This window comes from Sapajus apella, unplaced genomic scaffold, assembly GCF_009761245.1.
Source record: "Sapajus apella isolate SASKATOON/1434 unplaced genomic scaffold, GSC_monkey_1.0 scaffold1, whole genome shotgun sequence".
NCBI lineage: Eukaryota > Metazoa > Chordata > Mammalia > Primates > Cebidae > Sapajus > Sapajus apella.
The window spans coordinates 81,601,373-81,671,979 of record NW_022436941.1 but is presented as its reverse complement, the minus strand read 5'-3'; the positions used below and the strand labels follow the sequence as shown (position 1 = coordinate 81,671,979).

General features: G+C 41.0%; 1 long non-coding RNA gene across 2 annotated transcripts; it reads right to left on the bottom strand.

Annotated features, from left to right (window-relative positions):
* Positions 1-20,048: 20,048 nt before the first annotated feature.
* LOC116553205 lies at positions 20,049-58,609 on the bottom strand. Of its 2 annotated transcripts, none has more exons than XR_004269668.1 (4): positions 57,843-58,609; positions 45,984-46,163; positions 43,157-43,281; positions 20,049-20,934 (listed from the first exon to the last, which is right to left on the bottom strand). It is a non-coding gene; the product is annotated as an uncharacterized LOC116553205 (long non-coding RNA). The 2 variants fall into 2 exon arrangements; XR_004269669.1 differs by lacking the exon at positions 20,049-20,934 and adding an exon at positions 41,009-41,043.
* Positions 58,610-70,607: the final 11,998 nt, after the last annotated feature.

The window sequence follows — 70,607 nt, the reverse complement described above, 5'->3', positions numbered from 1 at the left end:
CACACACACACACACACACACACACACACACACACACACACACACTATTCCTATAGAGTAGCTAAAACCAGACAAGGCTTGAGACCCAAGCCTGAGACTGTGTTCCTAATTGGCTGCATTGACAGCAGACGCCCAGCTCCTCTGTCACTTATTCTTGGATTCTGCCCAGATGCAGCCAAACTCTCCCGCATCAAACCAGCTTTAGACTCTCCTGGGCCTGGCGATCCATGCGTTCTTCCTCATCCCTCTCCTGAAGATTCCTGTGACTATGTGTCTGGAAGCCCTTCCTGCCATGGCACCACTTTCCTCCTCTGGTCTCATTTGGTTTGTCTGACCCATTGGCTGTTTCTAATCCTTGGTGAGTTCCTTCACATGCTGCTCTAAGCTTGCCCTTTGACTGCATTACCTCCAGTCTTTCTACAAGGCACCAGCTCTATTTCCTGGCCACAAGTAGAAATTCCCTTTCCCGATGCTCAGAAGCCCCACCCACAGAATTTGGCTTCGTTGCTTCTTTGCCTCTCCAGCTCCATTGTTTGAAGAGCATAGATGACAAGGTGTAGGTCCTGTGTATGCATCCATGTTCCCATTGATAGCTCAGCCAGCATCTCTAAAGTTTTTTTTAATGATTAAGGGCCTTTGGGTTCCCCTTTGGCACTTCCTTGGAGGTGAGGACTGGCTGAAGTCCTTCATTTGGCTGTTGATCCCAGGGGAACCCAGGGAATATGAAACAGGGAAGGGAGGAAAGCTAATGAGGAGTGTGCTTAGAAGCTTTGGGCAAGAAGGGCTTCCTCCAGCAGGAAACCCTTAGGAGACTGTGAACATTCCTCAAAATGAGGGAAAGGATGCTGGGTTATTTATCTATCCAGGCCTTTCCCTCTTTGGCCAAGGGTTACTCCTTGGGCAATAATTCCTTGTACTTGCAACCTAACCTGTGTGCTTCCAAGCTCATTCTTATGGCTGAAGAATGCCTGCAGACAGAGAGAAGCAGGAGGTTGTATGTCTGCACAGCAGGTGACTACAGCCAAACTCTGGGATGGCCAAGGGGACATGGGTTGGACACCCCAACAGCATCTGCTACAAAGGTGGTTGTTGCCATCCCTCAGAATCCCCCTCTCTGTGTGATCTTCCAGAGTCAATGTAATATGAACTGAATGCTGCCAAATATCATGTACCAGACTAGACTCAGGTAATTACGAAGATGTGTAAGACAGAGTTCTTCTCCACATAGAACTTTCAGTTTGATGTAAGAGACAAACAGAAATAAAAGTCACTATAGAATTAAGAAGAATATGAGAAGGGCTATCTTAGAGGCATGAATCACTGGCTGTGAGAGCTGCGGGAAGATGAGATTAATTTTGACTAGAAGGAGAAGGCTATCAGGGCAGCTTTCCAAAGCTAAAATATTTTAAACATATGCTAAATCGACAGACATCCAATTCCCACCAAAAGCAAAAGAATAAACATTCTTTCACAGGGCCCTAAAGCCAGAAAACAGTGAGAGAATTAGAACCATTTTATCTCAATTCATAAAAGGAAATAAATGACATCTTTCAATAACACCCCATCTTCTAGAGGCAACGTTTAAAGTCAAGTCACAAGAGCACAATGTTCTTCCTGCTCCACGTTCAAATGGAGCATTTGAAATCTGCTCTCATTTGTCAACATGAGCAACTAATTAACAGTCTTGGTGGGGTTCTCAGACCCAACATGTGTGCCCCTCTCCTGCTGCCTCTGCCACAGGCAGCCACTTTGCATGTCCCTGCTTTTGAAGGACAACTTAGGAATGAGGCTGAATGAGACCTCAGCAGTTTTCCAAATCCAGGTGAAGAAAGTGAATGACTTCAGCATGAAAGACAGGGCTTGGGGGATGGGGGCGAGAGAAGAACACAGATGGATGAGTCAGCCCACGTTCGTGGAAAGCTGGGGTTTGTTGGAAGAATCTCAAGCTTTCATTTTGTGGTGTTTGGAAGCTTAATTCCCAGCTTCTAATTAAACATCTAAACTGTAATCACAAAGGTATTTCACAAGTAGTTCCTTAGATGTGGCAGGGGTTCTAAGAACCAATTTGAGATGCGGGAGGGGCAGGAAAGGTGTGGAGAGGAAGCAGGGCTGAGAGTGAGCATCCTGGGCTTCAGGAAGCTGCCTGCTGAGGAGGTGCTGGGGACCCCACACCTGAGCTCCCCGCTGGAGGGATGCAGACAGAGAGGATAGGGATGAGGCCCTGTGGTGGGGCCTTCTTATTCTTCTTGCCCAGGTCCTTCCTCCTGACTCTTCTGACTGCCCTGCTTCAAGCCAGAGACTTGGATATGCAGTTGGAGGTTTGGGAACTAGTGAGAAACAGCAGCTGTACTCCCATCATCATTCAAGTTCACATGCGGCCCTGCCCTTGCACCCTCTTAGAAAGGAGAGGCTTATGGGCAATGACAGGGAGGACATTAGGGCACAATGGGAGACTTCAAGTGCCAAGTCAAGCTATGACTGCGCTCAGCTGAGAATTCCACGGGGGCGGGAGTAGGGGATAGAAACCCTTAGACTTCTCTCATTTTGTCCCCTGCAGAGTGACTTCGCAGTGATGTAGTGTCTACATCAGCCACAACCCAACCGCTCTCCTGCCAGAAGGGAGATTTTGCCAAATACCAATCACATGCTGGCCAGGAGCACCAAGGCCCCAAGAAGAAGTGTGTGTTTTCTGGTGGGGAGGAGAATGTGGTATTCAGAAGTCCAACTCAAAGAGAAATACGGATCTTGAGCCCTTCACCCAAGGTTGCTCTGTGACTCTATTGCCTAGCATGGTTTAACAACCACACAGATGAATCCTAATAGAGAAAAGTTCTAGACTAATAGAACTTGACGCCCCAAGCAGAAAAGTTCCACATCACTGGAGTTTGAGATCCCAGTCTGGCCTGTCTCCTTTTCACTGCTCTCAAGTCATTTTATGGATAAGGGCAGGAATGGAACAATAATACGTGTGATTTATCGAGGACCCCAAATGTGCCTGCTGATGCAAAGTCATTATCTCCTCTCACAACAGCACTGAAAGGTAAGTCTTGTCATCCTTCAGTTTATGGCTGGGCTCAGCGGTCAATATTGATTTGGGGTAATTCACCCCTAATCATGCAGCTGATAGTTCTGAAGCCATCTCTGAATTGAGCTGTGGCTGACTGCAAAGCCTTTCTTCTTTCCAGGCCAACACACCGTCTCTTCCTGGCTTGGGACACAACCCATTAAATATTCAGATATTTGTGGGTGGGAAGCAGGGGCGAGGTTGGCTGTCAGCCAGACCTGAATTTGGTTCCATACTCTGCCATGGGAATTTAAGCAAGTTAGCCCTTTTGACATTCAGTTTCCTCATGTGTAAAATGGGAAACAGACTATTACTACCTACCTCTTAAGGTTGTTAGAAGGAATAAATGAGGCGAAACTCTTAGCACAATGTCTGGCACACTGTCATGCTTGGTAAATGTTGATGATCATCGCTTTTAGTGTCTAGACTCAGAGATCCCCAAGGAGGCTTTTTAAAAAAACCTGCGTATACAGAATTAGATTAATTATAATCTTTGATTTATTATGTATTCTTATTATTGATCCATGAGTGATCCTTCTTATTAGTGTATTCATTTTATGCTAAATAGCCACAAAACTACCATTCAACATGAGGACTATACCATTGACAATAATTTACAGCTTTTATATACCAAAGGGGTTTCACAGTTCTAAAATATATGTTCTTATGTATACCCATATCTACATTCTAGATGTCAGCATATTGAATATACTCAACGTTCATTGAATAATGCATGCCATAATTCATCAATAATCACTGGTATTTAGAGACCAGACAATAGACACCACACTCCGAAGTGAAATGTGAGACTACAAGGTAGGGTTTGCAAAGGCAGTATCTACAAACCAGGTTTTAGTCATGATTAGCCATTGACCACATTCAGAGTACACCCTATTACATTAAAAGGTGAATGCGCACTTAAAATAATAAGATTTTTGGAGAAAACTATGGGTGTGTTGTGAGTCCCACTCCCATTCATGGCATAGGAGTTGTGGGTGCTTTTCCTTTATCTAAAATCAAGGAAAGGTGTCATAAGCGGTCCATTCTAAGAGACTGATGGATGTGGACTAAAAATGGGGTCACAGTGGTCAGGTGTCTGTCTCATGCACAAACCATGTAAACAGTAAGTTGTAAGGGCCAGCAGGCTACCTCTCCAGTGGAATAAAAGAGGGATGGCTGCACTGTGATCTGACAGTGCGCCCAGAGGTAGTCAGGGTAGAGGAAGCTTGAAGGTTTCCCATGGATCAGATATCAGCCACAGAGAAGAGAGGGCAGGCTAAGATTACCTTGGATCCTAAACAAGAGGACTGTCTGGAGAGGCAGAGGGATGCCACAGGAAAGCAAACCACCAGCCCCCCAAGGTGAGAAAGTTTATGCCACCATCAAGAGGACCACGTGTGCTATCCCCATCTGGGCAGACTATACCTGAAGAACTTGCCAGATTCTCTGGTAGAGCCAGCCTTAACCACCTTGTAGACTCTGAGATGACTCACAACACGATTTGTCAAGTCATAATGGTCCTGCCTCTGCACTCATCCCCTTTCCTTTGCTTCAGCCCAGGAGGGGCCCAAGGCAACCTAGAGATTGAATGAGAAGGCAGAAAAAAATGCAAGGCAGTAAGATGGCAAGAAGCCAATCTTCTCTCCTCCATTGCAGGTCTGGGCTTGGGGTGGGGCAGCAGTGGTAGAAACTTTAACTTTGAAAGAAGTATACATTTTTATGAATATATTGGACTGGACATAATAATTTCTAAACTGAGACTGTTTTTCTGACTAGGAGTGACCAGATCACTATTGCTTGAGAGGGGCCAGCCACCAGAATGAATTTGAAGAGGCAGCGGGGAAAAGGAAAGTAGCTGTGCTCTGTTAAGCTCTGAGTCCCACTTGCTGAGAGTGACAGTTATAGGGTTTCAACTAAGATCCTGTAAAAATTAAGGTACAGTGCTACAAAAGTAATGAAAACTATAAAACCCAGTGAAAGAAATCGAAAAGGATACCAAATGTATTAGTTCATTTTCATGCTGCTGATAAAGACGCCTGTAACTGGGAACAAAAAGAGGTTTAATTGGGCTTACAGTAACACATGGCTGGGGAGGCCTCAGAAGCATGGTGGGAGGCAAAATGCACTTCTTACATGGGGGCAGCAAGAGAAAAATGAGGAGAAAGCAAAAGCAGAAACCCCTGATAAACCCATCAGATCTTGTGAGACTTATTCACTATCACAAGAATAATATGGGAAAGACTGGCCCCCATGATTCAATTACTTCCCCCTGGGTCCCTCCCACAACACATGGGAATTCTGGGAGATGCAATTCAAGCTGAGATTTGAGTGGTGACACAGCAAAACCATATCACCAAAAAATAAAAAGATATTCCATGTTCACAGATTAGAAGAATCAATATTGTTAGACTGTCCATACTAACCAAAGCAATCTACATATTCAATGCAACTTCTATCAAAATGCCGATGACATTCTTCACAGAAATAGAAGAAACTGCCCTAAAATTTTTATGGAACCCCAAAAGACCCAGAATAGTCAAAGCTGTCCTAAGCAAAAAGAACAAAACTGGAGGAATCACATTATCTGACTTCAAATTATACTACAGAGCAGCAACCAAAACAGCATGGTACTGGCATAAAAACAGACATATAGACCAACGGAACATAACAGAGGACCAAGAAACAAATCCACACATCTAAAGTAAACTCATTTCTTACAAAGGCTCCAAGAACAAACATTGGGAAAAAGATTGTCTCTTCAATAAATAATGCCGAGAAAAATGGATATCAAGATGCAGAAGAATGAAACTAGACCTCTATCTCTCACCATATACAAAAAAATCAAATCAAAATGATGAAAGACTTAAATCCAAGACCTCAAACTATTAAACTACTACAAGAAAACATTGGGGAAAATCTCCAAGACATTGACCTGGGCAAAAATTTCTTGAGCAATACCCCATAAGCACAGGCAACCCACACAAAAATGGACAAATGGGATCACATCAAGTTAAAAACATCTACACAGCAAAGGAAACAAGGAACAAAGTGAAAAGACAAACCCACAGAATGAGAGAAAATATTCACAAACTACCCATCTGACAGGGAATTAAAAACTAGAGCCGGGCGCAGTGGCTCACGCCTGTAATCCTAGCACTTTGGGAGGCCGAGGCGGGTGGATCATGAGGTCAAGATATCGAGACCATCCTGGTCAACAAGGTGAAACCCCGTCTCTACTAAAAATACAAAAAATTAGCTGGGCATGGTGGCTGTAATCCCAGCTACTCAGGAGGCTGAGGCAGGAGAATTGCCTGAACCCAGGAGGCAGAGGTTGTGGTGAGCCGAGATCGCGCCATTGCACTCCAGCCTGGGTAACAAGAGCGAAACTCGCCCCCCCCCCCAAAAAAAAAAAAAAAAAAAAACTAGAATAGATAAGGAGCTCAAACAACTCTAGGAAAAAAATGTAATAATCCTATCAAAAATGAGTAAAAGTTTTTAATAGACATTTCTCCAAAGGCAAACACATAGAAAACAGGTATATTAAAAGGTGCTCAACATCACTGATCATCAGAGAAATGCAAATCAAAACTACAATGAGATATCATCTCACCCCAGTTAAAATGGCTTTGATCTGAATTTACGCAATAACAAATGCTGGTGAGGAGGTGGAGGAAAGGGAACCCTCGTACACTGTTGGTAGGGATGTAACTTAGTATAACCAATATGGAGAGCAGTTTAGAGGTTCCTCAAAAAAAACTAAAAATAGAGCTACTGTAAGATTCAGCAATCTCACTGCTAAGTAAATACCCAAAAGAAAGAAAATCAGTATACTAAAGAGGTAATCTACCTTCCAAATTTGCTGCAGCACTGTACACAATAGCTAAGATTTGGGAGCAACCTAAGTGTCCGTCAACAGATGAATGGATAAAGAAAATGTAGTGCATACACACAGTGGAGTACTATTCAACCATAAAAAAGAATGAGATCCAGTCATTTGCAACAATGTGGATGGAACTGGAGGTCATTATGTTAAGTGAAATAAGCCAGGCACAGAAAGACAAATAGCACATGTTCTTACTTATTTTGGAATATAATAATCAAAACAACTGAACTCATGGGAGGCTGAGGCAGGCAGATCGCCTGAGGTCAGGAGTTCAAGACCAGCCTGGTCAACATGGCGAAACCCCATCTCTACTGAAAATACAAAAAAATTAGCTAGGCATGGTGGAATGCACCTGTAATCCCAGCTGAGGCAGGAGAATCTCTTGAACTCAGGAGGCTGAGGTTGCCATGAGCTGAGATCACACCACTGCACTCCAGCCTGGGCAACAAAAGCAAAACTCCTCCATCTCAGAAAATAAATAAATAAATAAGACCTACTATTTGATAGCACAACAGGATGACTATAGTCAATAAAAGTTTAATTGCACATTTAAAAATAACTAAAAGAGTATAATTGGACTGTTGGTAACATAAAGGATAAATGCCTCAGGGGATGGATATTCCATTCTCCATGATGTGATTATTATGCATTGCTTGCCTGTATCAAAACATCTCATATAACCACATAAATATACACACCTACTGTGTACCTAACAGAAATTAAAAACTAAAAAAAGAAAAAAAAAACTGACTCAAAATGGAATTAGGAAATCCTACTTTGGATCCCTTCCTCTCCATCAAGGGTCTCTATCTAGGTCAACTCAGGGCTTGACTTGTAACCAGAAAATGCTACAAGAGACTCTAGATTTTCTTTACAGTAGTCAGCCCTGAGATGCTCATTAACCACTGAACACAAGTGGTTGGTCCATGCCAAGGCTGGGAGCACTTTATTCCCAAGCAGTCTTTTCACTTTTCTGATCTTCCAGTAAAGAATAGAGCAATGGTCCCTCTTTTGGGGATGCACTCCAAGCCCTGTCCCATTCAGAGTTTGAGGGAATTGCTGCCTACTTCCATGCCTCCAAGCACTGTCTATTCCTCCTCTTCCAGAACTATGCCACAGTATCTCCCCTCTGTGAGCCCTTAGGGACACACCTGGACTCTTCCTCCAGGGTTTGCCCCCGGAGGGATAGGCTGTGTAGCAAATTCTGCCATGCTCCACCCAGTTCTGTGTGTTAGTCCCTCGGCTCTGCATCCTTCTGCTAAGGGATGGGAGTTCCCCTGAAATTACACCATTCCTTGGTTTCCCTTCTTACTTGCTTGCTTTCCCACTTCCTTCCTGGTTTCTTCTTAGAACACTTTATTACTAAATCACTTGTATGTTGGGTGATTCTAGCAACCTGACCTAAAATAAGTTGTTAGACCCACTCAGTTTTACCACACTGGCTCACTTTCTAACTTTGTGCTATGAAACTAACTGGTCTCTAAGTAGCACTCAAAGAGGACAAGAATGCAAGTCCTACGCACGAGTAGCTTGGAGAGCTGGAATATAATCTCCCCATAAGGCACCCCCAATCTCAGAATACCACATCTCTCAAGCAGTGACTTCTTAAGCACTCTTTACAGAGCCTAAATATAAGGACATTTCACAAACAAACATTTATTCAAATTTGTTTTTACTCTCCCTCTTTGTTTTTCAATCTATTTTGACTGCCAATCTCCTTTAGTATCTGAAGAGATTGAATAAACATTCCACTTAAAAGCAAGCATCATACTGAATTACCTATTGAAAGTTGAGAGACCATAAAGGTAAGAGTCAAGATATGCCTAAAATGAAACTCAACAAAATTCAGTATCTGTTTCTTTATACGGAATGGTGCAAAGCTAAGTTGATTGAACCATATAATAAGGCAACAGTCAACAGAAAAATCAATAGAGGTACATTAAGCACCCATTTAAAGGACTTTAGCCTATAAAAAAGACCTGTGCCACAGAGCTTTTAGTTATGAAACAGACGGGGAGATGGCAGCTGCTTAGAAATCTACAAATGGGGGCTCTAATTCCTGGATGGGTGGCACCAATTTGGATGCAGCTGCATCTTCCCCATTTGGAGCACACTGATGAGCCACGAATAACCCGGCAGGTCCCCTCTTGATCGCCTAGGACAGTCCGCCATGAGTGTCTCTCACTTTGCACAAAGGGCAGTGTGACAACTGGCAACTTTACAGGGAGAAACATGGTGACAGTCTCTCACAGTTCTCCATTTAGCCAGCCTCCTTCTCCCAAGCTGCTAACCAATACTAACCCACATCAGGAAACACCCAAATTTACTTTTATTGGCCCCTTCTCTGCACCATCTGGATTAGAAGTAGTGGTCAGGCAAGTGTGGATAAAGACCAGTCCAAGAGTTGAAACCATGGGGAAAGGTTTCTACATATATTTTCATCTTTTGGGAGAAGCATCGGCTGAAGAAGACTGAGAGCCAAAACAGCTCAGAAGAGATTAGATACTAGAGACAGACTGCCAGTTCAAATCCTACACCTGCTCCTATCAGCAAGACATCCTGGGCAAAGTGCTTCGACTCTACATGCCTCCTTTTCCTCTTTGTCAAATTAGGACCTCAGAGGGTTGTTGGGAAGATTAAAAGAGTTAATATTTTAAAAAGTACTCAGATGAGTACCTAACACATAGTAAACACTCACCAAATGTAACCCCTGGCTGGTGTTGCAATCACTGTTATTTGTATTTTCTTCCTCACCATCATCTTCATCACCAGCTAACCTTTCCCTAAGAAGATTTACAAACTTGAAGCAATGTTTATTTAGTTCAAAATAAAGGCCTCATAAGCTTCATACAGGCGCACCCTTCGTGTCTTCAGGGACTGTCGTCACTCCCGTGTTCTCCTTATATAACTGCACCTCCCACTGGCCAGAAGACCTAGCTCTGGTATACATAACTAAATGAGTCAATGGAATGTGACTGTAGCTGCCATTTTGCTTTTACAAGCCTATTTGTATTTGTCCCATTTCCCAAGCTTGAGACTTCAAGATGTCAGGAAAAAAGACTAAACTTGGAGCCTTGTTTCCTGATCTTGGCTCTCACTAGTTGTATGACAAAGAGCAAGTCATTTAACCTCTTTGCACTTCAACTTCCTCACCTGCAAAGGACAGAAATGGGGTAATAAACACCTGCCTTGCATTACCTATCAGGACTGTAGTAAATCTCAAATAAGAGGTGGTATGTGAAAGTGAACCCCCCATGCAGGTTCAGCGCCCCGTTCACGCATTCGTTCTCATCTCTCTAAACATAAAACAATAAATGCTGGATGAATGAATAAAACCCCAAAACCACTATAACCTGAAGAAGCAAATTTTGTGTGGACAAAGACCATTTACTTCCATTTTTAATTTCTGTGTCAAAAGATCACAACGAACATTCCAAAGGACATAAGAGCATTTCATTCTTAACACAAATGGTTGCCTCCTCTTTTCTTTCCTTAGGTTTCAAAGCTGTACTGTGAGCACACAACCACTTTAAAATTCTTTCCCATTTTCTACTCTCTCTAATTACATGATATCATGGACCAAAAGATAGACCAGGAGATCTTCGTGTTGCTACAACTTACAAATGACGCAAATTATCATTAGCAAACTGCATCTGAAACTGAGAGCACTGCACCCAAAAGGATCCCAAGAAAAAACAGCCTACTCTAATAACAGAGTAAAAGCAGAGGCTGAGTACACAGCTTAAGGAACACATTGGGACCAACCTGTAGATATTTCAAAAGCACTAATTACTGCTACAGCTGCATAGGAAGACTAAACCAACTGCACTTATCTGTAATGATTTTTTTTTTAAATGCTACCAACGCATTTCACACGTGCTAAAAACTCCAGGCTAAATTGGTTGCAAGACATAAGGCCATCGGGGCATTCAAAGAAATAGTCTCTGCAATTATCACTAATTAACCAGCCCTAACAGTTGGAAGCCAGTCGGAGAGGTTTACGCTTGAATGTAAATGAGGAAGGAAGGACCTGCTGGAATGAGATGGTGTGGCATATTTGTTTTGTTTTGACTTCTTTCCAGACATATTTCAGTTTACATAAATATTTGAAGGTTGGATCAGACAGGATTTACAGCACAATGGTATCAGGAATGTCTTTATAAAAACGTTGATATGGTCTAAATTAGGTTTCAAGAAGGAAGGGCAGCCGTGGGAGAAGGAGCCTTTTTCAGTATTTAACTTTATGTCCTCACCAGTGAGTGCCTCACACCATTTCATAAATGACAGGTACCTTGGACCTAGAACACGCAAGCCCTGTTTCCATGGCCTCGATTTCAGCTATAGATTTCAGCAAGGACAGACACTGCCTGGAAAGGGAGCTTGCCAACCTTTTGGTTTAAGCACTGCATGTGTGACCTTTGGGTGACCTTAGTTTCTGGGATTTGATGGTTAAAGTTGTCTTTTGGCATTGGAGCCTGATTTCTTTTCTCCAAAAGTGTTTAGAGAAATCAGAGAGTGCCCCACCCTCTGCAGCAGGGCAAGCTGTTTCCTGTAGAAGCAAGAGTTAGTGACTATCCCAGTTATTCCTTGTGAAAAATACTTCTTCAGGAGAGAAACTCTTTCTCAAGGGGTCTGTTTCTGTTTCTCTTTCAGTGCCTGACTTTCCAAGGAGTTTACTTAGAATTAGCAAGTTCTTCACATAAAGGCAGATAAAGCAAAGGCCATGAATGGAATGCCAAAATCTGTTTGTTTTCAAGGTGAGAATTAGACCAAAACAAGAGTTTGACAGGTTGAGCCAAATGAAAAGCCCTCACTTCTCTGAACATGAATTTTCTTTGCACAAATTGTTTTTTCTGAAGGCAGATCTTTGAGGAGCAGGTGGATTATAGGAACCCAAATTACATAATCATCTCTAATAAATACCCATTTTTACTGCACCAACGGTTGATTAGGGATACACCACGAAACATACTAGCCTATTTCTGAGTGAAGCAAGAAAGCTTTCATAGAGAGGTTATATTGTTTACATTCAATGAAAGGAAAAGTCTGACTTGAAGTAGTCAGATTTAATCTCTCTCTGAATTAAAATGGTTCTATTGTACTAAGATGCTGGTGCTGTTAGCAAAGGTGAATCCAGGATTTTTGCCCAGCCATAGAATCCCTTTATACAAGGAAGCTATACATGTGGCCACAAACAGACAAACTTGCCTGGTTATTGGCAGCCATTCTTAGTGTAAGAAGAGTTTATTTTCCTTTAGGAGCCCACAATTGAACAATGTTCTGGTGCTCTAGCTGTTTCATAACTTTCCATGTAATTAAGCAGTTGGCATGACCCTCTGTAGCAAGATAATAATAGGAGTTAGCAAAGGCGGGTCTTATACACAAGGACACTTTGGACTACTCAAGCTCACAAATAAAAGCTTTCAAATAAATGCAAAACTGTCTTTCAAATTCAAAGAGCTTTCCCAGTGCAGTGACACTTCCCCAACACACACGCACGCACACACACACACACACACACACACACACACACACTGCAAGCAAACATGATAAAATTTCCTGTAACTTGAGAACTGCAAGGGACAATTCAAAAAGGTGAGGGGAAGCAGACCTGGTGACCTGGTCATCATTTTTCAAAAGCCACCTCCGCTATCTAGATGAGCTTAAGGATGAATATCAAAGCTAGTCATTAAAAAAAAAAGTTACTACAGATTTCTAGGAGTAAGCTGATTTTTAAAAAGAAATTATGATTAAAAAATAATAAAACCATGGCCAGAGCACAAATTACATGGCCACCGAACACCAAGTGGTTTCAAACCAAGATCTAGAAGAACAGATGTGCACCTTTCCTGGGACAGAAATCTGAGTGCTTCTGTCCAGAACAGCTCAATAAGCAGGCAGCAGATAGGTGGGTATGGTAGTTAGCCTCCAAAGATGGCTGCCATCAATGCCTGCACTTCCTGGACACAGGGCTGCTTCTCCCATCTAATTCCATCTGGAAATCCGAGCTAGCCTTCATGCCTAGCTGGAAAATAAATATGGCAAACATGGGGCTGCATAACTTTTGAGGCTAGTTACTAGGGCTGTGCAGTCTTCCCTGGATCTGTTGGAATACTCACTGGTAGGATGGACCCAGCATCTCACTGTGAGAAGCCCAAACTTCATGAGAAGCCACACACAGGCCCTCTGGTCAACAGCCTCATCTGAGCTCTCAACCATCAGCCATCAGCAGCTGCTGACCATGTCAGTCAGCCATATTGGGTGTGCAGCCCCAGCCAATATCTACCTGCAACTTCATGAAAGATGCCAAGCAAGAATTGTCCAGCTGAGCCCCATTAATTCACAGGACCATGAGAAATAATACATTTGTGCATATATATGAATTTGGTATGAAATTCCTTTGCTCAGTTTTCCCTTACTGACTTATAAGAGCTTTTTGTAAATGAGGGATAGTAAGTCTTTGCCTAACGTGTGTGCGTGTGTGTGTGTGTGTGTGTGTGTGTGTGTGTGTGTGTATACACTTGCACTTTAGGTTCTGGGGGTTCATGTGCAGAATATGCAGGATTGTTGCATAGGTACATACATAGCAATGTGGTTTACTGCCTCCATTCCCCCCATCACCTACATCTGGGATTTCTCCCCATGTTATCCCTCCCCAACCTCCCTACCCGCTACTGTCACTCCCCTATTCCCCCTCAACAGACCCAGTATGTGATGCTGCTCCCCTCCCTGTGTCCATGTGTTCTCATTGTTCAACACCTGCCTATGAGTGAGAACATGCAGTGTTTGATTTTCTGTTCATGTGTCAGTTTGCTGAGAATGATTGTTTCCAGATTCATCCATGTCCCTACAAAGACATGAACTCATCGTTTTTTATGGCTGCATAGTATTCCATGGTGTATATGTGCCACATTTTCCCTGTCCAGTCTATCATCGATGGGCATTTGGGTTGGTTCCAGGTCTTTGCTATTGTAAACAGTGCTGCAATGAACATACGTGTGCATGTGTCTTTATAATAGAATGATTTATAATCCTTTCGATATACACTCAGTAATGGGATTGCTGGGTCAAATGGAATTTCTTTTTCTAGGTCCTTGAGGAATCGCCACACTGTCTTCCACAATGGTTGAACTAATTTACACTCCCACCAGCAGTGTAAAAGTGTTCCTATTTCTCCACATTCTCTCCAGCTCTTGTCTCCAGATTTTTTAATGATTGCCATTCTAACTGGCATGAGATGGTATCTCAATGTGGTTTTGATTTGCATTTCTCTAATGACCAGTGATGATGAGCATTTTGTCATATGTTTGTTGGCCTCATAAATGTCTTCTTTTGAAAAGTGTCCTTTGCCCGCTTTTGAATGGGTTTGTTTATTTTTTTTCCTATAAATCTGTTTTAGTTCTTTGTAAATTCTGGATATTAACCCTTTGTCAGATGGGTAGATTGAAAAAATTTTTTCCCATTTTGTTGGTTCCCAGTTCACTCTAATGATTGTTTCTTTTGCTGTACAGAAGCTCTGGAGTTTAATTAGATCCCGTTTGTCTATTTTGGCTTCTGTTGCCAAGGTGTTTTAATCATGAAGTTCTTGCATACGCCTATGTCCTGAATGGTTTTGCCTAGGTTTTCCTCTAGGGTTTTTATGGTGTTAGGCTTTAGGTTTACGTTTTTAATCTATCTGGAGTTAATTTTAGTGTAAAGTGTCAGGAAGGGGTCCAGTTTCTGCTTTCTGCACATGGCTAGCCAATTTTCCCAACACCATTTATTAAACAGGGAATCCTTTCCCCATTGCTTGTTTTTGTCAGGTTTGTCAAAGATCAGATGGTTGTAGATATGTGGTGGTGCCTCCAAGGCCTCTGTTCTGTACCATTGGTCTATATCTCTGATTTGGTACCAGTGCCTTGCTGTTTTGATTACTGTGGCCTTGTAGTATAGTTTGACCTCAGGTAGCATGATGCCTCCAGCTTTGTTCTTTTTGTTTAGAATTGACTTGGCTATGCGGGCTCTCTTTTGGTTCCATATGAAGTTTAAGGTGGTTTTTCCAGTTCTGTGAAGAGGGTCATAGGTAGCTTGATGGGGATAGCATTAAATCTATAAATTACTTTGGGCAGTATGGCCACTTTCACAATATTGATTCTTTCTAACCATGAGCATGGAATGTTTCTCCATCTGTTTGTGTCCTCTCCTATTTACTTGAGCAGTGGTTTGTAGTTTTCCTTGAAGAGGTCCTTTACATCCTTTGTTAGTTGTATTCCTATATATTTTATTCACTTGGTAGCAATTGTGAATGGCAGTTCGTTCTTGATTTGGCTCTCTTGAAGTCTGTCATTGGTGTATAGGAATGCTTGTGATTTCTGCACATTGATTTTGTATCCTGAGACTTTGCTGAAGTTGCTTATCAGTTTCAGGAGATTTTGGGCTGAGACAATGGGGTCTTCTAGATATACAATCATGTTGTCTGCAAATAGAAACAATTTGACGTCCTCCTTTCCTAATTGAATACGCTTTATTTCTTTTTCTTGCCTGATTGCTCTGGCTAGAACTTCCAATACTATATTGAATAGGAGTGGTGAGAGAGGGCATCCTTGTCTAGTGCCAGATTTCAAAGGGAATGCTTCCAGTTTTTGCCCATTCAGTATGATATTGGCTGTGGGTTTGTCATAAATAGCTTTTATTATTTTGAGATACGTTCCATTGATACCTAGTTTATTGAGAGTTTTCAGCATATAGGGCTGTTGAATTTTGTCAAAGGCCTTCTTTGCATCTATTGAGATAATCATGTGGTTTTTGTCTTTGGTTCTGTTTATGTGGTGGATTACATTTATAGACTTGCATATATTGAACCAGACTGCATCCCGGGATGAAGCCTACGTGATCGTGACGGATAAGCTTTTTAATGTGCTGTTGCAATCGGTTTGCCAGTATTTTTTTGAAGACTTTTTCTTTGCCTAACATTTTAATCCTGTTACCGAGTGAAAGGTCTTGACTCTAAGTTGTCCAGGTTTTCGGCTTGTTGAACAAGGAGTTGAACAAAAGACAAAAACAAAGCAACAAAAGAACAAAGCAACAAAAGCACAGATTTATTGAAGCAAACATACACTCCATAGAGTGGGAGCAGGCTCCAGCAAGCAGCTCAAGAGCTGCACCCACCCCATTGCAATGTTCTTTAGGGTTTTTATTAAGCTAAAAAAAACTTGGTAACACTCCTAGGTGCCCTTTAGAGGGCCTCCAACTGGTTACACTCTGTGAAGGATTGCCCTATGACCAGTCTGAGGCTGAAGTGGAGACTTCTGTCTTGTTGTCACAGGAGTGAAGATGTGGTCTGTTTGCTGCCTAATCTTGCCTAGAACTGGCTGTACCTGCTGTTCTCTTGCTTATGCCTTAACCCTTGGTTCCCCTAATTCGCGGTTCTTCTGCCTCAATACCATACATTTTCTCGATTTTGCCATTTGCCTTTTCTCTGGGTATAGAATTACTGTGCTTTTTGTTTGATGTAGTCAAGTATTCAATTGTATGCTGCTATGGCTTCTGCTTTCATATACTATTTCATAGACCTGCCCCATATCAAATCTACATCCATTTCTTTGATTATTTATATATGAATTTAATATATGTTTACTGAACACCTACTCTGTGCCAGGCACTGTTCACTTTGCTAGTGAGTAAGATAAAATAGGGGGCTGGGTGCAATGGCTCATACCAGTAATCTCAGCGACTCAGGAGGCACAGGTAGGAGGATTGCTTGAGGCCCAGCAGTTTGAGACCATCACAGGCTAAACAGTGAGACTCTGTCTCTGCAAAAATGAAAAAAAAAAAATTAGCTGAGCATGGTGGTATGTACCTGTAGGCCTAGCTACTTGAGAGTCTGAAGCAGGAAGATGGCTGGACCCCAGGAGTTGGAGGCTACAGTAAGCTGTGATCACACCACTGCACTCCAGCCTAGGCTACAGGGTGAGACCCTGTCTCAAAAAACAAAAACAAGAATAATATCATATCTTCATTGAGTGCATAGTCTTCTAGAGGGGTAGGGTGGGATGGATTTGAACGCAGAACTGCTATAAAGAATGTTACCTGTAGTAATGAGGAATATATAGGCTGCTATGGAAGCCCACAGCAGGAGCATTTATGGACTTCCAGGGACATCAAAGAAAACTTACTGTAGGAAGTGACATTTAAGCTGCATTATAAATCATATATTTATCGCTTCATCCTACATTTAAATTAAAACTTAATTTAAGTTCAAGTAGCAATATACCTAGAAAATATGATCAAAATAAGAGCTATTATTGCTCTTACGTGCTGGATTCTAAGTGTGCTTGAGACTGGGCTTTTCATCCATTTTAAAAAAAAAAAAAACTGCTTCTTTTTGGCTCCTAGGTGTTCTCTTTATAATTATTGTCTTAGTTTTGTATTTGAGCCAACATATAAAATCATTTACTTTGCTTTTATTAATACTTTTTACCCTAAATTATTTTTCTTGATGTACACCTGTACTTTTGTCAACCTATTACAACAAAATCGCTTTTCACCAAATTTATTATAGTTTTCCATTTAACTTCTTAAACTGTTTATTATTTTAAAATCATATGTACTAAAAGTGCACACAGTATATTTTCACCACTTAATGAAGAATACAAATGACGCCCATGTCCCTCACACTGTGCTCTGATCCATGCAGAGGGCCATGTGCTCCTTTCTGATCTGTCCACTTCTGTGCCCTCAGTGGTATCCTACACTGAAATAGCAATAAGCCTTCCCTTGCTTTTCTTCATAGTTTTGTCACATGTGTGTTTCTCCAAAGAATATATCATTTCATTTGCCTTGTTTCAGCTTTTCTGAATGAAATCATTCTATATTTTTGTAACTTCCCTCTGCGGTTCAGCATCATGAGTCTTTACATTTACAGATAGAGTACAGCATGTTCACTTATTTTTAGTGCTATATAATGGTATAGTATATGTGTACCCTTAAGTTTTTTAATCCAATTCATTGTTGATGGATATTTGTATTACTTTAAGATTTTTCTAACAGGGATAATGCTTTTCTGAACATGCCCTGGTTCACGTGTAAAAGTTTCTCTAAGATTTATACATAGAAGATAAATTCCTGGGTCATACAGTATGCACATATTCAACTTTACCAGTCAGTGCTGGATTGTTTTACAAAGTGATTGTACCAATTTACACTCCCACAAGCAGCCTTCAAAAACTCCTGTTGCTTTCTTGCCAACAATTGGTATTAACTGACTTTTAAACTTTCATTAATCTAATATAAAAAGATGGTATTGTAGTTTTATTTACACTGTCTTGACTCATAAGAGGAATAATATTTTATATATTTATTGGCTATTTATGTTTCCTCCTCTAGAAAATGACTGTTCATGACAATTGCCCATTTTTCTATTAGTTTGTTTATCTCTTAATGATTCAAAGGAGTTCTTTTTGTATCCTGAGACTAACCCTTTGGTCATATGTGTGGCAATTATCTTCTCCCTCTTTATGACTCTTATTTTCTAGAGAGAATAAAATTTCTTCTGATAAGCTGAAGTTCTTTATTTTAATACAGTCAAATATAATAATCTTTTCCTTTATGTTTAGTTGCTTTTGGTGCCTTGCATAGGAAGTCTTTCTCTACATTGAAATCATAAAGAAAGATATTTCCCATTTTTTCTAGAAGGCTTAAATTTGGCCTTTCCATTTTTAAGTCATGAATGCATCTGAAATTGATTTTTGTGTAAGATATAAAGAGAAAGGCACTTTAAATTTTTTATCTTTTATAAAGACAACCAATTTCTCCCATTGCTTCTAATTGAGTAGTCTTTTTTTTTTTTTCCTCATTGATCTTTTACTCATTGAAGATGACACCTTTTAGGAGTTCTAAATTCATGAGAAGGTATTCAATCCACCCTTTCCCAGATTAAGCTCCAGTACTTGCTCCTGTTCCTTGAGAGTATTTGGCCTATTAAAATCTAGACAAAACCCACTAGGAATCAGTATAAGGGGATAGTGCACAAGGCAAACACAGATCAGCGTTCACTTCTACCTGTGGAATCATCCTTTCTCCTGTCTCTGGCCTGCAACAGTTTTCCCACTTTATCATCAGCTCAGTCCTGCCTTTATAAATATTTATTTCAGGTGTCAGTATAAGAAGAGATTTCTCTGTACTTTCAATTAAAATTATTGCCCAGTTTATTTCACTTATAAAGTCAGTTTTCTTTCTTTTGACATTATGGCTATTGCATTTATTCTGGTTGGTTGAGTTATGTTTCTCAAAAAATTTACCAGAAAGGGTACATGAATAATTCCATTCCTGTGAATATTTTAGTATTTCCCTTACATGAGAAAGACATCTTGGCTGAGTGACACTCTTTCTCCTCTGCATTCTTTAGATGTTATTCCATTGTCTTTCATCAGAAAATGTTCCTGAAGTACTTGAGATCAGGCTGAACTGTTGGCCTGTTTTTGTTTTTGTGGGCTGATTTTTATGGAGGTAAGGGTAGAAATACAATAAATAGTGATCTGCTTCTGTTTCTATTGTTGGATGATTACAGAAAATTCTTTTTTTTCATTTCCTTTTTTTCTTCGATGTTATTTAACATCACCAGAATGTATGTTGATGTGGGTTGTTATTTATTAAGTTTTTCCAGGTTACAATAATCCCTTTTGATCTGCAGATTCAGATTGTCCTTCATTCTAGGAAAGTTTTCTTATATTATATCATTAAATGTTTTATTTTTTCTCTTTTCTCGTCCATGAATTGCTATTTTCTGTATATTAAATCTCCATCGACTATTCTTCATAGCCATAATGTCATTTCTAATCTCTTGCAATTCAGTCCTTTTCCTCAGTCATTTTTGGATTTTTCTCAATCCTATCTTTTATCTCACTAATTTTGGTTATTTATAGTATCAATGTTGTTTTTACTACTTCTAATGTCATTTAAATTGCTTTAACAAAATGGCTAGTCAGGCTGCAGTCATTAATATTCTATAGTATTTCAGATTTAAACTGGCCTCAATCTCACAGTGTTTTAAAACTTGTATGAAGAGTGAAAAAAAAAAAAAGGTATAATTGACTTCATCAGGAAGGAAAAAAAAGTGTAAATATAATATATAACATATATATAAATATAATATACAAATTTAGCATCTGCTATGTTTTTACATGCTCTTGTTTTGTCTCTTTTCTCCAAATGTACATTCCATTTTGAGAAGAAACTTAGGAAAGGAGCCAGACATGAGTAAGTTTGGCCGCACCCAAAGAGTGAGCTAATGAATTCCCTTCCAAATCTACAGTTCTATAATATGTAAACTGTAATTGTTTCTCAGACTGTTTAAAAGTTCCATCAACTTCTCTGATACATTAAGTAGGCTTGTACATTATTTTTTCTTTTTTAATGAAACAACAACTGTTCTCTATCAAAATCAAGGGTCCCTAATTTAAATCCTGTCCAAAGTAAGGAAAGAAAGGTACAACAATTGTAGTGTTTTCCATTCTTAAGATCTGAATGAAATATTAAACTCCCAGAACATAAATGTCCTCTGTGTTGAAAAACCCAGAAAAAATAACTTCTCCAATCATGTTGGAATATAGTAGTCACTTCAGATATGAAATGATTTCACAGATCCTAATTTTAATGATTGTGTCCTTTCTATGAATGGGAATCTAAGGTGTAGGGAGGGGAGATATTTTAAAATATCTAAGGAAAACCAAGAGTTGAACAGACCAGAATCCCTTAGCAGCCAATGTTTAAGTGCATATGAGAATGTCTGTGCAAGAATTCTTCTGCTTGTTAGGAGTAGGTAGAGCTACTATTGCAAAGTTGTCATTTTCAAGTGAATATTGTGTTGGTAGCTTTCTTATGTCTGGACAAATTAGAGCTGTGCGAGAAGTTGCTAATTAGCATGTGTGGATGGCTCAGTTCAGTAGCCCTGCCTCAGGACTCAGATCAGGATAGCATAAGTATTCTTAAACTTCTTCAAGCATAGAACCTGTAGGAAAAGATGAACAAAATTAGAATTATTTGACTTGGAAGAAAGAATACCAAATACTAAACTTGCTATTTTCAAATAGCTCAGAAGAATTACAAAGTTATGTGAGTCACAAAAAGGAAAATTATATAACTGCAACAGGAATTGGTTAACATCAAAGAAAGAACTTCCTAATTATGATGATCATGGGGAAAATACCAGGGAAATAAAATAATAGTGACAACAATAATAGTAAGTATGATTTATTGAATATATTATGTGCCATTTCTATTTTAAGCACTTTATAGACATTTAATTTATCTCATTTAATCTTCACAATGAAAGATTTATCTCATTTCAACTTCATAATAATGTTTTATGGTCAGTATTGTTGCTTCAATTTTACATTTATTTGTTCATTTAACAATTATTTTTGAAGGCCTACCATGTACCAGGCACTGTCCTAGACAATAGAATTAGAGATTCCTATGACTGGACAAAGTCTCTGTACCCATGAAGCTTTTATTCAGGCGGTGGGGGAGGGAGGAGGTTTACAATGAACAAATAAATAAGAAAAATAACTTAGAGTGAAAGTGTTATGCAGAGAATTGAAAATAGAGGGCTATGATAATCATCAATGAACTAGGCAATCAGAGAAGTATCTCTGAGGAGGTGAATTCCGATTGACAGGAAGAAGACAACATGTGCGGGGAAATGGAAGACTATTGCTGGCAGAGAGCAGGTGGAGGCTAGGCACTAAGGCAGAAACAAATTTAGCCACTTCCAAAGGCCAAAAGAAGCCTGCTGTGCTACGGCACATTAGAGAAGAAGAAATGGCACAGGGTGAAGACCAAAGAGTGGTCAAGGAACAGGTAAGGGGCTTTACGAGGGTTAGGGCAAAGCCTTTGGATGGTGTTTAAGTGTTATGGGACTTCCTGGGAGAATTTTAAACTTTAAACAGTCAGGCCAGGCATGGTGGCTCATATCTGTAATCCCAGCACTTTGAGAGACTGAGGCAGGTGGATTACTTGAGGCCAGGAGCTTGAGACCAGCCTTGCCAACATGGTGAAACCCTGTCACTACTAAAAATACAAAAATTAGCCAGACGCAGTTGCAGACACCTGTAATCTCAACTACTCGGAGGCTGAGCCAGGAGACTCACTTGAAACGGGGAGGCGGAGGTTGCAGTGAGTGGAGACTGTGCCACTGCACTCCATCCTGGGCAACAGTGAGACCATGTCTCAAAAAAAAAAACTAGTCAAATGTATAATTCTTATGTATTTTTTTATAATTTTTGCTGTGTATTTCTTTCTCTCTCTCTCTCTCTTTTTTTTTTTTTTTTTTTTTGAGACAGGGTCTTACTCTATCACTCAGGCTGGAGTGCAGTGACTCAATCTTGGCTCACTGCAACCTCCGCCTCTCGAGTTCAAACAATTCTCCCACCTCAGCCTCCCAAGTAGCTGGAACTACAGGTGTGGCCCACCATGCCTGGCTACTTTTTGTATTTTTGGTAGAGATGGTGTTTTCACCATGTTGGCCAGGCTGGTCTCGAACCCCTGATCTCAAGTGATCCTCCCACCTCAGCCTTCCAAAGTACTGGGATTACAAGCATGAGCCACAGTGCCCAGCTTATTTCTTTTTAAAATACCTCTACTGTAATGACTAGAATAATTCTGAATAAAAATTTGCAACAAAATCAATCGATTCATTATATTTCTTAAATATCATTCGGGCTTCTGTGTAGAGAATAGATTGTAGGATGGCAAGCACAGAGGTCATCTTCAGGAAGATCATCAAGCCTTTCTTCTGGAGCAGGGAGAGGCCTCCCCTGGGAAGGTGGACTCAGGAGGCTGAGCCACTGACCTGCTCTGTAATTCAGTCATAGCTAGAGCATATTATCTTCTCCCATTCTACAGTGGTTGACCATTGCCAATTAGAGCTCCGATTTGCTATCAATTGCCGGAGTGGTTAAGTACTGTCTTTTTGTTTATTTTTTTAAACTCTAAGTTGTGGCAGCAGTTGACTTATCTGCGAACGTACAATTCCTACACACACACACACACACACACACACACGCAAACACACACACACGCAAGCACGCACACACATACAGAGAGAGAGAGAAAGAGAGAGAGAGAGAGAAACACAGGTAATGGAAAAAAATCATTTACATTGTCTTTAGATACATGGAAATGCCTTGGATGAAATATGTCTGACTTGGGTCAACTGTTATCTATAATATAAGGCTGACTGTACCCATTCTTTCCTGTCTTTCTAATAGCATGTTCCAGAAGAGTCAATATCCAGACATTATCGAGGAACTTCTCATGACAGTGGAGAAACCAGTCTTCCAACATTACTAAAAGGGAAAAAAAGGTTTTGAGGTAGATATCCTCCAGATTTTGTTGCATAAAGGATGAATTAATAATGTGGCATATGAGATCAGTCCCATAATGAGGGGGAAAAGATCAGAGGTATCATGAACCTTGATGTGTCCATCACGAAATCATCTACATGCATCTCTCATTCTCCTTCTAGACTATTCTCAAGTCAAATAAATGATGTTCAATGTCTATGTTCAATATATGAAACAGATATTGGAAAAACAAAACCTTAAACTTCAATGATTAAACAAAAGTAATGTGGGAACTCTTGATCCGTTTCTTGAAACAAATAGGCTGCTCAAATCACATCCACTATGGTCTACAGACACAATGATGCAGTACTAATAAAAAATTAACTGTATCAACAATAATAATGTTTATTAAAGATTTCCTCTAGGTCAGATGTATTGAGTGCTGTGTGAGATCTTTTCCTAAGGATGGAAAATATTTATAGATTTACTGGTGACATGTGTCTCCAAAATTGACATAAATTTCTGCAACATTTTTTGGGACTCACTAGGAACATTTCCCATTTGGAAAACTTCTTAAACAAAAATGGTGACTGACTGTTCTGCTCCTTTATCCAAGAAAGAGTTGAAGGGATTTCGTCTGGAAGCATTTCCTAATACAGAAAATACTGAAAACAAACAAACCACATACGTTATTTAAGTCACACAGATTTGGCCTCTAACCAAGAGGGAGGGAGAAATATGAACCTAGAAAGCATTGCATTCCTTCCATATATACATAAATAGTGTACTTGGACCATAACAGCAAGAATCCAGAATCGATGAATCATGGCTAATAGTATGTAAGATATTCATGAAATACTTGAAGCAAAAATAGTATGGGTTCTTTCAATACTTATACGAAAATTAAGGGCTTTCACATAAAGATAATCACTAATGAAAAAATGCCACTTGTTCTAGTTTTTAGTAATTGCTAAACATCACATTCACATTGTTACCTATTCACTTTTTCTGATTTTAAAAGTAGTATTTCCTCATTGAAGAAAACTTGGAAAATTAGGAAGATTATACAGAATTTGTCCCATATTTAAAAGGAAATCTCTTATAATCCCACAACCCAGAATTAATGGCTAATATTTTGGGTATGCTTCATTCAGCCTTTTTCTTGTAAGAACATTATATTTTTACACAGTCAAGAAACAATCATACATACACTTTTAAAAGCTTTTATTTTAGCTTTGGGGGCACATGTGAAGGTTTGTTACATAAATAAACATGTCACAGCGATCTGTCGTGCATAATATTTTATTACGCAGGTACTAAGTCCAGTACCCAATAGTTATTTTTTCTGCTCCTATCCCTCTTGCCACCCTCCCCTGCAAAGTAGATCTCAGTGTCTCTTGTTTTCTTCTTTGTGTTCATAAGTTCTTATCATTTAGATCCCACTTATAAGTTAGAACACGTGGTATTTGGTTTTCTGTTCCTGTATTAGTTTGCTAAGGATAATAGCCTCCAGCTCCATTCATGTTCCTACAAGAGACATGATCTCATTCTTTTTTATAGCTGCATAGTATTCTGTGGTATATGTGTACCACATATTCTTTATCCAATCTGTCATTGATGGCATTTAGGTTGATTTTAAATCTTTGATATTGTGGATAATGTTGCAATGAACATTCACATGCATGCGTCTTTATGGTAGAATGACTTATATTCCTCTGGCTATAGATCCAGTAATGGGATTGCTGGATCAAATGGTAGTTCTGCTTTTAGCTCTTTAAGGAATCACCATACTGCTTTCCACAATGATTGAACTAATTTACATTCCTACCAATGTTGTATTTTTCTCTGCAACCTCACCGGCATCTGTTATTTTTTGACTTTTTAATAATAGCCATTCTGACTGTTATGAGATGGTATCTCACTGTGGTTTTGATATTTCTCTAACAATCAGTAATATTGAGCTTTTCTTTTTTTTTTTTTTTTTTTTTGAAACAGAGTTTCACTTTGCCACCAGGCACCAGGTTGGAGTGCAGTGGCTCAATCTCTGCTCATTGCAATCTCTGCCTCCTGGGATCAAGCAATTCTCCTGCCTCAGCCTTCCAAGTATCTGGGACTATAGGTGCACACCACCACGCCCAGCTAATTTTTGTATTTTTTTAGTAGAGATGGGGTTTCACCATATTGGCCAGGATGGTCTCTATCTCTTGACCTCATGATCCGCCCGCCTCAGCCTCCCAAAGTGCTGGGATTACAGGAGTAAGCCACCACGCCCAGCCTGAACTTTTTTGTTTGTTGGCTGCATGTATGTCTTCTTTTGAGAACTGCCTGTTCACATCCTTTGCCCACTTTTTAATGGAGCTGTTTTCCTCTTATAAATTTATTTAAGTTCCTTATAGATGCTGAATATTAGACCTTTGTCAGATACATAGTTTGCAAATACTTTCTCCCATCCTGTAGGTTGTCCGTTTACTCTATTAGTTTCTTTTGCTGTGCAGAATCTGTTACATTTAATTAGACCCCACTTTTCAATGTTCACTTTTGTTGAAATTGCTTTTGGTGTCTTTGTCATGAAATCTTTGCCAGGATGGTATTGTGTAGGTTGTCTTCCAGGTTTTTTATAGGTTTGGGTTTTACATTTAAATCTTTAATTCATTTTGAGTTGGTTTTTGTGTATGGCATAAGGAAGGGATCCAGTTTCAACCTTCTGCATATGGCTAGCTAGTTATCCCAGCATCATTTATTGAAGAGGGAGTCTTTTCCACATTACTTATTTTTGTCAACTTTGTAAAAATCATATGTCATAGCTGTGCCGGCTTATTTTTGGGCTCTCTATGCTGTTCCATTAGTCTATGTTCCTGTTTTTGTACCAGTTCCATGCTGCTTTGGTCACTGTAGCTTTGTAGTATAGTTTAAAGCCAGGTAGTGTGATGCCTCCAGCTTTGTTCTTTTTGCCTTGGATTGCCTTGGCTATTCAGCCTCTTTTTTGTTTCCATTTTAATTTTTAAATAGTTTTTTCTCATTCTGTGAAGAATATCATTGGTAGCTTGATAGGAATAGCATTGAATCTGTAAATTGCTTTGGGCAATATAGCCATTTTAATGATATTGATTCTTACTATCTGATATGGTTTGGCTCTGTGTACTTGAATTGTCCTCCCATAATTCCCACATGTTGTGGGAAGGACCTGGTGGGAGGCAATTGAGTCATGGGGGCAATTTCCTTCACACTGTTCTCCTGGTAGTGTATAAGTCTCACAAAATCTGATTAGTTTCTGCTAATCTTCCTCATTTCTCTCTTTGCCTGCTGCCATCCATGTAAGACAGGACTTACCCTCCTTTCCTTCCACCATGATTGTGAGGCTTCCCCAGCCATGTGGAACTGTAAATCTAATTAAACCTCTTTCTTTTGTAAATTGTCCAGTCTCAGATAGGTCTTCATCAGCAGCATGAAAGTGAACTAATACAGTAAACTGGTACTGGTAGAGTGCAGTGCTGCTGAGAAAATACCCGAAAATGTGGAAGCAGCTTTGGAACTGGGTAATAGGCAGAGGTTGGAATAGTTTGGAGGGCTCAAAAGACAGGAAAACATGGGAAAGTTTGGAACTTCCTAGAGAATTATTGAATGGCTTTGACCAAAATGCTGAGTGATATGGACAGTAAGGTCCAGGCTGAGGTGGTCTCAGATGGAGATGAAGAACTTATTGGAAACTTGAACAAAAATGACTTATTATATTTTAGCAAAGAGACTAGCAGCATTTTGCCCCTACCCTAGAAATTTGTGGAACTTTGAACTTTAAAGAGATGACGTGACTTGCTCCTCCTTGCCTTCTGTCATGATTGTGAGGCTTCCCAGCCATGCAGAACCATAAGTCTAATTAAGCCTCTTTTATTTTGTAAATTGTCTCTTCTTGGATATGTCTTAATCAACAGCATGAAAACAAACTAATACACTATCCACGAGCATGGGATATTTTTCCATTTGTTTGTGTCTTCTCTGATTTCTTTGAGCAGTGTTTTGTAATTCTCATTGTAGAGATCTTTCACCTTGCTGGTTAGCTGTATTTTTAGGTATTTTATTTTGTTTGTGGAAATAGTGAATAGGATTGCCTTTCTGATTTGGCCCTCAGTTTGGCTGTTGTTGGTGTATAGGAATGCTAGTAAATTTGTACATTGGTTTTGTATCCTGCAACTTTGCTGAAGTTGTTTTTCAGCTGGAGGAGCTTTTGGGCTGAGACTAGGGGTTTTCTAGATATAGAATTATGTTGTCTGCAAACAGAGTTAGTTTGATGTCCTCTCTTTCTATTTGGGTTCCCTTTTTTTCTTTCTCTTGTCTGATTGCTCTGGCTGGGACTTCCAATACTATGATGAATAGAAGTGATGAGAGAGGACATCCTTGTTTTGTACCAGTTTTCAAGGAGAGTGCTTCTAGCTTTTGCTTATTCAGCATAATGTTGGCTGTGGGTTTGTCATGGATGGCTCTTATTATTTTGAAGTATGTTCCTTCAATAACTAGTTTACTGAGAGTTTTTGACATGAAGGGATGTTGAATTTTATTGAAAGCATTTTTGGTATCAATTGAGATAATCTTGTGATTTTTGTCTTTAGTTCTGTTTATGTGATGAATCACATTTATTGATTTGCATATGTTGAACCAACCTTGCATCCCAGGGATGAAGCCTACTTAATCATAGTGAATTAGCTTTTTGATGTGCTGTGGGATTCGGTTTGTAAGTATTTTGGTGAGGATTTTTGCATTGATATTCTTCAAAGATATTGGCTTAAAGTTTTCTCTCTTTTATTGTGTCTGTGCCAGATTTTGGTATCAAAATGATGCTGGCCTCATTGATTGAGTTGAGGAAGAATTCCTCCTCCTCAATTTTTTAGAATAGTTTCTGTAGGAATGGTACCAGGTCTTCTTTGTACATATGGTAGAATTTGACCATTAACTCCTCAGGTCTTGGGCTTTTTTGTTGGTAGGCTATTTATTACTGATTCAATTTCAGAGCTTGTTATTGGTCTGTTCAAAGAATCGATTTCTTCCTGGCTCGGTCTTGGGAGCGTGCATGTGTCCAGGAATTCATTTACCTCTTCTAGGTTTTCTGGTTTCTGTGCATAGAGGTGTTCATAGTAGTTTCCAATGGTTGTTTTATTTCTGTGGTGTCAGTAGTAACATTCTCTTCATCATTTCTAATTGTGTCTTTGAATCTTACCTCTTTTCTTCTTAATTAGTCTAGCTAGTGGCCTATATAGTTCATTAATTTTTTCAAAAACCCAACTGCTGGATTTATTGGTCTTCTGAATGGCTTTTCATGACTTGACTACCTTTAATTCAGCTCTGATTTTTGTTATTTTTCATCTTCTGCTAGCTTTGGGGTTAATTTGTTCTTGCTTCTCCAATTCTTTCCATTGTGAAGTTAGGTTGTTAATCTGATATCTTTCTAATGAATTTCCCTTTTAAAACTGCCTTAGCTGTGTCCCAGAGATTTTGGTACATTGTAGCTTTGTTTTCATTATTTTTAAAGAACTTCTTGATTTCTGCCTTAATTTCATTATATACCCAAAAGTCATTCAGGAGCATGTTGTTTAATTTCCATGTAATTGCATGATTATGAACAATTCAATTTTTGTAGTCCTGACTTCTATTTTTATTGTGCTGTGGTCCAAGGATGTGTTTAATATGGTTTGGGTTCTTTTGCATTTCTTGAGGATTTTTTTATGTCCAATTATGTGGTTGATTTTAGAGTATGTGACATGTGGTGATGAGAAGATACAAACACTCTTTAAAACTTGCTTTTTTAATACTATGAGCACTTTCACATGTCGTTAAAAATTCTTCATAAATGTTCTTTTGATAGGTACAAAATATTATATTTCTAAGCCTCTATATCTTTAACATTTATGTTGCTTATAATGTTTTTCTATTATAAAAACTCTACAGTGGTTGTAGTGACTCGAATTTTTGCATTACATTTTGAATAACTTTATTGTAATGACTAGAATAATTCTTTATAAAAATTGCTACAAAATAAATCAACCAGTTGTTTCATTATATTTTTTAAACATCATTCTGGCTTCTGTGTAGAGAATGGATTGTAGGATGGCAAGCACAGAGGTCATCTGTAGGGAAATCGTTAAGCCTTTCTCCAGGAGCAGGGAGAGGCAGGAAAATGGTCCCAGAGGATCTATCTAGTCACCTGTTCAAAAATGTAATATTAGTGACATCCCAGCACAATTTTGAAAACAGTAAAAGGGTTTCTATTCCATGAATAGGCAAATGGAAGTGGTATTTTCTTCCCAAATTTTCCTTCCTCAATCTGAGTCATAAAGAAATTGATTGAAAAACAGACTAGAGGGTTTTTCTCTAGGTATGAAATGTTGATTGACCATAGAAGACCTCTCAGCAGAGACATGAAAGCTGCCCAGCACTTTTTTTCCCATCTTACTATCAGCTACCATTTCCCTCCACTCTGAGAATATTGGAAGTCAACTGCTCAGAGGTATTTCAAATACCCAGAAATGTCCACATACACTACAGTGTTCAATCAACTTCCCCAAAGTCTCAACAATTGTCTAGAATATGCCATCACGCAGGACTGCTGGGTCGCACAACCCCAGATGTACCATGTGTATTATATTCGATGTGAAGGTCTCTCCTGTAGTAGTATAACATTGCCCCAGACTGTTTTCCTACATTTATACAAGAGCAAAAATGAAGAGGAGAAGTCTCTGGCTATGTAAAAAATTCCCATGTTAATCTCACCTCAGTGCTAATGCTGGAGTCTCTTTTGGCTTTAGTGCCAAGGCTCTACTTGCTGATTCACTCATCAAAACAGATTTGAACATATTTGCCATGCAGAAAGGTTTTTAAAAAAACTTCAAGATACAGAGACACAAAGCATCTCTAAGACAAACTCTGAACCTGGGGGACAGAGAAACCCTCTGCTCCCACTACCAGGCTAGCAACTTGAAGCAAGAGTTACAGCTGGATGACTGTCAGGAACAGAAACTGTCTCTAAGGCACAGAACATAAAGCAGTCTTAAAGCTGAAGATGGAGTAGAAGCATTGAAAAAAATCCTCCAGTAATCTAACCTCCACCCCAAGTGCAATGTAAAATTAGAGGAATTGAAGCCAGGGACACACTGGGAACAACCATGGCAATAACAAAAGCCCAACACAATTCAGCTCCTGATTAGATTGATTCAACATCATGCCCCTCCTTCCTGATTAATGGCCCAGCAGAAGGGACATGTCCATTTCTAGGCATAAAGAATTATTCACCTCAGTCTCTACCTTCCTTCACATTAGATCGGGCAATCAATCAAAAATTAGAAGACACACAAAAATCAAAGGAAAATAACACACTGTAAAAAAGACATAGTAGGCAACAGAGCCAGACTCAGTGATAACCCCGATGTTAGAACTATCATAGAGGTAATTTTAAATAACTGCTTAATATAATATCGTAAAGGCTCTAGCAGGAAAGGTGAGTAGTACAGACAAATAGATGAGAAATTTTAGGGGAGCAATAATTCTATAGAAAAAAAATTGGAAATGCTAAAAATGACAAACATCATAACAGAGACAAAGAATGCCTTCAACTAGCTGATCAAGAGACTCAACAAGCCAAGAACAAAATCAGCGAATTTGAAAATGATAAACAGAAATTACTCAAACAGAAACACAAGAAAAAAATGAATAAATGACAATGACAAAAAAATTTAAAAAAACCCAGAATATAAGAGCTGTGGGTCTGATATATGTGTAGGGTAGGAGAAATATTTGAAGAGATGACAGCTGGAAATTTCCCAAAAAATAATGAAATATATTAATCCACAGGTCCCAGAAGTTCAGAGAAGTCCAAAGAGATTGAACAACAAGGTAAAGAAGAAGGAGGGGGAGGAGAGAGGAGAAAAATGAAACCCATACACCCCCACGCCCATCTAGATCCATCATAGTGAAGTGACTTAAAACTAAAGATAAAGGGCAAATCTTGAGGAAAGTTGAAAAAGAAAACATTGTATACAAAATAACAAAGCTAAGAGTGACAGCAGGCATCTCCTCTGAAACTATGCAAGACAGAAAACAGTAGAATGAACCCTTTAAAATACTGAAAGAAAAATACTAGTAACCAAGAAGTTATGCCCAGTGGAAAAAAAAATCCTAAAAATGAAAGAGAAATCAAGACTTTTTCAGACAAACAAAAACTGAGAGCATTTATTATCAGCAGACCTACACTACAAAAATTGCTTAAGGAAGTTCTACAGGTAGAAGGAAGATGTTACCAATCAGACCTCGGAATATGGAGCCAGATAGATCTCCAGAAATGGTCAAAATTAAGGTTTTTATAGCTCTAGGTGAATTAAATTATTTTTAACATAAAGTGTCACTGTAGCAGACACTATTGCTGCCCACCACATCCCCTTCACTGGGCTGAAGCACTCTTCTCCCACTTGCAGAAGAGGTGAAGAGCTGCTATCGGCTCACAGCTACATTCTTTTTGCCTGGCCTTTTCCCCTGCCCTATCCTTCTTCCTTCCCTTTGGCACACGTTGTATCTGAGAGCTGTCCCTTAACATTCCCTTTCTCAGTCTCTGCTTCTGGGGAACCTGGCCCAAGGCACTCCACATTTCACCACAAAGCATGATGTTTGCCATAGGTTTCTGTGCCGTGTATCATGCTATGTATCAAATTAAGAACTTCCCTTCTGTTCCCAGTTTCCTAAAGAGTGTATATCAAGAATGGGGCCGGGCGCGGTGGCTCAAGCCTGTAATCCCAGCACTTTGGGAGGCCGAGGCGGGTGGATCACGAGGTCAAGAGATCGAGACCATCCTGGTCAACACGGTGAAACCCCGTCTCTACTAAAACTACAAAAAATTAGCTGGGCATGGTGGCACGTGCCTGTAATCCCAGCTACTCAGGAGGCTGAGGCAGGAGAATTGCCTGAACCCAGGAGGCGGAGGTTGCGGTGAGCCGAGATCGCGCCATTGCACTCCAGCCTGGGTAACAAGAGCGAAACTCCACCCCAAAAAAAAAAAAAAAAAAAAAAAAAGAATGGAAGACATTTTTTGTAAAAGAAAAATTCCGCATTTACTCATATGATCATATGCTTTTCCTTCCCTTTATTTTGGTAACATGGCAATATACAAAATCAATCTAGAATTCTTGGAATAAATGCAACTTAGTCAAAAAAAAATTTTTTTTAATGTAATATTAATACTTTTTAAGTCTAAGCAAGGAGCAGCAGGAGAAATCCCAAATACATTTAAACCTTCCAAAGCTGCTAACCACAAAAACGGCGCTAACATTTCATATTCAATGAGTTTGTCCTCTATGAGGCCTACAAAAGGAACAGGACTGTCCGCAGGTACGGGTGAAATGAGAGGGTCTGCTAGTACCCACCAAGCTTTTGGCTTCTAACAACAGCTTTTGCTCAAAGGGGCAGTAAAACTTTATGCTTCAGCCCCTAGGCAGAGTCCTTCTAAGGGTCAAAACACATGGCTAATCAAACCCATAGGATTATGCAAGTAGAGAGTACAAAAGGAATTTGCAAACTGGCACAGGGCCTTTCATAGACTAGACTTTCAAAAAATATTAGCCTACATTAACAGATTTTAATCACCTGTTTATCATAGACTACTTTCCTCATCTTTACATACATATTAGAAGTTGGAAGAACATAAACTCTAAAACCATAGTCATTTTATCACCAAATCTTTATATTTATTACTAAGGAAACAAATAGCTATCAACATTCTAACTAGAAAATACATGAATTTTTATGTATGGAGTAAGTATCCTAAAACACACAAGCTCTAGAATGATGGTGAGTTAACCTTCATCCAACTAATTTATTTGGTCTCTCTTACAACCCCTATTCTGGAAATAGTTCATGAGGGCTAATGACACAGTTTGTGTGTTTGTTTATTTGTTTGTTTGTTTGTTTGAAACAGGCTTCTGCTTTGTTACTCAGGCTGAAGTGCAGTGGCACAATCATAGCTTACTGCAGCCTCAAACCCCTGGGCTCAAGCAATCCTCCCAAGTAGCTGGGATTATAGGTGTGAGCCACCACACCGGGCCAGATGACACAGTCTAGCTGCAAGGTTAAAAGTTTTCCAAGTTTGTTACCCATTGTGTGGTTTTTGCATTCTCTGCTAAATTCTAAATTCTTCCAAGGCTGTGAATGCATCTTGCCTTACTTTCGTTCTGTCTTTCTTGGCAAAGTATTAAGGACAAAAGGGATTTGGTCAATTATGACTGAATTACAGATAACAGGCCCATGGGAATCACCCCTGTCCCCTGGCTCTGCTAACACCGTTTTCTAACCAAATGGGTCACCGAAGAAAGTACTCTCAGTGGCATCGAAGATGGAAACACTCTGCCAAAATAGAAATCCTAATCAACTCTGAAATCATCAGCTTCCTCTAAATTTCTCTATTGTCTTTCCATTGATTTATGAGGTGCAATGCTTACTGGACACCTTTAACTTGAAGAGCTGGTGGTGGAGAGTACTTTTTAAACAGCTGATCATTTGTGAAGTAAACATTCTGATTGTTTGATGGCTGCTGACTTTCAACTTGGTTTTTTTTTCGTCCCAGGAAATTTCCCATGACTCGATTGAATCATTTTATCAAATGAGAAACATGCTTTTTGTAAAAAACAAACAAACAAAACCCACTGTCACTGGTAGAAACTGGCATCTCCCATACTCTCTCAGACTCAGTCTGTTCCTTTCCACTCTTTATAAACTTATTTCCCTGAACAACCTTATTGGTGACACAGTTCGTATTGATTTGCCACCCATAGGTCTACTTCTTCCCACGACCCTAGAATTGCTACAATTTGGGAGTAAACAGGCTGTGGAAAATGACTAGTATCCGCTGCATTCCTGACTCTTACCTTTTACCAGTGCCCTGACTCTAAGAATTTTGGCTTACATAACATCCCACAAATTGCACCAATTAATTTTACTTCATATATCTCAGAGATCATTGGGATTTTTGAAGCTAGAGGGAACCTCAGTGATCGCCTAGTCAATTCTTTCATTTTTACCAAAATTAAGCTTTGGAATAAAGGCATTATCCTAGATCTAGAGACAGAACCAAGATGCAACAAGTCTGGACCCTTTCTAGTGAATACATAGTACCACCCTATATGCATGAACCAAATCTGAGACAATGAGCTTGAAGGTTTATGCACAGCAACATGAAAATGCTCCCAACTCCCTCGAAACAACAAGCTAATTTAATTTCGGCCAGCAAGACCTCATTCCAGGTTCCCACTCCACCACCCCAAAAATAGGGTAGCAGGGCTGTCCTGAACACTGAAGCCTCCTGGGGAATTCCCTGACATATCCCAAGGAAAAAGCATGTCGATGCCCAGTTTCAACAGATCTTTCTCGCATCCCCGATTCAGAAATCATCTTATCTAATATGTATTAGGGTTCTACTGAAATCGGTCTCAAACGCCTTATCAAGCAATGTTTGAGAAATCTCTGTGCTGTCCTGCCCACGCCAACCTCAAGCCCTGTCCTCCAGAATGGCTCCACAAAGAGGAGAGAACACAGACGGATCACCACTAGAGCCTGAGAAGAGGGCCTCTGAAAACTGCCCTCCTTCCAATCGAAAACTATTTTTTTTCTGACCACTATGTGAACAGAGCAGTAAAAACTTGAACTTTGAGTTGTGATCCAATACCTGAAATTCCTTTCATTCCACAAGTAAAGATAAGGCTTTCAGTGGAAACACAGCAGGAATGAGCATTCCCCAGACTCATTAATGCCCAGGAAGAGATAAATGACTGACTTGGGCCATTTCTTAGAGATGGCTTTGGAAAAGGAGGAGGGAAAGGAGAGGTCAAGTGTACTAAAGGAAGAGAGAGCACAGGAAAATGAAAGGCTGGAGGCTTTGACGAGAAACTGCCCACTTCACCATCTGCCCTGAACAATGCCAGATCTAATTGCTTCTAGAACTGCCTCTCACTTTAAAAATTAAAAATCTCCTTTGACCACAAAGCCAACTGCTATAGGTTTTCAAGTGGGCAAGGATGCTTTTGGGTGGCATCTACTCAGATGAAGATGAATAGGAAATAGATCCTTATCCAGGTATACTAGAAAATGACTTCAAAACATATAATACCTTTGTGCCATCAATCATTATATTACCTAACAAGGTAATATATATGCACATAGCCTCTTCAACTGGGGAACTCAAAGTGAAAAAGGAACCATAGATTTGTCAAAAACAGCAAAATCAGCTTCCTAAGCACTCTGCAAAGTGTCATGTGTAATAGAAATCGCACACACACACACACACACACACACACACACGATAAAATCAATACACAAGTTAAAGGAATTTCCAGATTGGTATGATGGTTTCCATAAGTGAAAAAGTGGAATTAAGGATGATATTGAGAATGTGGTAGAATGCAGTCCCTTTTTATTTTCTGATTAGATGGGATGGGGAGCCATTGAGAAAGGCAGAGAAAGAGAAGGGAAAAAATGCATGAGGATTGTACTCCTGTTTACACACGGCCTGGGTTAATGTGTAATTGACAAGATTAATGGCCGTATAATAATTGCCTCTATTGTTTACTGTCTGGATGGTGGCCAGCCACTTTCCTGCTCTGCCCACCAGTGGGTTTGGGTTTGTAGGAATGCCGTCAGTGGCTGATAGGGTCTGTGTGCCAGGTGTAACCTTGCTAAAGAAGACATGCAGGGAGACCTGGCCAGGTTTAGCCCTGGCAGGACATGCTTTCTTCTCATTCTAAATAGTCCCACTTCAAATCTGCTAGCTGAGCTGTGTCAGAACAGAGCCAGGCTCAGCCTGACCAAACCGCTCCACCTGAGAAAAACAAAGAAATGAAAACTTCAGGAAGTAGAGAAAAGCTTTCATTTCTGTCCTAGCCTTACTGTGAACCAGAAAGCAGAGTGTTCCTCTGTGCTGTTCCTTGCACTGTCCTGGGCTGTGCTGGGAAGTGCCCACCTTTACCCCGCAGGGATGCACAAATACCTTCCTCCCCACTCTTCCCTGATCTGCTTTCTAAGTTCTTGCCTCCTGTGCACTGTGAAACAAGCAAACAGACCAAGACTCTGGATCATGCACCGCAGAGAGGATTTCCATGGAAAGGTACCATGCATCCAACCCCTCTCCTAATAATCTTGTCTTGTCTTGCCCCTCACATGGACTAGCATGGTTTTATGTAGAAAAACAAGAGCTACGCAATTCTCACATGGCATTATTCTCATTTGGGTCACAAGTGTTCTTCTTGATTACCTCAATCTTTGTGGGTTTCCATTTCCTAACAAATCAATTTTAGAGTCCTGACATCCGACGAGGCCCTCCTGCGGCTAGTACTAACCTACCTGTCCTGTCTTCTCTTCCAGCCCAGCTTAGACGGCTTTACTGTGTAGCTCTAGGCCTCTGTCCCTCCACCTAGGAGGTCTCCCTGCCACTCACTCTCTCTCAGTATATTCAAATCTGATCCCTTCAGTGCAAACTCCATAGCATCTCCCTATAATCCACTCTCACATCCTTTGTGCTTTTCCTTCATAACATTTATCCCTCCCGTCATTAAGAAATAATTTGTGCAGTCATCAATGGGATGGCTCTCTCCTTTGCTAGACAGTAAGTTCCTGAAGACAAGAACTGTACATAACTGTGTTCTGTGATACCTCTCTAAAAGTAAGTCTCTAGTATGTGCTTAAATCAATTGTCAAGTTAATAACTATATGAATACATATAAAGACAAGTTCAAATTTCCACTTACCTGGTGAGCTCAACCTTTAGCCTTTCCAGCTGGGTATATTCTTGTTAGTCCATCTGAAGTAACAGGGGAACTTTGTGCTTCCCTGACACTGCCATTTCTCTGTTTTATCATCAGTACTTGGGTTTAGTCTTACCTCTTGTGCTTCTCTAAGGCTCCTTGAGAACAGGGACTCTCATTCGTTCTTTGTGTGGCTCACAACTCCAAACACAAAATTTTATGTAGGTGGTAGTCAGCCCAAGTAATGGGTTATTTATTTATTCAGTCAGGCATCCATTTGATATCATAGTCCTGCATTCTGTACTCAGTCCTACATCCTGCACACACTACTTCTTCTGTATTAAAAGAAAATTTTAAAGAATTTTCACCAGTCTACAAATCTTATCATTTCAGAGTCTCAGCTATACACCCTAGGCTCCTCCCAGTGTCATTCTGCTCCAGTCTGCAGTCTTGAGTTTAGAGACATTGACATGGTTTGGCTCTGTGTCCCCACCCAAATCTCATCTCAAATTGTAATCCTCACATGTCAAAGAGGGATCTGGTAGGAGGTGACTGGATCATGGGGGCAGTTTCACCCATGCTGTTCTCTCGATAGTGAGGGAGTTCTTAACAAGATCTGATGGTTTAAAAGTGGCAGTTTTGGCCAGGCATGAAGGCTCACTCCTGTAATCCCAGCACTTTGGGAGGCCGATGCAGGCAGATCACCTGAGGTTGGGAGTTTAAGACCAGCATGACCAACATGGAGAAACCCCATCTCAACCAAAAATACAAAATTAGCCAGGCGTGGTGGCACATGTCTGTAATCCTAGCTATTTGGGAGACTGAGGCATGAGAATAGCTTGAACCTGGGAAGTGGAGGTTGCAGTGAACCGAGATCATGCCACTGCACTCTAGCCTGGGCAACAAGAGTGCAACTCCATATAAAAAGAAAAAAAATGTGGCAGTTTCCCCTGTGCTCGCTTGCTCTCTGTCTCCTGCCACCATGTAAGACGTGCCTCGCTTCCCCTTCCCCTTTTGCAATGATTGTAATTTTCCTTAGGCCTTCCCAGCCATGCAGAACTCTGAGTCAATTAAACCTCCTTCCTTTATAAATTACCCAGTCTCAGGCATTTCTTTATAGCAGTGTGAAAACAGACTAATACAGATACAAAGTCAGGGCATGAAGATGTTCTATGTTTTTGACCACAGACAGCAGAAGAGCCAAGAGGCTGGAGCAGTGGAAAAATAGAGACAGCAATAGTAAATCCCTACAACAGGTGGTTTGGGTGAATTAAATTAAGAGCTCTAAGAAATTCAAAGCAATACTGGGCTTTGAGCTTAAGTCTTCATGCTGTGCATACGGCATAGCCTTGGGAAAGTCACCTTTCTCCCCAGATCTGTTTTCTGATGGGTGGAATGGCATGAATGATGCCTGTGTTTCAGACTGTATATAGGATTAATATCTGAGAAATTGCTCTGTCACCCCAAAAGGGTTATGCAAATGGAATTACTGAAATAGCAGCCCAGAGCTTCTAGTTTAGGAGACAAGGTGCGGGCACAGAAGGAAAGAAGGGAGCTGGGCACCGAGGAGGCTAACGTGAGAAGACAGGGAGCTCGTTGTTCTCCTGCAATGTATGAGGCACACAAAACAGAGAAGCTTGAAAAAGGGAAGCAGAACCCTGTAGAAGCACTACTCAGGCACAGAAGCAGGCCGGGTGCCAAGGGGCTCCCACAGGAAGTGAGTCTGGAGAAGAAGAGGTGACAAAGGAAGACAAAAGTCTCTCTAAGGAGAGTCTGTTGTACTTGCTACTGAGAGGACCTAACAGGACCAGTAAAAGCATCCAATGAGAGGAGGAAACACAGAAGTCAATGCTGGAGAAAGTGGCCACGCCAGGCAGTCTGGTCAGATACAATCCCATTTCTTCTTCCGGGACATGCAGCCAACTACAACTCTCAGACTCCCTTGTAGTTAGGTGTGGTCACCTGACTGAGTTCTAGCCAACGTAATGTGAACAGAATGATATGGGTCACTTCCAGACCAGGCACATACCAACCTTCTGCCTGTCTTGCTCCGTGCTATTTTCCATCCCTGAGTGCTTGCACCCAGGATGACATTGGAAGCCAAATGTTGAAGATAGTAGAGCCACAAAACAAAAGGAGCTCAGGTTCCCAGATCACTGCTTGGAGGGTAGAACCCTATCAGTCCTGACAACCATTTTAGACTCTATATCAGCAAGAGAAAACAATTCTGTTGTTCAAGTCAATGTACAATTAGGGGTGAGTTTATTACAGCAACTATCATTAACTTAATTAGCATAGCATGATGAGGCTAGGGAGGTGACCGAGGAGACCACTGGCTGCATTTTAAAATAATCAGTCAAGTGAAAATTACATAAAAGAGGAAGTGGAAGCAGGTGGGAGAAAGAAGAGGCTGGCAAATGGTATCTATGGATGGTTTTTGAAGACAGGACCCCAAAATAAAGAATATTGAAATGCTTTTTCACAAAAAGAATGCGCACCTCATGACCCGAACGGTCCACGTTCACTCCTGCGTGGCAGTTCCCATCTACTCTGTGACCTTGGCCCTAGCACTTAACCGTTCCTTGGCTTTCTATTTATAGCCACAAAAGAAAAGTACCAATCAGATTTCTGTGAAAGGATTTCCAAAACTCCAAGTTCCTGCTCCTGCTTTTTCTTTCTTTTCTTCCCCCCAAATAATTTTTGATTGTTTAATGTGGGAAAATGTTTTATGAGAATTGCATTCCTTTCTGAGCCACTGCCTGGGTCATTTAAATTAAACAATAGACAAAGGAAAACATTAACTTGAGGGGACTTTATAATAAGAACCTTTAGGGCTGAACCAGGATTGACTAAGAACATGAAAGGAACTGGAAGATTTGCAGCCGTCTAGGCTACAGGAGGAAAAAGTTGAGCTTTCTCTTCTCCTCCTCCCAACAGGTATGCTCCGAAGATGAGGACTCGTTAATTCTGTGGTCCTGTCAGTTTCTAATATTTCTAAAATGTTCTCAGATGCTCAGGCAAGCACAGACCAATGAACGAATGTCGATACTAAAGGCAAAGTTTTACAGGATTCTAAAGACATTCAGGCAAAGACTAGGTATAAACAGGATTTATTCTAATTACTATTATTATTTTTATTATTTTAATCAGATAGGTCTTTCCAGGACATGCAAGCTTAGCTTTTGAGTCTTGGTCATAAACCTTTGGGCATTTTTTCTTGTCCTTGTAATAGCAACAATGAGAGATTAAACTAGAAAATAAATCTACAAATGAGTAGCTATCTTATAATTAGTAAGCACCCTCCTTTATATAAAATTCCATGCCAGTCTCTAATAGCCACCCTCTGTACTCACCTAGAGCCTTTCATCTGAGATGCTCAAAGTACTTCTTGCTAATACCAGAGCCAATTCTCTCAAAATTTCTGTAAGTCAGGGAACTAGAATTCCCATTCATGAAGCATACTGACCGTTGCTGACATCTAAGCCCTTCTGTCTCCATCTTACGTAGTTGCAGGTGGTGCTCCTGCCCCAGGTCACTGTGCTATCCCCAGCCCAAGGAAGGGGAGAAAGGATTCTATCAAGGCAGGAAATTTTGGTTGTAGCCACATGGGAGACAATGGGACAGAAAGGAAGCTCCCCATCATTGGAGTTAGACCTGACTACAAACCCTGGCTCCTATGTTTCAGCAAATTAGCTACACTCTCCAAGCTTCAGTTTTCTTATCTATAATCAAGAATGGGGCCGGGTATAGTGGTTTATGTCTGTAATCCCAGCACTGGGGAGGCTGAGGCATAAGGACTGCTTGAGGCCAGGAGTTTGAGACCAGCCTGGGCAGTGTGACCCCATCTTTACACACACAAAAAAATTTAAGTTATCTGGGTATGGTGGGGCACACCTGTCATCCTAGCTGCTCGGGAGGCTGAGGCAGTAAGGTCCCTTGTGTCCAGGAGTTCAAGGCTACAGTGAGCTATGATCATGTCACTGCACTCCAGCCTGGGCAACCAGTGAGACCCTGTTGAAAAAAGTAATAATAAAATAATATAACATAATAATATGGTTCTTGACACATTAGGCACTCAATAAATACTTGCTTGGGGTATAAGGCCATATCAGCCTTCATATCCTCAATTTCACTGTATCTTTGGAACGAAGCAATATTGTATCTGGTTAATACTTGGTTGAAGGTCTGAGTGGGAATACTGCTCCGAGTAGGCACTCAATAAATCCTAGTGGAATTGTCTTGCGTTGTAAGAAGTCTATATCCAATGTTCATGCCACCCAGCCAACTTGAGTTTTCCATAAGAACAAATCCAATATTATCTCAAGTAAATTCTAATCCCTGGGTTTGAAAGATTCTTTTTTAAGTGCAATTGTAATCCTTCCTCTTCAGTATACCTGGGTGGATTTTCCAAATCCCATCCTGTTCTGCATTCATAACCAATGGAGAATACTGTTATGAATTGTATCACTTCATTAAATACCAGTAAAAAATTATTAGTTATAGGGATTTGTTAAAAGGATTTCTTATGTAGAATTATCTAGTGTAAACGTTAATGTATTAATTATACTTTGTGCATTTGTTTGAATTATTTTTAGAAGGTAAATGGTTTAGTCCTTTCAGATATTTGAAAACAAAATAATATGCTATAGATTATAAATAGCATATTTTTTTATACATCCAACAAAAACCCACCCACATCATTCATCAATCAAAAGCTATAAAGTCACAAAGAACCCCCATTTTCTGCATCTGAAAATTAAAAAACAATTTATAAACTTATTTGGAAGGTCATGATAATGATACCACATTTACTCAGAATTTATTGTCTAACCTCAGCCATTTCAAAATATTGAATTAACTGAAAAGTAAGAATGAGGTTGCAGAAGGGAAGCATCAGAGCAGACAAAATAGACATTAAAATACTAAACCTTTATATCTCATGGTTGTGAATTCCATTGATAACAGAGCTTTTATAATATCACTCAGAGGTAAGTGCTCTTATTTTGTCCACAATGCTAACAAGCTTTTCATTCAATTTTGCCCATTGTTGGTGGATGAAAATCAGCAAATCTGAAATGTGTAGACATGAGAGAGAAGTTCTTCTGGGTGTCAGCCCATAAGCCAGGAAATCAGCTGCTTTTTGCATAACAATTTTCTGGCACTTTAGCAGATATTAAGGGAAAGAAAAGTAACAGTGATTGCCCTTGCCTTCTCCACCTTACACCTAGCTTGGGAGTAGAAAAGGGCTATGCACAGGAAACAATGAGAGAACAAATAAATTGTGCAATACTGGCCATGTGCACTAAAATAACGCAGAGAGGGCGACATCAGCATGGAAGACAGTATCAGCGACTTCACTGAGACCAAATCTTCTGAAAAATTATAAATTACAGCAAGCTCTCTGTCTTAAAGACAAAAAAAAATCTGAAAAGTGATATCTTCAAATCATTGTGGGAGACATTTCTATTTGGCCCTAAGGCCAATTTTGAGACAATTACATTTTTACTTGTCAGGTGGTAAGGCATTTAAGAGTGGGGACCTGCCAGCATCCATTCTTCTGTCCTACAGAGCACATAGCTGTGCTATGCACAGAAAAGTCACTCTGTAAACATCTGTTAAACTGAATTTCCAAGTCAGGGCATGTTACTATACTCTGTTAATTATTACATTAAAAACTAAACAAGTGGTAAATTTAGAAGAGATACAGGAAAAAAATGCAATACCAGCTAAGAGCTCAAATGGTCTAGGAAATACCTAAAATATTGGGGAGAAAAGAAAAGGTTTGCTCAGAAGAGATGAACAGGAGGTTTTAGGAAACTTCAAGTATCTAAAACACAGGGATGATTTCTTTGCACATACCTGGAAAACCAAATAAGGGAAAATCAACTTAAGGGGTAGAAGGAGAGATTTCAATATCAAGGCATTTAATGTATTCTTGAATAAAATTATGTTTTTTTAAATGTTTTCTTTCATATGCTGCTCTTTAAATGGTTCTGTGAAATAGCATAGAAGCAGAGTCATGAGGTCAGTGACATGTTCAGTATCCCTGGGCTGAATGACCTGTGTAAGGCCCACTCCCCCACCCCACCCCACCAGCCGTGCCAACCCACAAGAGCCCTGATACCTTCCGAGAAGGGGCTCTTTCTCCATGAGGTTCACGCAGATTATACCTGGAATCAGGATTCTGAACAAACCCTTCATGAACCACTCTGCTCAAGACCCAGGTTGGGAAAGAGGCCAATCTATCTGCTAGAATGAGTGGAAAACAGTGATGGTAAAGGCACGAGCCAAAGGTTCTGAAGGTGGGCAAATGTACACACACAAGACTCACTGCCTGCCTCCTTGGACACAGACAGATGCTGGCTTGGTGTGCTTTAAGGGCCACCAAGACAATTCCCCAAATCTCTTTCCCACCAACAAGAAAAACAAGCAATTCAATAAGAAAGAGGACTGTGCTAGGCCTGGGGAGGCCCAAGTGCAAATCTTTGTTCCATGTTATCTTGATCTAGTTTCTTCACTTTTCTGGGATTCACTTTCCTCATCGATAAAATGGGATAATGTCATCAGAATATACCAAGTTGTTCTGAGGACTAAATGAGATGATGTATTAAGTGCCTGGTACAATAGGAGCCACACAATACATGCTCATTCTGTGTAGCTGCTGTTCTGCAACAGCAGGGACCTGCTTTGGGCCTAACCATTGCTAGGTTGTCACCATCGCCCTTCTGTAAGTGAAAGTGTTGCAAGGAGTTGCTCAGCATACGCATAGATAAATACACAGGTAAGTTAACTTCTGTTGCTTAGAACTAAAAATCTTCATAGGAAAATCCTCAGCTTGCTTTGTCAACCTAGGGAAGGAAGTTGACCAGGAAAGCACAAAAGAGGGTGCTTCCAAGAAAACTAAACCACTTCAGCAGAATTTGAGGTATAAAATGAAGCACTGGAAAAAATGGATGTTTTGTTGTTCCATATAATAGAAATCAGAGGTTCTGCACACACATCAAAGAATATTTTAAGAATAACAGTTGTTCACTTGGACGCTTCCAGGTAAAACCAAAGGTTTGAATCCATGCTGGCATAGAAGACACAAGAAAGGGAAATCACAAATGACATGGCAGGAGCACAGAATCTCATTCGCAGCAGGCTGTGGCCAGTGACATTCTTCAGTTTTCCTTGCCGTTGTCCACTGCTCAATCAGCTCCACTTGGTAGAAGAAGTTAACCACCAGATCCACATGGAGCTGTTGGGCATGAATGCCACACTGGGCAATCAGGGCCCTGTGGTTCCACAGGGAGGCGAGAGTACCAGGACTGCTCAGTGAAGAAGATGGGAACAAATGGAAACCAACCAAACCGCTTGACTGAATGCCGCTGCCCAGAAATATAAGTACGGAGGCTAGGATTGGAGTGGGAATCAGTGAACCTGGTTAGAGCTTTCTGGGGTACTCAGAGGAAAAATTATGCAAAGTGAGTTGGGCAAAGTGACTGTAGGAACTACCCTGATTTAGCAAGAGATAAGATAGGGGAGGAGTCTAGAGCAGAGAATGGAAAAAACAGTCAAAGCAAGGCCCAGGGCTCGCCCAGGCTGCCTCACCCAGAGCTTCAGGAACTTGGATAGGAATATCAGCGACAAGGCATACTCTAGTCCCCAGGATCTGGGGATTCAGTTCGAAAGCTTTCTCCCCTTTTTTTTTTGCACATAAATATAAAACAATGGCCGGCCACTAATGGTTGTCTATCCCCCAGGTAAACACAGACAACCAAAGCAATAAAGCTTCACCAGCCAGACATAAACTAATGATGAATGTTCCAGGTAAGTGGTTATCTGCAAATCTGTCCTAGATCAAATAATTCTCTCTCTCTCTCTCTCTCTCTCTCTCTTGTTTTTTGGTCTGTAAACAGGCAGGAAAAATTGGGGTTTCCCAGTCATGCACACGTACTTACTGCTCAAATAAACAATCAGTTGGAACTTTTTGGTGGCATGTGAGGCTTAGGACGTGATTTCCATTATCTAGTAAATTGTAAGTACACCATAAGCATAGTAGATTTACAGTAGAGCCTATCTAAGTGAAGATGCTATTGCTAGAAGTATTTATTAAAATTTTCTAAAAATATTCACTTGTGCTGTGCAAGAAAAATGTTGCATAGGATGCTAAAAGTGGCATAAAATATTAGCAAAAACCTACTCAGAGTGTACATTCTAGGAAAAATGACATGACCTCAAATAATGCTATAACCACTATAATCTGAGTATTTGTTATATGCAAAATGCTTTGTGTATATTGTTTGCTTAATCCTCACAATAGCCCTATGAAAGAGATTAAATTATTTCACTGTTATTGAAGTTCAAAAAGATTTAATTACTTGCTAAATTTACACAGTCACATGGTAAAAAGGACATCTATTGTTTCTGCTATGTACATCTCCTCTTTTTTTTGTTGTTTGTGTTTTTGTTTTTCAATCGCAACCTCTTTCCTCTAAGGATGTGGTCTTCAATATCCTCCTGTGGCTAAGGCATGTGCACGTGCGCGCGCACGCGCACACACACACATACACAAACGCACACAATGTTCCTCTATTGGGCCAATCATAGAACTCTGCTTTCCTGGTCATCAGATACAAATCAAACCAATCAGAGTTCTTCTTTAGTGTCTTCAAATTGGAACTAAGGTGAGAGAGTTCCTTCTTTCTGACCCTCTTGTGAAATGAAGCTTGGGCACATGAACTTTGGGGTTGCCAAAGCTCATAGTTCCAGCCTGTTGGTAGATGCTGGTCTGAGGAAAGAAAGCCAATACCACGAAATAACTAGGTATATGAAATAAGAGACATCATAGACAGTGGTGTGCTGGTAAGTGTTTAACAATCAGTTCTCCAAATGTAGTTCTGACACAAATGGTGGTTGGTAATTCTCTTCAGGTAAGTAAAATAAAGTAAATCAACAAAGACACATACTGGAGCTTGACTCACTTTTCAGTGATATGACAGTTTTGCCAAGTCAAATAATTGTTCTCAAAATCTGAAAGAGCTTATCAATTTTCAATGCTATTCACAATGTAAGGACTACAGCTACAACACACTTCCAAGTTCATTGCATTTTCAACATTTTCTTCATCACTTTCTTAAGTCTAGAATCTAGACAATCAAAAAAACAATAGATTAAGCCTTGGTTTTAAGCATTCATTCATTTCCATGGTTTAAATGCCTCCGCTATGGCCATTTTCACACTTCCAAAATGACATCAACACATACAGAGTTGGAAAGAGACGCGTAATAGGACACCTCTGTACAAGGTTTCTACCATACCAATACCACAGATAGAAGGAATCTCAAGGGTATATAGATAATAGCCAAATGCAGTAAAATAATGGAGAAGTAATGAGACTTTAGAATGTGTTACTTTTGTATTTAATATAATTTTTACTCATGAGTTTACAGCATTTATTTTTTAATAATGTTGTATTTAACAACTGGCTTACAAAATCCCTCAAAATCAAACAGTTGGCTCTCAAGAATTTGCATGAGCCAGATTCAGCATCCCACAGGTTCCATTTATTTCTGAGACTAAATTTATTCCCACCCTGATTTCCAGAGCCTACAGATGCTCTAATTTGTTCAATCTATAGATAAAGTGGCTTTTCAGTTGCTTGCAACCAAAAAATCTTAGCTAATTTAAGAAGTCCCTCTTGACTAGAGTGGACAGGGAAGTCTTCATCAAAGAGGCAGGGCTAAAGCTCCCACCTCTGAACTTTGCTTCAATTTTTGAAAAAATTGAAGAAATAGACATGCCTCCCACTTTAATAAAAAGAATCTTCAGCTCTGGAAAACCTGGCCATGCTGCGCCATGGTCCCTTTAAATGTCTTCCCAGATGAAGAATGTTTAATCAGCTGAACAGAGCCTCTAAGCCCTGCAGAACCCAGGAGGATGTCAGCAGCTCACAGCCTTTCTCCCAAGAGTCTCGGCATCATTCTGTGAAACTGCACAGGGTGGAGCCCTGGCTTCTCCCTGGAGAGGAAGTAGCTGCAGGAATGCCAGATGTGGCATTCCCACAGCAGCTGGTGGAGGAGCCGTGTCTCCCAGCGTGAGGAGCAGCCGCAGACACCGAGCCCTGGAAGTTTGCCGTTTCACAGGCCAAGGAGAACTCAAGCTACTTGGGGCTTTAGGCAACACAGGCTGATAAATAGAGCACAGTTCGGATCTGATTCTCCCACATTGCCTTTGTTTCCTTCCACCAGTGTTTGGAAAACCTGTTTAAAGAGTTATTTCAAGTGTTTTTTCAAGCCTCTAATCTGTCTTCAAAAATATCCTGGAGGAGGAAATGAAGATTGTTTACTGCAAAAGACAAGGGTGGAATGGCCAGGAAAAGTCTCTTCAGAACACCTAGATGAAAGCCACAAATGAGGGGGGGAGAGCTTGGACAGAAGCCAGCCAGGACTACTGCCCTGCCTGGCCTGCAGTTTTTAGACTAAGGGAGTAACTGCAGTCCTCTGCTCTGTGTGAAGGCCAGGGGTGGGGGATGCGGTGGAGGAGAAGTGGGGGTGGAGAGGCCATAGAGGAAAAGGATGAGAGGGCTGGAGGTGGGGAAACCGGGCTGGGGAGGGGGGCGGCATGGAAAGTATGCAGCTCATCTTAGATCTTGTTTAATGTGTGGTTTCAGGCTGGTGAGGTAGGAGATGGACCTTCAGCTCTGCACCCAAAGTTGATTAAAATCCGGAAATTCTCCATAATTGGACCTCATTAATAAATTCCTCCAGGTTCCAGGAGGCTCTGTAGAGTAAAACAAGGGTTTGGAGAGATGAGAGCAACAGGAGGTTGTAAGATCCCAGACCTCGGAGTTAATTCCACTTAATCAGCCTGGAGAAACTCCACATCCACCAGGACTCACTGAGATCTCCCACCCTCTGCAGCAGGGCAGGGATTTTTCTCATTCACTTCTTCTTATTTTTTAACCCCTATTTCCAACATGAATAACACGCTGCCCCACAAGTTAGGACTAATGCTCCTCTTCCCTCTGGAGGACACTCAGCAGCCTGGGGAGGGGAGGCTTCTACCTCCCAGCCTCCACTCTTCATTTTGCCACCCATCATCTCCCACCACCCCCTGCTCTACCTGTTTCCTCACCTCCCACTTTTGAGAACATCTATTCTCAGTTGTTAGCTTGACCTCCAATTCACACATAATCTCTGTGATGTTTAATTTTATGTGTCAACTTGATTGGGCTAAAGGATGCCCAGATAGCTGGTAAAACACTATTTCTGGTTGTGTCTGTGGGAGTATTTTTGCAAGAGATTAATATTTTAATTGGTAGACTGAGTAAAGAAGATCATCCTCACCAAAGTGGCCAGTCATCACCTAATCCATTGAGGACTGACATAACAAAAAGGCTGAGGAAGGAAGACAGTCTCTCTGCTTGAGCTGGGACATGCATCTTCTGCCCTGAGACATCAGCCCTCCTGGTTCTCGAGCCTTTGAACTCGCACAGGGATTTACATTAGTACGATGCCCTCCCTGGCTTCTCACACCTTTGGGCTTGGACTGGAGCTACTCCACCAACTTTTCTGACTCTCCAGCTTATGTCCCACAATCATGCAGCAGATTGTGGGTCATCTCAGCCTCAATAATTATGAGAGCCAAATTCCATAACAAATCTCTTTCCATACATCCTATGAATTCTGTTTCTTTGCATATTCCAAATACAATCCCAAACCTTGAATTGAGACCTTAGCATTAGCTCATTGCCATGCCAAATCTTTAGTGATTAACAAGTGGCAAGCTTGTTTGGTTTGTAATGTATCTTTTCTCTTTACGCTAGTAGAAGTGAGCCTGAGCTGCAAAACACCCAACAATCAGATACGTCAGAAAGAAAGGAAGAAAGAAATGTAAATAAAGAGCCTGAACAATGCCCAAACTAGGGAGCCAACCTCCGAATAGGAGTGTGCCAGGGTTAAATGTAGGCTTTTGTCAGGGCTCCAAGTGGCTCATTCTCATAGCATCTATCTCTTGCGAATGTCTCCTTCCTTTTTTGAACACTTTCGTGAGAAGAATTACACAGGAATACTATGTGGCATGGAAGGGGGATTGCAGTTCAACCTCAAAAACCATCCCTAAGAACCATCAACCTCCATCCACATGCACACCAAGGGGGCTGGTCCTCAGCACCAGACTCACTCCCATCACGAGCAGTGTCTTCTATGAGATGTGACTTTTTTCATCTTGCAGGCTAGCTCAACCCCAGAGAAAAGGGAGTAGAGAAGGAGGGAGATGGGAGGAAGGGTCAACTTGCCAATGACAGTGGAACTTGAGAAGGTAGTCATCCCAGATGTGCAGCCATCTCCTTACCACACCCTTGATCCACGCCCATCTCCACACCCCAATTTCAATCTGGGGAGCATGAGAGCAGGCTGCCTCCTTCACTTCCAACTTTGCCTCTCTTTTCCTATCTTCTTGCTAGAGTGCATTTGGAATGTTCCTTTCTCTTCACTCTTCACCATTCCCTACTTTAACATCCCCTCATCCCATCCCAATACAGAAAATAAAAGGTTTCTTTGTGTTGCTCTCTTATGATTACAGAGAAATCTCAGGGGACCCAATACTGACATGAACTGGCCCAGTTCTCTCTACCTACCTTGGGAAAGAGTCCAGGAAACTTCAAAATCCTGCCCCTGGGGTTCCATTCCAACTATTTTACATTCTGGAAAAGTCAAAACTCTGGCGACAGGCCAGTGTGAAGGACTGAGGGAGGGATGAATAGGTATAGGTGGAGCTCAATGGATTTTGAGAGTATTGAAACCACTCTATATGATGCTATAACGGTGGGTACATGTCATTATATAGATGGTCCCGGACTTACAATTTTTTGACTTTATAATGGTGTGAAACCATTGCAATTTCAATGCACTTTGAATTTCCAATTTTGATCTTTTCCAAAGCTAGTGACAGGGTATATGAGATATTCAACACTTGATTATAAAATAGGCTTTGTATGTTTGTGTTAAATGATTTTATGCAAATGTAGGGTAATGTAAGTGTCCTGAGCATGTTTAAGGTAGGGTAGGTATATTAAATATATTTTCAACTTACAATATTTTCAACTTACAGTGAGTTTATCTAGACATAGCCCCATCTGAGTTGAGGAGCATTCGCACATTTGTCCAAGCCCATACAGTGCACAACACTGAGAATGAACCCTAATTAAACTATGGCTTTGATGTGTTAATGATGTGTCAATGTAGGTCCTTCTGTTGTAACAAAAATGTACCACTCTGGTGGGGGATGCTGATAATGGGAGAAGTTATGCGTGTGTGGGGGCAGGAGGCATGTGGGAACTTTGTACCTTCCTCTCAAAAAAGTGTTTTATGTGATAACAGATGATGCTTAACGAACGCTTGTTCTGTGCTAAATTTTAAAATACCTAATTCTGACCCAGGAATTGGTATGGCATCCCCCAGGAGGGAGGACGGTGCTGGGCATCATCTCTTACTTGCTACTTACAGCCTGGGCCACTCTTCACCCTGAACTGGGCTTTTCAGGGCTTGGCCAGGTTTCACCTGGAGTTTCACCCTTAAAAAGTGAAGGGTGAGGCCGGGTGCGGTGGCTCACGCTTGTAATCCCAGCACTTTGGGAGGCTGAGGCGGGCAGATCACAAGGTCAGGAGCTCCAGAACAGCCTGGCCAACAGAGTGAAACCCCATCTCTACTAAAAATAGAAAAATTAGTTGGACGTGGTGGCGGATGCCTGTAATCCCATTTACTCAGGAGGCTGAGGCAGGAGAACTGCTTGAACCCAGGCGGCAGAGGTTGCAGTGAGCCAAGATCGTGCCACTGCACTCCAGCCTGGGCAACAGAGCTAGACTCCATCTCAAGAAAAAAAGAAGGGTGGATGAAGAGGGGGTTCATTTTTTACTCCACATATAGTTATAACTTGGAATTTTACAAGAATACCATCATGTCTTTCTTCTATAAAAATACAATAAAGTAAATAGAGCTTTCCTATATTACTTAGTTAAGCCTCTGATTTCAGTTATAAACCAGATGTCTGCTTGAACCACTCTACTGTCGTGGATCCGTTACACTTGGTCTGCACTCCGCTTCTGACGCCTGAGATGGGCGAATCCCCTCCCTGTGATTTTCTTGCCTTTATTCCCCTTCATCCTCTGCTTTGGCTCTGCTGCGTCAATGTAGCCCCGTACCAGTGTGTCATAAACTCCATCCCCTTCTCTGTTTCTGCAAGAAACCCAGGCTCACTCAGTTTTTCATAAGTCTGGTAACTCCATGGGGAATTACGAGAAGGCATCGCGGGGTTGCATCCCCAGCTCCCCTGGGGAGTAAACTCCATTCCCTCCCACTGCCTGCCTTCCTCGACAGCCCCACCAGAACTCTCATGAATCCATTTCTTTCCATCTTCTTCCAAAGTAACAGAAGCTAACTCTAGTGGACTGAAACCAAAAGGGGAACTATGTTAGGATGAGAGGGTCTTAGGAAATCCAGATGGACCGTAAGATCCGCAGAACCCTGGCGTCTCTGGGCCTCTCCTCTCTATGAAATGGAGATGGCTGTGGGTGTGGGATGGTCTCTGTACCGGAAGCGTCCAGTTTGCCGTGGGTTCTCGGGAAATATTGATTCTCTTCTTCCCTTACGTAGGCTCGTGACTCCATGAGAGTGATCTTTCTACAACATCATGTGGCCATGCCGCTTCCTTGCTTAAAACCCTTCTGTGGCTCCTCGGCTAGGAGCAGAAGTCCTAGCTCCTCCATCTGCAGTGTTCTCTCTGCGGTTGTCTTTCTCTGCTTCTCCACCCATGCAGTGGGCTGTAGCTGTCCCTTGGCATCCAAGTGTCCAGGTACACAGAAAGAAAACTGGCGCCTCAGAACCCTAACCCCGAGTTCCTGGAAAGCAGCGTCAGACTGGCCCTTGTCTAACAATCTCAACCAGGAGGAAAGGGGTCTTGGCGCAATGAGTCATGCGAAAGGGGAACGATCCACAGCTAGGCCTGCGCAGGCGTGACCGCAATCTCGCAGGTGGCTAAGGAAAATTCCTCTGAAGATTTGATATTTGGGTATAGTTTCCAAAAGGGCATTTGTTTTGTTTTCACTGAAGGAAAACAAAGCACAGACTTTGAAATCAGATCCATTTGGTTTTGAATCTCTGCTTGGTCACTTAATAATAACTGGGCAGTGTTGAGAAAGCCACTTAACCCCTCTGGTCCTCAATGTCCTCGTGTATGAAATGGAGATGGCTGCCATTCACAGGGTGGCCGTGGGTGTCGGATGCTCTCTTTACCTGAAGTTTGTGGTGGGTTCTTGGGAAGTATTGATTCTCTTTTTCCTTTGCATAGGTCCTTGACACCGTGAGAGTGATCTTTCCACAACACCATGTGGCCATGCCACTCCCTTGCTTAAAACCCTTCTGGGGCTCCTCATATTCATCAGCATAAAGTCCTAGCTCCTCAAGATAACATAAAAAGCCCTGGAAGCGTTCTCTGCTGTCCCATCCACTCACTCCCCACCACTCCTGTGCCCCCACCGTGGAAACGACTTACTGTTCCCAGCACCCCTCGTCCCCTCTCTCCTTCCCTGTTCCTCTTTCTCACACCGACTCCCCAGCCTTGTCTGCCAATGGCTTCTCCTTCCTGGGGTCTATTTACTCAGGAAAATCCTCCTCAGCCATCACTTCCATCCACAATGTTGTACTCAGAGTCTCTTCCAGATGCTCCTGGTTAGAACCCTCCTCACTGTCCCTGAGAACCAGCTCAGACAGTGAGAATAGCCTTAGAAACTCTGCTTTGCAAGGCAGTCCAGTCCACTGCTGTCTTCTAGAAGGTTCTACCACTCCCATCCTAACTGGCAATAGAGCCAAAAATGCCTCCCCATAATTTTCACCCAATGGCCTTGGATTTCACTGTAGAACAACCCTCAAATTACCTGGAGCTTGAATCTTACTACCGCAAATCTATCCTTCCATTGCTTTTGCTGGACCTCAAGAGACGTGGTCCAGTGAACATCCAACATCCTGTAATATTCTCTGGTTTTTCAGTATTCTTCTCAAATCCTGGTGCTCTTAGGTGAGTTCAACCACCACCTCCCTCATTATGGATCCTACAGACCTAGGCAGCCTCAGACTGAGGGGCTTTTTTAATCCAGGTAAGCCAACCTGACTAGGTCCTGTGAGCTTTCTGGTCAACCATGGCCCCACCTAGCCCTTAGCATATGACCTGCTGTAGTGCCAGCAGTTCTCCCCACTCACAGACTTATGCAAGTGCCTAAAGTTACACAACAAGCCAAGGCAGAGACTAGGAGATGTCTCAAGGTTTATAATCTCTAGTTGAACGTGGTTTAGCAATTCATTTGTCCACATTCTTTGAATTCATGGCCTTATATATGTTAATAAGTATGGCTAATGCATATTGAAGGTTTACTCTGTGCCAGGATAGGCTAAGAAATATATGTGAGTTTTCTCATTTAAACCTCACAAGTCCTTAAGAGTTTTACCAATGAGGAAACTGAAGTTTAGGGAGATTAAGAAATGTAATCCGCTAGCTTAATAGAATGAAAGCTTTAGTTAGACATCAAATCAGTAAGGTCTCAGAGCATATTAAATATGACAGCTGTGAACTCCCATATTTCTTTTCTAAAAATAGGAATCTCCTAATTTTAAACCCCCCAGTGACCGGACTTGATTTCAAGTAAACACAGAAGAAGATAACTATGCCAATCAGGTGAAGTCTGGGGGTGCAGAGTACTAGCAAGCCCGCAGGGCACAGTCTTCTCAAGTGTTTCTCTAGGCATGGACAGGCCCCTCCTTACGAGACGTTCAGAAGTCCTAGAGCTTTTGCCTCACTCACTCACCCCATTTCTAACCCTGAAAGTGGTGTGAGAAAAGGTCTTGCAGCCTTGAAAACCTTCTGTAGACATTTGCTGCCTCTCTTACATTTATATAACAAGGCTCATCTCTGATTAATTAATATGATGACCTCCAGTCAATCTGGTGTCAGAACTTCAAACTGTGGTAAAACGTTATTTATTTATTGAACACAGTTGCTTAAAACCCTTCTGGGGCTCCTCATGTCCCTCAGCATAAAGTCCTAGCTCCTAAAGGTAACATAAAAAGCCCTGAAAGTGCTCTCTTTCATAAAAAACCCCGAAAGTCAGTAATAATTTCTTTTTATAGCTAAGCCATGAAATGAGAAATCGGCATTGTGTTAGGTCGGTTCCCAGGTAAAAGAGTGCTCATAAGCCTAGTGGCTTTCTGGTAACACTGATCCACCCCGGACTGGCGGCTAAAGAAGTTCTTCATCACCTCCCCTTGTAATCCCTGTACAATGAACAGAGCTTTGTCCACCAAACCTTTCACCCAGTCCTGGAGCTCAGGAAGACGAGAAGCTGTCAGCCAATGTTCTGGACAAATGCTCCCCATGGAATTTCTACTAATTGAACTCAGGTCTTGCCTTGCTTGTTCTGAAGCAGGATCAGAGATCTGACTGCTGACTGTGTGGCTTCCCAGAAGATTTGGAAACATGCTTGATGTGGGTATGGGATGGGGACAGGGGAATTCTTGTGGCCTGGGGGCAGAAGAGGGCTCCAAACACAACATTAGGGCTTGGCAAAACCCAAGAACACCATGCCAAGACCTTTTCCCTTCACTTTTAAGCCCATTTGCATTTGAAAGGGACCTTAGTCCTCATTTCAGGAGTGAGTACACATTAGTCATTAGTGTACAGTGATAGTAGCACTGGGGACTCATATGTAGAATGCCCCACCCCTTTTTTTCCTATTCAATTTATTCTTATCCACCAGAATCCAGTTAATTTCCACCAGGAATTCTCCATCAAGTCTAGCTCACAGTAACTACTAGCCGATGACAACATAACACTTGTTGCTAGAAAGGTATCCCTTGACATGTGCAGCCTATGGCATCTCTTGAAATTTTCAAACTATGTGTATTTATACATATATACAGACATGTGCATATTATAACTTTTCATGCACTTACTCAAAAACTGTTTACTGATAACCTACTGCTCCCAGACACTGAGCTGGGGACTAGGGAGATGATGGAGAAAAAGGTAAGCAAGGTCTTGACCATTGCAGACCTCACAGTGGGGAACTGTATGACTCGGTGACTGTACCCACAGGATTTTAATTTATGGAGGTGACTAAGTGATGACAGGAAGAGCCTGATGCTATTGAAAGAAGATATTTATCACTTACATCGCCCCAGAGAAGGCACAGAACACCGTGCAAGGCCACCTAGGGAGCACAGGTTTTGGTCAGGAGGCAGTAGCCAAGCAAGGAGGGGAAAGGCTGGGCTGGAGCTTTCACTGGGGTTTCTGCAGGAAAACTAAAACTGGTCAAACAGTTTAAGATTGGCTATTCTGCATCGTTCTGGCAGGTTTTGGGCTCTAGCACTGGTTTCCAGTTGTCTGATACCTGGCCCTGGAATGAATTAGGGCAGATAAATACTGGATTGGTATATGAGAGCTAAAGGGGCCACTGAGGGTATAGACACTATTGATCTATTTGTCGGTTTGCCAATGAAAAGCAAGCCCTTTGCTATCTGTAAGACAAACCCTAGCAGGGTCAGTCTCTCCCTGAACAGCAAAATTTTCAAGATGTCAAAACATCATAAAATTCAAAACATGTTTAAAAACCTGATTAATACACTGTATCCATCAGGGTTCTGAATGGACAACAGGACCTACTCTAGATATTTGAAACAAAAGGGATTTAATGTAGGAACAGAATGTTTACAAAATTACTGAAAGAGGAAATCAGGGTCCACCAATGGATAATTTATTTCAAGGGCATACAGTTCCAACTTGCATCTGGAAGTAGCAAAGATGCTCTGCTACCAACACTGCTGTCCTTCTAAAGTAACATATCCTCACAAAGCTGGTGACTAGATATGGAATACTGGTCTACCTGCCGCAATGGACTCAACTGTCTATATAGCCTTGCTTAGCAGGAAGATGGTTGAGTCATCAGCGTACAGTGATAGTAGCGCTGGGGACTCATACTTAGAATGCCCCTCTCTCTTTTTTTTCCTATCCAGTTTCTTCTTACCCAGCAGAATCCAGTTTATTTCCACCATGATTTCTCCATCAAGTCTAGCTCACAGTAACTAACAACCTACAACAATGTACTTGTTGTTAAAAAGATATCCAATATTATATCTATTTCTGAGTTTTGCAAGTGGAGGAAGGAGGGGACAACTGTGGCCGCAGATGTTTATGTTCTACACAGTCTAACACACAAATGAAATATGTGATAAACACACAAGACTGAACTGCCTCTCTGTCCTACAACTGATAGATTTTTGTGCCAGAAGGTTGTCCAGCTGACATTTCTATTCTAGGCTGGAGTGGTCTGTCTGTCTCACACTTTTTTCAGCTGGAAACTCTCTACTCTTCTTTGCAGATACAGCTCAAGCACTGCCTCCTCTGTGAGGCCTTTCTTCTTCCTGCTAAGAACTGGACACTCCGTCCTTCATCCTCCCCATGGAAGCAGAGGCAGACTCTCATCACAGCGCCCACCATACTTCTTTGCTCTTACTCCAGTGTCTCTCTGCTTGACTGTGAGACGCTTCAAGGCATTCCATGGCATGCAGTAGACACAGAATAAATGACCTTTGGATGAATGGGAAAGGCTGAGGCTCTTACCACAGACCCAAGATGCAGGTAGGGATTCCAATAGAGCGTGCTACACAGTCCAGTCATAGAGGAGCTGAGTGCGTGAGTCCTGTTTTCAATAAGGCTAAAATCTCAGACAGTGTTAAGACATCTTAGCTCTGGCACTGTTTGGGACAAAACACTGTAACAAATAATTAAATAAGAGTAACCCGAGCAGGGATTAGGAAGCAGAAGGAAGTTTAATATCTGTGCATAACTCAGAGATACCAGGTAGTTTCAGTTGCAACTAACAGAAACACAACTCAAATAAGACAAAGGAATTAAAAAAGAATATACTGCCCAACATAACTGAGAGGTCAGGGTGCTAGCTTCAGGTGTACCCGGGTCCAGCCTGTACCCTGTGTCATCAGGGGTCTGTCACTTCGCTCAGTTTTCCTCTTTAGCCTGTTTTCTCACACTGACTCTCCCCACGCGGTAGCAAAAATGATTATTTTTTCTTTTACTTTTCTCAACTTACACTGTACCCATTCATCAATCTCAGTAGAAATAGAGTCTCTTTCTAAATACTTCCAGCAAAATATTTCGGGATTGACTCTGGCTTGGACCAGTCTGGTTCCAAGTACCCCTCATCCAAGCCAGAAGAATAAAAGATGCAGGCTTCCATTGGCAGGTGCTGTGTTAACCCCTGAAACAGGGGGGCTCCATGGGTCAGATCAGCCACACCAAAGCCCATGGGCTGAGTATGGAAGGAGGTGGCCCTCACAGGAAAATCAAGGTGGTGTTACCAGAAAGAGGCATATAAATGGTGGGCATGGAAAACAACAGCTCTTTCTTGCAGTGGTTAACTAGTATTTTGCTATCTCCAAAGCCTCATTCTCATTTTGAAAGAGGCTTTCAACTACTCAAGAGCAACAGCAAAACTGCAGTCATTCTCAGGGTGCTTCTTGGATGGGCTACCCAATGAGATTGGTACAAAACAAAAAAATTTGACATCATTTCTAAGTTTCAGTTGAGACTGGGGAGAGAAAGGAAAAACCCATCAGTTTCGGGTCTTGAGTAGTAAAACGAGAGTGAGAGGGAAGCGGGGAAAACGCTTGGGATGTAAATGGAATGAACAACAGAAAATAATTAAAAAGGAAGTGGCTTCCTCTCGTTTGTCAGTCGGGCCTTGTGAGGAACAAGAGCGGTACCTTTTCTGGAGCCTCAGCTGCTCTGCTGCCTTTGCAGCCGCCTCCTTGGGAAGAATGAGGCCTTAACAACCAGCATGGTGTCAGGGCTGGCCTCCACCCAAGCCTGAACAGTGCCCCCATTGAGGGACCCCAGGGGCAGCCCTGGAAGCCTCTCCCTTCTCCTGCTCCCCTCAATGGGCTATTTGTGGGACTAACAAGGACTGGGAGACACACTGCCCATCTCCTCCGAGGCCCCAACAGCTGCAGAATTCTGCAGGAACTCCACAGGGCCCCTGCACATCCCTGCAAAGACACCAACCAGAGGATGCTGGATTCAGAAAGGGGTCTCCAGGCGCCTCCTGGATGAGGGAGAAAATACTCCTCAGTTCTTTCCTTCCTCCCAGGCCTTTCTCTCGTCTCCTGGGATAGTGACTCTCCACCCCAAAAATATTTGGTAGCCTGCCTTCCTGCAGCTTGGATACCCTCCCTGTTCTACCCTCCTTGCTGGCTGGGAGAGAAGAAAAAGGAGAAATAATCTTCTAAAGCTACGAGTTCATGATTGCAGCCATGTCCAGATATTTCATCTTCATTGTCCACTTTCTCTGCTGAGATAAAGTGACTCAGAGTGGAAAGTGGTAGCTAAAAAGTTCTTATCACAAACCAAGATCACAGCTACTGTTCCCATTGATCTTTTAATCCCACAACAACACAAAGGAGCAGTAACAGGCTGGGCATGGTGGCTAACACCTGTAATCCCAGCACTTTGGGAGGCTGAGGCAGGCAGATCACCAGAGGTCAGGAGTTCAAGACTAGCCTGGCCAACATGGTGAAACCCTGTCTCTATTAAAAATACAAAAAATTAGCTGGGTGTGTTGGTGAGCACCTGTAATCCCAGCTACTCAGGGAGGCTGATGCAGAGCATCACTTGAACCCAGGAGGCAGAGGTTGCAGTGAGCCGAGACCACACCACTGCACTCCAGCCTGGGCAACAAGAGCAAAACTCCATCTCAAAAAAACAAAAATCAAAAACAACAACAAAAAAGGGAACAGTAACAGTCATTTATTCTATTTCTCCTGAGCCCATTAGGTAACAATTATTAATTGCCTTGAGGAAACAGACCAGCATACTGTCTAGAACAGACAGGTGAGGAAGAATCATCCCTGACTTTCTACCTCCGTAGGATATAAAGGCTTGCTTGTATCTTTCCGCTTAAGAGATGCAGGTTGACCCCTGCCCACATCTCTCCTTCCAGGAGCATATTGTTGCACATGAAAATCCCATTCTTGTGATATTCCATGTTTGTTGGTCCAAGCAAGTGTATTCTGCATTAATAGAAGTATGTCCGTTTTGGTGGAAAATTGCTGAAGTGTAAGTGCCCTCCAGACATCAGGCTTTGTAAGTGATTGATTAACATTAGGGTGCCATGTAGTTGATCCTGCCCTTCCCAGAGTGACAACTGGGATAAAACGGAGAGGGAACAGTCCCAGGAAAAACTTGTACCTACTTTGCAATGCACAGAATCTGTAGGGGGATCTCATACAACTTAAACTTTGTTCCCCCAACAAAGAAGGTTAGGATCTAGCCTCATTCTTCAGGGTCAGGGGACTGTTTTCCATGCCAGTCAATTCCTCTTTTGAACAAATCTTACTCATTATTAGATCATTGGGGATCCTTTCTTGTATCAATTTCCATATTATTTCCCTTAAACATGCAGACATTCATCCCGGTCTTGCTCCAGTACTACATGCGCTCTAATCCCATAAAAACTTCAACCTTTCCGATGAATATTTCCGTACAGAAATCACTCATCCCTCCTCCTGAGCTTTTCCATTTTGGGCTAAATCATGGTTTTTGCAATTTCTGCAACAATTCCATATATGATACAGTTGCCTGATTTTTAACCAGTTGGTTGACTGTCTCCAGACAAACTCTGTTTTTGTGTTTTTTGTTATTTGTCTTGGACCCAATTAAGCGTATGGAACTCAGCTGAGGTTTGACCAGGGTTAAAGTACAGACAGGCCATTGCCATCCTCTTTCGGAGGATTCTACTCCCATGAATGCACTCGAAGACTCGACGCTCATTACATGGCACCCAACTCTTACTGGGCTTCCTCAGTGATAAAACTCATGAGACTTTTCACATGAACTTCTGTTAAGCCCGTCAACTGTTTTTTTTTTTTTTTTAACTGAAGATCTCATATTCATTTCTCATTTAACTTTATCCCCTTAGTTTCAGTTCATTGATCTAACATGTGGAGCTCTTTTAGGAATATTGATTCAGTTAGTAAACCCTCTCAAATTTATGTAATCTACAAACATCCAAATATGTCTTCTCTATTTTCATTCAAATTGTTGATGAAAGTGAAGACAAGACCAAAAAGCTCAGATATTCGAGACCAAATGTCAGAGACATCATCACATCCTGTTCAGAACCATGTTGATACAACAAAAGCAGATGCCAGCCGCTGACGAGTTCAGTCCTGCTTCCCAGCCCAGAGACACTTTTCATAAAAGAATACCATATTTTTGGACATAAGAAAGTATTCCTATATTTTCCTTAAGTTGATATTGGATAGGGGTGTTCAGTATTGCTTTTCATACTATGCACACATAGGATTCTGTGGAGGCAGGAAGAACAGCCTTTTACCCTACCTTATGCATTAGGTATCAGGCCTCTGATCTTTGAAGAAGGTTATTTTTTTATTAAAGCAGCCTTCTTTCAAAGTCCTATGTTTCCTTTCTAAGAGAGTTTCCCAGATTACAGCTTATCCAATCAATATGGCAATAAAAGACACATGAAAACCTTAGACCTGTATTTTCCTAGGGTTCTCTAAATCCTGCCCAAAGAGGTGCTGTTTTCATTTCCCAAGAAAAATAGAACCACTCTAAGAATTATTTGCAAAAACTAGCTGAAATTCTAAATTCAAGATCTAGCAAAGCAGATTTGATTACGAAGTTAAGACAGGTTTCAAGACAGAAGCTCTCAGTTTGAATACAGACACTTTTGGCAAAGTCATGTGAAAAATGCAAACACGTCTCAATCAAATGTTTCCCCTGAGCCACTTTCCAGCTTCATGTCTAACAGAGGTTGAGTGTGAGCTGAAGAATGGTTTAAATAATAACATGAGAATAAATAAGTCACTTATTTGGAGATTCTAACAAGGAGGGAAAGTCACTAAGAAAAAAGTCACAACTAAGTTTAGATTTTGAATTAGCTTCATCATGGGATGAGCAAGGAAAACCCAAGTAATTCTATTTATTTTAGAGTTCAAGCCCACCAGAACATTAATTTCTTTCCTATAAGATTCTATTACAAATAAGTTGGATCATAGCTCACCTTGCCATATTTCAGCCTTATAAAAGAAGACTTCCAGAAGGGATTAGCCTCTCTCTTTTCAAAACCCCTGTCATGTGTTCTTCTTGATTATTTTGCAGGAATTGTTCTGATAAAATATTATTTCCCTCCTCCAGGTCCAATGCCCAGCACCTTCTGACACAGTAAATCTTTCCCTCATAATATGTCCCCATTAATCCCTTCCTGTTTTCCCCTATTTGCTGTCAGAATGACATAACAACTGAATCCTTCATGCTCGGGGCCTCTCTTTTCTTCAGTATCCAAATGTAATTATTTGAACTGCAGGAAGTCTGGTGTCCATCTCAAGCTTCCAGAGGCTCTGCCATAGGAGGCTCCTGCTGGGTGGGTGCCAGTCGCTTACCTCCCAACCCCTGCTCCTGGATCCTGCCAAGCTTCTCAGCCCTCTTGCTCACCCTCACAGCCCTCCTTTCTTTGCACATACACTGTTTCCCTTCTTTCCACAAGGCACCACTAACATACAGCCATATTGTACAGGACTTACACTGAAGGTTTGGAAATTTTGGAAAGGCACAATACAAAATTGGACTCAGCATCACTGTGGCTAATGTCTATCCATAAGGAGTCCCTTCCTGGCCAAGTTACTGGACCTGCCCTCAGCATGGGATCTCTGGCACGCTTTCTGTCCTCTCTGCCACACTCACCCAGGGAAAACTCAATCTTCTTTAACAATAAGAGAGAAGAAGAAGAAAGAAAACAAAATAAACAAATGACCAAAATCTATAATAACTCAGCAATCCTGAAATGCAGACATGTCTGCATTCAGATTTGTTTTTGTTTTTGTTTTAGTAGCAATTCAAAATGTTTACCAAGCAAAAAACTTAGCAAGCAAAAAAATGACAATACAAATGCACAAAATCACTGCAGCATTTTTAAAAATCATAGCACATCTATATGATGTAATAGCATTTGGTTATTTAAGATTATTTGGCTTCCTGCATAAGGCGCAGCCTCTAAGCAGTTATTAGCAGCTTCTTTCAATGGTAGGAAAATTACTCATTATATAATGTTTAGGAAAATTAGGATTCAAAATTGTATGAAGTGTGACTTCAACTCCATAAAAAATCTGGAGGAAAGCATGCCAGATTATCAACAGGGATTAAAAAAATAGGGGTGATGGCTCTTTTATTGTTTGAGTTTCCCTGGGTTTTTAATTTGTTTAATTTTTTAAAATAACTCCAACTTTTATTTTAGATTCAAGGGTTACATGTGCAGGTTTGTTACATACATTTATGGCATAATACTGAAGTCTGGGATAGGAATGATCCTGCCACCCAAGTAGTGAGCATGCTTTTTTTCAGACCTTGCCCTGCTTCCTCTCTCTCCCCTCCAGTAGTTCCTAGTGTCTATTGTTCCCATCTTTATGTCCTTGAGTACCCAAAGTTTAGCTCCCACTTATAAGTAACAACATGTAGTATTTGGTTTTCTGTTCTTACGTCAATTCACTTAGGATAATGGCCTCCAGTTGCATCCATGTTGCTGAAAAAGACATGATTTCATTATTTTTCATGACTGTGTCATATTTCATCGTTTTCTTTATCCAGTTCACTATTGATGGGCACCTAGGTTGATTCCATGTCTTCGCAATTGTAAGTAGTGCAATGAATATGTGAGTACATGTGGCTTTTTTGCAGTACAATTTATTTGCCTTTGGGTGTATACCCATAATACAATTCCTGGGTTGAATGGTAGTTTTGTTTTAAGTTCTTTGAGAAATCTCCACAGTGCTTTCCACAGTGGCTGAAGTAATTTACATTTCCACCGACAACGTATAAGCGTTCCCTTTTCTCTGCAGTCTCACTAGCATCTGTTTTTGGCTTTCCTATAATGGCCATTCTGACTGGTGTGAGATGGTATTTCATTGTGGTTTTGATTTGCATTTCTCTGACGATTCGTGATGTGGAGCATTTTTGCACATGTTTGTTGACTGCTTGTATGTCTTCTTTTGAGAAGTGTATTCCTTTTGCCCACTTTTTAATGGGGTTGTTTCTTTGCTTGTTGAGTTGTTTAAGTTCCTTATAAATTCTGCATATTAGACCTTTGTCAGATACATAGTTTACAAATAATTTCTTCCATTCTGTAAGTTGCCCATTTACACCATTGATAGTTTTCTTTTGCTGTGCAGCTCTTTAGTTTAATTAGGTCTCACTTGTCAATTTTTGTTTTTGTCGCAATTGCTTATGGGGACTTAGTCACAAATTCTTTCCTAAGACTGAGGTCCAGAATGATGTTTCCTAGGATTTTTTTCTGGGATTTTTATAGTTTGAGGTCTTATATTTAAATCTTTAACCCATCATGAATTAATTTTTGCATATAGTTAAATGCAGGAGTCCAGTTTCAATCTTCTGCATATGAAGTTATTCCAGCACCATTTGTTGAATAAAGAGTCCTTGTTTATTTTTGTTGACTTTGTCAAAGATCAGATGGTTATAAGTGTATACCTTTATTTCTGGGTTCTCTATTCTGTTCCATTGGTCTTTGTGTCTGTTTTTGTACCCGGTACCATGCCATTTTGATTAATATAGCCTTATAGTATAGCTGAAAGTTGGGGATTGTGGTGCCTCCAGCTTTGTTGTTTTGGGGACTTAGGATGGCTTTAACTGTTCAGGCTTTTTTTTGGCTCCATATGAGTTTTAGAATAGTTTTTTCTATTTTTGTGAAAATGACATTGATAGTGTCATAGGAATAGCATTGAATCTGTAGATTGCTTTGGATAGTATTTGCCCATGTCTTTTAAAGCCCACTGGGTAACCATTGTCTTTTATGACCATGCAGATCATTAAGATTGACTTACACAGACACGGGCCTGGCAGATGCAAGTCTATTTTTAGGCTGGGGTTTACCCTAATCCCAGGGAAATATCCCCTTGCACAAGATTCAGCTGAAGCCTCACCCATGTAACTCTCCATGCCCCTACCCCATGTTCCCCTCCCACTGTGGAGTTGATTGCATTCTCCATGTCCATCCTATAATGCTTTGTATAAACCTTTTTCAGTCCTTCTCACATCTGTATCAGTCAGGGTCTCAGCAACCTCATACTGAAGAGAGTTTAAAACAGAGACTCTTTATAAAGAGGGATAGTAACAGAGCTCCTCTTATTTGCCCTGTGGTATGCACTAACTTTTGTGGTCTCCATACCACAGGGCAAATAAGAGGAGCTCTATTACTATCCCTCGCCGGGAAAGGTAAGCAGAAGAAGTAGTTCTCAGAGCCTGGAGGGAGAAGGAGAGGTATGCTTGACAGGAGCCACAACCTTGATTAGAGGAATGCAGACAGTCTGGAGCAAACCCTCAGGAAAGTAGCCACTGGAAAAGCCCTGCGTTTGGCTCTTCCTCCCTCCTTCCAGTTATCTGCTGGTGCTGAAGGGAACGCCAGCCGGAATCCAGGGTCGAGAGAGACCTTTCCTGTGGTCCATACGGGGCAGCCTCCAAAAGAAGAAAGTGGACCTGGAGAGGCAAACCACAGATCGGCCACAACAACACACTGTCATGATTGACTCGCAGGCTTGCCAAGTGTCTGCTGCCGGAGAGATTCTTTTTAATTTTACAAAACACTAGAGCTCAAGGCTGCATCGTCTGTACTTCAGAACATCCAGAGCCAGCTCCAGGCCGTCCTCTCCCTTCTCCTGAGGCGGCCCTTGCCACATCCTTCCTGCTTTCTACATCTTCCCTCCTCCTTCATGACCCCACTTCCTCCCAGGCTGGACAATACCCTTCTTCCGCCCTTTTTCTCAAATCAGCATACGTTCAAGGGTTATTGTATGTATCAGATTTCTACCTGAAGAATAATGGGTAAAGGCAGATGAAAGGCAACACAGAGTAACGAACAACTTCAAAACCCTTATTAGATATCTCTTTCATAAATATTCACAAACTATTCTCCACTATGAAGAATTTCTCAGCTATGTACCACCATCTTCCAGAAACCAAGGCCCCTTCCAGGGCCTTCTCTTCTCCTTCTATTGACAGTCTTCTAAAACCCTAAATTCGGTTCTACTCTTCTTTGTCTAAACCTTAGTATTACTTTAATATTTATATTTTAGTATAGTTATATTTTAATATAAAATATAAATATTAAAATGGAGAAAGAAGGGGAGGGATGGTTGACAGGAGCCACAACCTTGGGTAGAGGAACGCAGCCAGTCTGGAGCAAACCCTCAAGAAAGAAGTCAAACGATGACCAAAAGATAAATTCTTATATTTTAATACGAAATTAATATTTCATATTAAAATATTTTACTATGTTAATGCAATTGTTTTCAAAATCAAATTGGCAAGCTTTTTTAATGTTGCTTTTTAAAAAACTTCTTTTATTTCAATAGGTTTTTGGGGAACAGGTGGTGTTTGGTTACATGAATAAGTTCTTTAGCAGTGATTTCTGAGATTTTGGTGCACTCGTCACCCGAGCAGTATACACAGTACCCAATGCGTAGTCTTTTATCTTTTGCCACCACTTATCCTTTGGTGACAATGGCCTGATGGTACAGTTTGAAGTTCGTGATGCCTTCAGATTTGTAATAAAAAATTATTAATATTAACTATAATTAATTGCAATTGGTTATAATGCAATTAATTATATTATTGTTTTAATATTTTAATATTATTTTTATTTATTAATATTATTGTTTTAATATTTTATAGTTTAATATTAAATTAATATTAAAATTAAAATATTCTAATATTTTCATGCAATTATTTTAGAAAATCAAATTGCAAGTTTTATAAAGTCTTAATAGAACCAGGGCCAAGGTTAGGGAGAGGAAAGTGAGGCAAGATCACAAACACATGCAGGATCAGACCCTCTCTTTACTCTAAATTTTCAGCCTTTGTTCATCAGGGATTTTGTTTTCACTAATTTTGATTTTTAAAACTCTACTTTAGGGTGTGGTTTATCTTCATCACCAAGTTTTTTGCATCCTCTCCATTCAGCCTTTTTTTTGTTTGGCATCCCAGGCAAGTGCCTCCCTCAGTATCATTTAGTTTTGGCCCTGCCAGTTGAGGGGGCTCAGGGGAAAAGATTTATCTTTCTATATTAAACACATTAGTTTAGATGCTCTTCCAAACCAAAACATAAATTATTTGCCCAAGCAGAATTTTGTCTTCAAACTCCTGCCAATTTTGAGAAGAATTTTTTTTTCCTGTTACCCCTGCCTCATTAGGCTATGAGATCCTTCAGGATAGAAGATGATGCTATATCTGCTTCCATAGCCCCAGCACCCAGACTTGGTAGGTGAATTATAAATATTTACTGAATACAAGGATCTAGTGCAGAGCTTCGAAAATTCCATCTGTTATTTGTTGAATATATTCACAGGTTTTCTTTTTATGTTTAAATCAAACATCTTAGAAAACTAGCTGGCAAGGACCTGAAAACATCATTTAATCTAACCTTTTCATTTTGTACATTGGGAAGCTGAGGCCGACATCCATGGTTATACTTGCAGGCAAGTTGCTTAGGGTTTATCCCAAAAAATTAATATTTCTGATGGTCAGACTACTAAATAATTTTGATAGTATCCCAGTGGGCAGAACAGAGTAAAATTCTCCCAGGGGTTCAGGAAGCCCCTGCAACAATACAATGCTATTAGTTAACTAATACAATGCTATTATTTCTGCCAACAGAAATCTCAGAATATGAAAAAGGGGCCTCCTTATGTGAACAGGCACAAGAGAAGCTAAATGGGAAAATTACTGATGCCCAAGCCAATGACCTGAGTCAAAACAGCTTTTATCAGAGTGAAGTGCAGAAAAGTTACTGTCAAGAAGCTGAAGTTTTCAATCAAACCCAGAAAAATGTATTTGCCCAAGGTAAAGGCTTAAGCAGAAAACAGAGAGAAGGACAATGGTGGTAAGGAAAGCTTGCTTCTTTACAATGAATGCATTGTGGCAAACCTGTGAGGCACCCAGCAAGCTGACAAGGGTCCCTTCGTCCTTGCACCCAGGACAGTTTGGCCAAAGGACATCTAGGGTGACATGCCTCAGAGAGTACGCATTAATTTCACATCCCGGAATAGCCCACAGAACCTGTCCAACCTGACTGTCAGCCTTTTCAAAAGCACCTTTGGAATTCTTTGTTCAACCCTGCTTGGTTTACACTTGGTTTACAAGAAGGTCTCTTCTGGGACTTCTCTGGTGACCTGATCTTTGTCCACAATGACATACCCCAGGAGATCCACCAATACCCAGATTTGCCCAGTGGGTGATACTAATATTAGATCCATTTAGAAGTATCAATTCAAAACAGAGGAAAGACGCATTTACACACAAGTCAGGGCTGCCACAAATTCATTTCTTCCTCACAATATCCTCTAGCAGGAAAGAGGGCAAACTGACCTTGAAGAAAGATCCTTTTTTTATCAGTTACCATGGCAGCACGAACCGTCTCTCCCCAGGGCACCTGCCGATGGGTTTGCACCTGCCAGCTGGTAGCAGGAGTGCACCAGTAGCCTTGGTTCCCAGTGGCTGTGCTCACTTCATCAACAAAGGTACCAGCAGTGCCAACTGGCTGCACGATATGGATACCTGCCTGCTAAGCATTGGCCTGGAGCTCTGGGACTTTTACAAAGGCCAGCCAACAGCTGGCAGGCAGGAACCTCCAGGTCATTGTCATACTGGGCTGAATTGGAACACGCACTCGGGAGACAAAGGCTCTGTCTGTAACTACAGCATCCCTCCTTCCCTGGGTGTTTTATTTTCAGCTCTGGGTCCCCTGCTATGGGAGGGCCATGTGGCTGAAGGTGTCTTTCTTGTTTTTTTTCCCCCTTTAGCATTGCCCTGCATTGTGCATGGTGTAGAAAAGCTTTCCCTCTCCCATGTCCAGTTTTATTGCAAATCAGAAAGCTCACCATACGTCATCCTGCGCCAGTGGGTTCAGAGGTAGAACTGGTAACCAAAGGCCACGTCACACTTCCTCCTCTGGCTCCACACCAAGGCCTCCGAGGATTTCTTGTCACATGAGGTTAGTGTAGTTTCACATCCTCTAAAGCAAATCTCTGTCGAAACTCTCCATTCTCACATGGCTTCAGCTCAAACAACCACCCAACTTCTTTATCAGGAAAATTAAGCAGCCAAAGTACCTTTCACTAGGGTTCCTTTCAACTCTCTCTCCCCTACCTTAAAAAAAAAAGATTATTTTTCCTGCTGCTTTTAAAAAACTCTTAACCTGAGAATCTCGAAAAATGAATAGAGATTATTTTGGTTTAAAAAATAAATGGCTACACACAACCTGAATGTATCTCAAAAATATTATGGCAAGTGTAAGAAGCTTTATATACAAAAGAGCTCATACTGTATGGTATTATTAACATGGAATTCAAAAATAGGCAAAACTAATCTACGGTTTTAAAAAAATTAGAGTAGTAGTTGCCTCTGGCAGTGAGGTAGAAGCAGGGATTACCTGGGAAGGGGCAAGAAAGAATTTTCTGAAATGAAGGTTTTATTTTATATCTGGTTAGGATTGGGTCACACAAGTAAGCCTTCGTCAAAACTCATAGACTGCTACTCTTGAGAGGAATCAATAGAGGTAATAAAGCAATTATAGCAAAAGATTAATTGCAGAATCCAAGTTGTGAGCAAATGGGTGTACACTGTATAATTTCTTCAACTTTTCTGTAATTTGGGAATCTTCATACCATAATATTAGGAAAAACACGTTGTAATACATTTCAAAAATTCCCGTCTCACTCATTCCCTCCTCTCCTCCATCCCATCCCTCTTTCTTGACATATGACCTTCTTATCCCATTAAGTGAGTCAACGTAAATGGGAATATTTATTGATTTGAGCAGTTATGTCACCAGAGCTCTGTGATGACTAACTACTTTATCATTCATTGCCCATGGCTCTCAAGGCAAGAGGACATGCTCTGTGCATCTTTCTTAAAGAAAGTTTCCTACCTGTAAACGTCTGTTAGAAAGGATTGCAGATTTGACAAGCATCTTTCAAGAGCCCTGTCCCCATCCCCACTCACCACAACCCTCCAGCCCCTGACACATTTGTTAAAAATTAACACTCAGAGATGCCAGACCTTGGACTTCCCAGACTCCAGAACTCTAAGACATAAACCTCTAGTCTTTATTAAAAAAAATAATAATAACATTCGGTCCCCTTTGTGAAAGTTTTTATCAGGATATCTCAAACTTAACACTGCAAGGGGGTAGCAAAATTTCTGTTTCCTCCATTTCTTTGTAGCTGTAGAAATGGAAGCACAAAGGTAAGACATAGGTGTGGCCAGGCCATTTGAGTGGTTCAGCTGACTGAATATACATCTGGAGACCCGAAAACCAGCCGCAGGAGTGAGAAGTAAGAGAAGCGGACACGCACAGTTTAACAGTACTGCGGTTTCCAATGTGAATCAATTGGAACTGAGGTTAAAGACGAATTTCAGCATTTTTTTGGTCACCAGTTTCTCAATGGATCATTTCCTGTCCTCTCACTGTCACGTTTAGAGAATAAAACAAACCTCAAGGATGTATCTCTGCTCCACACGCTGTCTCAAGGCAAAGTTGGTGGTCTTGAGAATGGCACACACTACATCTACTAATATATGTGACCTATTGTGTATGTGTGTGTGATCACAACTTCAAAGAAACAAACAAAAGAAGCAACCAATGGTCATGATAAGGTTAAACTTTACCAGAGCCAATTGTGCAGAGAAAAAAATCCAAAAACACAATGAAAACAAAGAATATTAGACATGTTAAAAAAATTAAAAACCTAGAGTTCATTTTAGTCAAACTTTTCATTTTGCAGAAAAAGAAACTGGACCTCAAATTTCCAAGTTAATGAAAGTTATTTATGAGAATCTAAATCTGAGATCTTTCATAGGACCACCAGAAAATAAGGTTAGAACTGACCTTATAAATAATGTATATATTCTAAGCCCCTCCGTTCACCGGTGCGGAAACTGATGTTCAAGGGAATTTCAGTGACTACTTTGAGTCACACTGTTAACTTAGTAGGACTAACTCCCATTACATTTATGCTCTGAGGAAGACAGCTTTGGTACCTTCCTTCCCTGTCCCAATCCTATTGGCGGCCTTTATCACTCTTTCATTCTTTGAAATGGGCAGCTGATGTTTTTATCATGTTCTTATACAAATGACCACCTTAATACAGCTTAGAGACCCACATCTCCTTTCCAACCAGATTAGCATCCCTCATGGAAATTCAGGCACCACCAGCTGAGTTCAGTCAAGTATAAACACAACCAGGTAACATCAGGCAATCTTTTTTTTTTTTTTTGAGAAGGAGTTCCCCTCTGTCACTCAGGCTAGAGTGGACAATCTCGGCTCACTGCAACCTCTGCCTCCCTGATTCAAGGGATTCTCATGCCTGAGCCTCCCAAAAAAAAAAATTAGCCAGGTGCGGTGGCATGTGCCTGTAGTTGGCCAAGCCGGTCTTGAACTCCTGACC